This window comes from Carcharodon carcharias, chromosome 21 (genome assembly GCF_017639515.1).
Source record: "Carcharodon carcharias isolate sCarCar2 chromosome 21, sCarCar2.pri, whole genome shotgun sequence".
Classification (NCBI taxonomy): Eukaryota; Metazoa; Chordata; class Chondrichthyes; order Lamniformes; family Lamnidae; genus Carcharodon; species Carcharodon carcharias.
This window is the reverse complement of record NC_054487.1, coordinates 72,566,793-72,638,881: the sequence shown is the minus strand read 5'-3', so window position 1 is coordinate 72,638,881 and position 72,089 is coordinate 72,566,793. Positions and strand designations below refer to the sequence as shown.

Sequence of the window (72,089 nt, the reverse complement as noted above, 5' to 3'; positions counted from 1 at the left end):
GCCCCTTCACTTCCTCTCTCCTCACCGTCCAAGGACCCAAACACTCCTTTCAAGTGAAGCAGCATTTCACTTGCATTTCCCCCAACTTAGTCTACTGCATTCGTTGCTCCCAATGTGGTCTCCTCTACATTGGAGAGACCAAACATAAACTGGGCGACCGCTTTGCAGAACACCTGCGGTCTGTCCGCAAGAATGACCCAAACCTCCCTGTCGCTTGCCATTTTAACACTCCACCCTGCTCTCTTGCCCACATGTCTGTCCTTGGCTTGCTGCATTGTTCCAGTGAAGCCCAACGCAAACTGGAGGAACAACACCTCATCTTCCGACTAGGGACTTTACAGCCTTCCGGACTGAATATTGAATTCAACAACTTTAGGTCGTGAGTCCCCTCCCCCATCCCCACCCCCTTTCTGTTTCCCCCTTCTCTTTTTTTTCCCAATAAATTATAAAGATTTTCCTTTTCCCACCTATTTCCATTATATAAAATAAAAAAAAACCCACTAGAGCTATACCTTGAGTGCCCTACCATCCATTCTTAATTAGCACATTCGTTTAGATAATATCACCAACTTTATCTTTAACACCTATGTGTTCTATTGTACTATTGTTGTTGACATCTTTTGATATTCTGCTTCTATCACTGCTTGTTTGTCGCTACAACCACACCAACCCCCTCCACCTCTCTGTCTCTCTATCTCTCCGCCCCCCACACACACACCTTAAACCAGCTTATATTTCAGCTCTTTCCTGGACTCGAACTCAAGTTCTGTCGAAGGGTCATGAGGACTCGAAACGTCAACTCTTTTCTTCTCCGCCGATGCTGCCAGACCTGCTGAGTTTTTCCAGGTAATTCTGTTTTTGTTTTGGATTTCCAGCATCCGCAGTTTTTTTGTTTTTATCTCTGTGTTTAATTGACTGCCACTGCTCTTCAAGAAATGCCTACCTCCTTGAAGAAGTTCTGTTCCTCTCTGCGACAAGATTTCCGGATTTCTCTGTTGCCTTGTTCACCTTCATTGCTTTCCATTTCTCTCCTAGTGTTTGACAAGGTGTTTACTAAAACCCGCTTTCACAGCCATATCTCCTTTCTCAGTGACTGTCTCCGTCTCCGACTTACCCCACATGGATTTCAACTGAAATTCCACCCCTCATGTTTCGAACCCACCCAGGATTACAGGTATTTCCGGGACATAAAACGTTTCTCAGACTGCTGTTCCCGTCACATTCTGAAATCCACTCTCAGTGCCATGCGCCGCCATATGAACACACTCGACCTCTCCCTCCAGCAGCACCGCCGTACCCTTTTTCAAAGCTGCGCGTGCCCCCAGTTTCATTTTATCCTTCGGCTCATCCGACGCCTCAACAAGAAACTTTTTCTCTTTCTCTCAAGTGCTAAGGAACGCAAGCTCCAACAACTCATCGACACCAACACCCATCTAGGACCCTCCACCCCTGCCTGTCCCTCCGTCCCCACCCCATCTTCCAATCCCAGCCCCAGCCGTGTATTCACTATACCCCCTGACCTTCCCCTCTCCGATGCTGAACGTTCAGTGCTCAGCAAAGGACTTAGTTTCATACCCTTACGCCCTCACCTCAATGAATTTCGGGCTCGGCATGATACTGAACTCTTCTTCCGCCGTCTTCGTCTCCGGGCTCACTTCTTTGGGCAGGAGTCCTCTCCCAGTTCAACGGATCCTTTTACCCATCTTCAATATTCTCCCTCCACCTGGACCCCTCCCTCTGGATTCTTACCTTCTCTCGATCTTTTCATTGAGAACTGTCGGCGCGACATTAGTCGTCTCAATTTCTCTGCTCCTCTCACCCATTCTAACCTGTCTCTCTCTGAACTTACTGCACTCCATTCTCTCAGGTCCAACCCTGACATTGTCATCAAACCCGCTGACAAGGGTGGTGCTGTTGTTGTCTGGCGCACTGACCTCTACCACGCGGAGGCTGAGCGTCAACTCGCAGACACTTCCTCCTACCTCTCCCTGGACCATGACCCCACCACTGAACATCAAGCCATTGTTTCCAGGACTGTCACTGACCTCATCTCCTCTGGGGATCTCCCTCCCACAGCTTCCAACCTGATAGTTGCCCAACCTCGGACGGCCCGCTTCTATCTCCTACCCAAAATCCACAAACAGAACTGCCCCGGTAGACCGATCGTCTCAGCTTGCTCCTGCCCCACAGAACTCATTTCTCGTTATCTTGACTCCCTTCTCTCTCCCCTTGTCCAGTCCCTTCCCACCTACATCCGTGATTCCTCTGACACCTTACGTCACATCAACAATTTCCAGTTCCCTGGCCCCTACCGCTTCCTCTTCACCATGGACGTCCAATCCCTCTACACCTCCATCCCCCACCAGGATGGTCTGAGGGCCCTTAGCTTCTTCCTCGAACAGAGGCCCGAACAATCCCCATCCACCACTACTCTCCTCCGTCTGGCTGAACTTGTTCTCACGCTGAACAATTTCTCCTTCAACTCCTCTCACTTCCTCCAAATAAAAGGTGTGGCTATGGGTACCCGCATGGGCCCCAGCTATGCCTGTCTCTTTATGGGGTATGTGGAACATTCCTTGTTGCAGTCCTACTCCGACCCCCTTCCACAACTCTTTCTCCGGTACATCGATGATTATTTCGGTGCTGCTTCATGCTCTCGTCAGGACTTGGAAAAATTTATTAATTTTGCTTCCAATCTCCACCCCTCCATCATTTTCACGTGGTCCATCTCTGACACTTCCCTTCCCTTCCTTGACCTCTCTGTCTCAATCTCTGGTGATAGACTGTCCACCAATATCCATTACAAACCCACCGACACCCACAGCTATCTCGACTACAGCTCCTCACACCCCACTTCCTGTAAGGACTCCATCCCATTCTCTCAGTTCCTTCGCCTCCGTCGCATCTGTTCCGATGATGCTACATTCAAAAACAGTTCCTCTGACATGTCCTCCTTCTTCCTTAACCGAGGTTTTCCACCCACGGTCGTTGACAGGGCCCTCAACCGTGTCCGGCCCATCTCCCGCGCATCCGCCCTCACTCCTTCTCCTCCCTCCCAGAAACATGATAGGGTCCCCCTTGTCCTCACTTATCACCCCACCAGCCTCCGCATTCAAAGGATCATCCTCCGCCATTTCCGCCAACTCCAGCATGATGCCACTACCAAACACATCTTCCCTTCACCCCCCTTATCGGCATTCCGTAGGGATCGCTCCCTCCGGGACACCCTGGTCCACTCCTCCATCACCCCCTACTCCTCAACCCCCTCCTATGGCACAACCCCTTGCCCACGCAAAAGATGCAACACCTGCCCCTTCACTTCCTCTCTCCTCACCGTCCAAGGACCCAAACACTCCTTTCAAGTGAAGCAGCATTTCACTTGCATTTCCCCCAACTTAGTCTACTGCATTCGTTGCTCCCAATGTGGTCTCCTCTACATTGGAGAGACCAAACGTAAACTGGGCGACCGCTTTGCAGAACACCTGCGGTCTGTCCGCAAGAATGACCCAAACCTCCCTGTCGCTTGCCATTTTAACACTCCACCCTGCTCTCTTGCCCACATGTCTGTCCTTGGCTTGCTGCATTGTTCCAGTGAAGCCCAACGCAAACTGGAGGAACAACACCTCATCTTCCGACTAGGGACTTTACAGCCTTCCGGACTGAATATTGAATTCAACAACTTTAGGTCGTGAGTCCCCTCCCCCATCCCCACCCCCTTTCTGTTTCCCCCTTCTCTTTTTTTATCCCAATAAATTATAAAGATTTTCCTTTTCCCACCTATTTCCATTATATAAAATAAAAAAAAAACCCAATATAGCTATACCATGAGTGCCCTACCAGCCATTCTTAATTAGCACAGTCGTTTAGATAATATCACCAACTTTATCTTTAACACCTATGTGTTCTATTGTACTATTGTTGTTGACATCTTTTGATATTCTGCTTCTATCACTGCTTGTTTGTCGCTACAACCACACCAACCCCCTCCACCTCTCTGTCTCTCTATCTCTCCGCCCCCCACACACACACCTTAAACCAGCTTATATTTCAGCTCTTTCCTGGACTCGAACTCAAGTTCTGTCGAAGGGTCATGAGGACTCGAAACGTCAACTCTTTTCTTCTCCGCCGATGCTGCCAGACCTGCTGAGTTTTTCCAGGTAATTCTGTTTTTGTTTTGGATTTCCAGCATCCGCAGTTTTTTTGTTTTTATCTCTGTCATTATGCTGCCTCCAGTTCCTGGAAGGAAAGCTGTGCTATTTAATTATGGTTGCTTTCAGGCTTCCAGCATTGTATGTTAATTAAAATATGCAGCATGTCAAACAACAATTATGCAGCTGCATTGTTGTTACCCTTGGAGATTTTCCTGGCAGTTCAATGGCATTTTACAGTGCATATTTTCACCTCAGTTTTGTTCAAAATAATATATATTACTTCACAAATACCTCGTTCTATTTCCATTTTTCTGGCTTTATGCACCAGTAGTTTTTTAAAAATTCTTTCATTGGGATGTGGGTGTCACTGGCAAGGCCAGCATTTGTTGCCCATCCCTAATTGCCCTTGAACTGATTGACTTGCTAGGCCATTGTAGAGGACAGTTAAGAGGCAATGACTTTGCTGAGGGTCTGGAGTCACACATAGGGTGGACCAAGTAAGGACAGCAGATTTCCATCCTTAAAGGGCATTAGTAAACCGGATGAACTGTAAGACAATCGAGGATAGTTTCATGGTCACCATTACTGAGACTAGGTTTATCTTCCAGGCTTATTAACTGAATTCAAATTACACCAGCTGCCATGGTAGGATTTGAAGTAATGTTACGGTGAGGCTATACATAAAATCAGAACTTCTTTCATCTAATATTTTCAAATCAGCAGAATAAATGGTGTGGTCGCAGAATTGGTTTGGCACTTAGGGATTGCAGCAATGTTGCCAGAAGAAGCTCTTGGGTGGCCCTTGGTGAAGGGGGAACAGTGAAGAAGGAGTGGACAAGCAGTGGAGTGGGGGGGGGGGGGAATGGTCCATAATACCACAGTAATCCAGGAGGAGCACTCCTACTCCTAACTCCACATTCAAATAAGTATTTGCTTCTTTCTTTAAATGGTAATGCCTTAGTTTGCTGTTATCTTTCCTATCAACTATATAAAAAAGTGTTTGTGATAATCTGCAAGTCAGTGTTGTACAGCAAAGAATGTAATCACTGGCTGCTCACATTCACAATCACGTTTACGTACAGGTTAGTCTCCCAACATTCTTTTAATGTTGACTTTGCAGAAAATCATGAAATGCAACAAAAAGGGAGGGTCAGTTCAACAAAGACTGAGCGGGCCACAATACACACATGGCGATTGAGCACAGTTGTTATTGTGTAAGATATTTGGTATATCTCAGCCACAAAATGCCTCACATCATGCCTGAGACCCCAGACCAGCGCTTGTTATCAAATGATCAGGTGGTAACTATCCTCCTGAGATTGGGGGATTAGTTAAGCAAATGCTCTTCATAGTTAAAGCCACCTTGTTGGCAAATATAGAGAGTTTGCACCACAACCAGAACCCACAAGCAGCAATGTAATCCCTGTTTAGTGGAAGAATGAATCTTGGCCAAAAGACTTGGAGAATTTCACTGCTCTTCTTCAAGTTGTTCCATAGCATCTTTTCCTTCCCCCTGAGAGGCCATTCAGGGTCTCGATTTAATATTTTATCCACTGGGGAACACAATGCTGCACCCCCTCAGAACGGCACTGAAATGTCATTATGTGATGTGCTCAAGTCCTGAAGTGACACATGGGCCTGGATTTTACATGTGGAAAGCAGGACTGCTGCATGCGCATGGTGACGATGGGTCATGAACCCAACTTCAGGACACCGGTTTCCCATAATAAAATTGACTAAAGGGCATTGGCCTTGTTAACAAGCCAATTAGCCCGGGTGTTATGCTGTTGACAGGGCAAGACGGGCAAGAGTGGAAAGGCAGCTTTTTCACCAACACTGGTGCCCAATCCCTCCCCGTCCAAAAATCCCAGATTTACCTGAATCCGGTTTCCATGTTATCTTCATTCGTGGGACTGCTTGCAGTACCAGCAGTGCCCACTGCAGAGACCTGGTGTTGCTGGGACAGCAATAGCTGCTGGCCAATCAGATTGTCCTGCAGCTCTCGAGGGTGGGACTGCCTTCCAATGAGGGTGGGGGGGAGTCCCACTCTGAGCTCATTAAAACTGCCTGCAGCCATTTTGAAGTCGGTCAGTTTGCGGCTGATTTTTCCAACAGCTGGTGGAGGTGAGCAATGCATACCCCCCCCTCCCCCACTGTAAAATTCAGCCCATGACCCATTGAATTAGAGGTGAGAGGAAGTCCTAAGTACTGCACCTAAAAAGCATTATCCCATTTCAGATGGACTTTAAGCAACAGTATCAGGATCGTCAAAGTAAAGAGAAGATCTTTTTAAAGATCAGGCCATTTGTCTAAGTTTAATTTAATTCATGGGCACTGGTGTTGGTAGAGGTTTCAGTATAATCAGAGCTCAGTGCAAATTAAACTACATGTGTATTTCACTTCCAGACTGTCAATACTTAATCTCTATGGGGTACGGATACAGGGTAGACCATTTAGGACTGAGATGAGAAGTTTCTTCACTAAGAGAGTGGTGAGCCTGTGGAATTCGTTACCACAGAAAGTAGTTGAGACCAAAACATTTATATGTTTTCAAGAAGGAGTTAGATATAGCTCTTGGGGTGAAAGGGATCAAAGGGAATGGGGACAAAGCGGGACTAGGCTATTGAATTGGATGATCAGCCATGATCATATTGAATGGTGGAGCAGGCTCGAAGGGCCGAATGGCCTACTCCTGCTCCTAGTTTCTATGTTTTATTAATCTGCGGCAGGTAAAGAAGAAACACAGCGTTGAATTTTGGCACCAAAAATGTCTGGGGTGGGGTCAGGTCAGATGTTAGAGTTCTAGCAGTTTGAAACCCAACCACAACTGAGCTCCAACCCACCCACTTTTGGGTTTCATGGAGGCAGGACAAGGGGAAGGTGGCAATCTGCTCCCAGTTTATATATTCTAATGAGGCTGGCAGCAACTAATTGAGCCTGTTTTGTAAGTTTTACGGTATCTGGCTGTTTTCCCTGGCCTTAGAAAGCCTGGCAGTTGAAAGGAAGCAAAGAGAGTTTCATGGAGTAGGTGAGTGTCTTGATAGATCTGCTTGTAGACCAGGAATGCTTCCACCAAGCACCCCAAGCTCCCCCGCCCATCAGATCTTTTAATTTGTTCTTTCATGGGATTGGGCATCACCGACAAGGCAAGCATTTGTTGCCCATCCTTAATTTCCCTTGGGCTGAGTGGTTTACTAGGCCATTTAAAGGTCAATTTAGAGTCAACCACATTATTGTGGATCTGGAGTCACATCTAGGCCAGGTCAGGTAACGATGGCAGATTTCCTTCCCAAAAAGGCATTAGTGAACCAAATGGATTTTTACAACAATCAATGATAGTTTTGACTAGCTTTCAATTCCAGATTTTATTAATTGAATTTAAATTCCACCAGCTGCTGTGGTGGGTTGTCCTAGGTCCTCCCATCTTCAGCTGCTTCATCAATGACCTTCCTTCCATCATAAGGTCAGAAGTGGGGATGGTCACTGATGATTGCACAATGTTCAACACCATTCGTGACTCTTCAGATACTGAAGCAGTCCATGTCCAAATGCAACAAGACCAGGACAATATCCAGGCTTGGGCTAACAAATAGCAAGTAACATTCGTGCCACACAAGTGCCAGGCAACAAGAGAAAATCAAACTTTCACCACTTGATGTTCAAAAGCATTACCATCACTGAACCCCCCACTATCAACATCCTGGGGGTTACCAATGACCAGAAACTGAACTGGACTAGCCATATAAATACTGTGGTTACAAGTGCAGGCCAGAGACTAGGAATCCTCTGACAAGTAATTCACCTCCTGACTCCCCAAATCCTGTCCACCATCTACAAGACACAAGTCAGGAGTGTGATGGAATACACCCCACTTGCCTGAATGAGTTCAGCTCCCACAACAAGCAAGAAGCTTGACATCATCCAGGACAAAACAGCACACTTGATTGGCACCACATCTACAGACATTCACTCCCTCCACCACCGACGTACACTGGCAGCAGTGTGTACCATCAGCAAGATGCACTGCAGGAATTCACCAAGGCTCCTTAGACAGCATCTTCCAAACCCATGACCACTGCCATCTAAAGGACAAGGGCAGCAGATAGATGGGAACACTACCACTTGGAAGTTCCTCTCCAAGCCACTGAACATCCTGACTTGGAAATATATCGTCCGTTCCTTCACTGTCACTGGGTCAAAATCCTTGAACTCCCTCCCTAACAGCACTGTGAGTGTACCTACACCACATGGACTGCAGTGGTTTAAGAAGGAAGCTCACCGCTATCTTCTCAAGGGCAACTAGGGATGGGCAATAAATGCTGGCCCAGCCAGTGATGCCCACATCCTGTGAATGAATGTAAAAACAAATTTGAACCCATGCTCCCAAAGCATTAGTCTGGGCCTCTGGATTACTCATCCAGTGACAATACCACTATGCCATGAACCCCCCCCCTCTACCCCCCTCCCCTCCCCCATACAAAGATCAGACCACTACCAGTCAGGGATTAGATTTGCTGACTCCTGTAACCTGCTCCAAGGTCCACTCAATTGCACTGGAAGTCAGGTCTGTCAATCATGCTGACTTCAAGGCAGGAAACCTGTCAATTATTAAAGACGCATGCTATGGAATTAAAACTCTACACCGAGTGTGAGGAAACCTAGATTTCCGGGTTTCCCTTTCAAAACACCGCCCCTCCACCATCTGTTGCCTCACAGCCACCTACTGCACCACAGCATGCCCTCTCCCTCTCACCACCTACTCGTCTCTGGCATGAATTTAACTCTAAAGCAAATAGCATTTTCCTGATACATTCCTTTTTGCTGGCATTTCTGTCATAGAGAAAAGAAATAACTATTTACACAGAATACCTCAGGCATGCTCTGAAACTGAAGGGAGCACTATCATTCCATCCCCCAGCTCCACATAAAAGTGGCAGCCTCCAATGGTGCCTTGAGCGATCACTGGTTAGGCTTATTATGCAGAAACGGATATGGGCCCCAACAATACCCCAGCACTAGTATTGAAGACATGTGCTCCAGAATTAGCCACACCCTTAGCTAAGCTGTTCCAGTGCAACAACACTGGCATCCACCTGACAATATGGAAAATTGCCCAGATATGTCCTGAACACAAAAAGCAGGACAAAACCAATCCACCAAATGCCACCCCATCAGTCTACTCTCATATATCAGCAAAGTGATGTTGTTGACAGTGCTATCAAGCGGCAATTAGTCAGCAGCAACCCACTCAACGATGCTCAACAAGAAGACCACTCTTCTCCTGACCTCATTACAGCCTTGGTCCAAACATAGACTAAACAGCTGAATTTGAGGTGAGGTAACAGTGATTGCACCTGACATCAAGGCAGCATTTGACTGAGTGTGAAAAGAAGAAGACATAGCAAAATTGATGCAAATGGGAATCAGGGGAAAACTCTCCACTGTTTGGAGTCATACCTTTGCAGTAAGGTGGTTGTGGTTGCTCGAGGTTAATCATCTTAGTCCCAGGGCATTGTTGCAGGAATTCCTCAGGGTTATGACCTAGGCACAGCTATCTTCAGCTGCTTCACTAAGAACGTTCCCTCCATCAGGTCAGAAGTGGAGATGTTCGCTGATGATTGAACAATGTTCAGTATCATTCGTAATTCCTCAGATACTAAGCAGTCCATGCCTGCATGCAGCAAGATCTGGATTACATTCAGGCTTGTGCTGATAAGTGGTAAGTAATATTCCTGCCACACAAGTGACAGGCAATGGCCATCTCCAATAAGAGAGAATCTAACCATCTCCCCTTGACTTTCAATGGAATTACCATCACTGAATCCCCCACTATCAATATCTGGGGTATGGGGGAGTGGGTTACCATTGACTAGAAACCTAATCAATTCGATTTTGCTTTATTGTCCCAGGGAAATGCATTTCAGGTACATTGTTCACATATTAATAAATTATATGCGAATGAATAACAATAAAAGAAAGAAAACTACCCTATTACAGAGAGCTAACTTTAATTATAATATATATTAAAAACTGTTCCAATGCATTGAAATAATCAGTCAGTGCACATCCTCATCCATACATCAAACTCTTGTTAAATGTTCTTATAGCATAGGGCACAAATCTGTTCAGGGATTGATTTGTCCTGCATCTGAGGGGTTGTAGCCTTTCCCCTGAACGCATCCAACAGCAATACTGAGACAAGGGGTGATTCTCATTGGTCATAATACTCTTTATTTTCGTCAAAATTCTTCGAGAGCAGATTTCGTCAAGAAAGAACTGCTCAGCCTAAGATTTGCAGACTCACAGTCATAATGAGATTTAACTTGGCAACAAATAAAACCACTCCATTTTTAAAAGCCTTCCAGTTTGGACCTGTTGCGTATTATTTTTACCAGTGCAGGTCTTTTAAATTATTACTTTTATTGGAAAATTTATCTCTTTGTTCATCTAATCCAAGTGACTGGATTTTAAAAGCTGTAAAGATAGGAACTTCACAAGGGAGAACTTGGCCCTCATTTTTCCTTTTATTCCTGAAGGGTAAAAGAACCAATTTCAAGGAATTATGTCCGGGTCTAAAGGTGCCTGAAATCCGTCTGGCCACTGGACTATGTTAATAATCAGCCTAGGCTAATTACACCAGGCTTTGCACAGGCTGGAGTATTTGGTTGTGAATACAACTAGGAGAGACAGGCATTTAATTATATTTGGGAAGTATTTAATTGTTTTCCTGGTTTTAGCAGCCAGGACTATAACTGAAACATTACGGGCAGAATTTTCTCGTTGGCGTGTGGGGGCGAGCATCCCGACATCACTGCACGCCATCGTGATATTTTGTTGGGCGAACAATGATATCTGCTGCCCACCCGCCATTGATTAACGCGCCATTTAAGGCCCTTTATTGTTCAATCGACGCCGATTATTTTGGCGCCCGTGCGATCTTCAGGTCAGCACACGGGCGCAACGGGCAGGCGGGTAGGAGACATTTGTATAAACTTCATCCATGGGCGGGATAAGAGAGCTTGCTGGGGTCGTGAGTGTGCTCTGTCAAATATTGATTTTTCAAGGTTTTTGAAACTTGCCTGTGTGATCTGCAATACTTCAAAAATGCATACGAGCTGCTTTGTCTGGACTGTTAACCCTCAGGTCAGCAGTCTGCAGTGAGGAATCTTTTTTGGGCCTGCAGGTTTCTGGAAGCCTTCCCATAGCCTGGGAATGGGAGCTAAACTCTACACTGGAGGCACCTCCTCTCAGGAAGAAGGGAGGGCTAGAAGGGGGAGGAGGCCAGGAGTGCACATTCAGACTCCAGGGGAGCCACATTTGGGAGGACAGGCGCAGGCACAAGGAGCGCAGGGCCAAGAGGTTGTCCAAGGTGGAAGGGGCCGCAGAAGACGCTACTATCCTGCTGCCAGGGTATACAGGCGGTGAAGCAGTTACCTCAATATGTCTAAGGTGCAGTGCCAAAGGAGGCTCCATCTCTCAAGGGAGACAGTCAACTATATCTGTCAGATGATTGGGCCTGAGATCTCCGCTAACAGTGTGGGTAGACACCCCATGCCAGCGGCTCTGAAGGTCACAGGTACCCTCAACTTCTATGCCTCTGGCTCCTCCCAAGATTAGGTGGCTGATCTTCACGGTGTCTCCCAATCAGCTGTCCACACTTGATTCAAGCAGGTTACAGACGCTCTGTTCAGACAGGCATTGATCTTCATCCACTTCCATTGGGACCAGGCAAGCCAGACACAGTGGGCTAGAGGCTTCACGGCCATTGCTAGCTCTCCCCGTGTCCAGGGTGCTATAGACTGTACACATGTGGCCATCAAGGCGCCAGCAGGTGAGCCCGGTTCCTTCGTCAACAGGAAGGGCTTCCACTCCATGAACGTGCAGATAGTGTGTGATCACAGGATGCAGATTCTACAAGTGTGTGCAAGGTACCCAGGCAGGTCCCTCAACACCTACATCTTCAGACACTCCCAGGTGCCGAGGCTCTTCAGTGCTCCAGCCCTGCTTGATGGATGGCTGCTGGGTGACAAGGGCTATCCCCTCAGAAGGTGGCTCATGACACCTCTCTGCCATCCAAGAACAGAAGCGGAGCAGCGGCACAATAGGAGACGCACCTCCACAAGGGCTGTGGTAAAGAGAACCATCGATCTTCTCAAGATGTGCTTCCGATGCCTGGACTGCTCAGGGCCCGCACTCCAATACCCCCCAGATCGTGTGTTGCCTGCTGCACTCTCCACAATCTTGTGCTGGAAAGGGGGGACACAGTGGATGATGAAGACATCGACGCAGTGGCTGCGGCTGCATACGGAGAGCCCAGCAGTGAGTCCCAGGAAGAGCATACACAGGGAAATGCTGAGGGGGTAGACGCTGACCCGGGCATACTGCAGGGAGGCAGGGACACCCGGGAGGCTTTAATCCAACGAACCTTCAGCTAGCAGACCACAGATGGACCTCCAGGACAAGCCTGGGCTGTAGGTTCCATATTCGATACCTAAGTGCCTAATCTTCCAGGTTAGGAACAGCAACTAAGGGCCTTGTTAATAATGCTGAATTTCCCACAAAGCACTCCTAACATTTTTGGAAACCATACACATGCAGAAGAAAAGAGGCAACCTCAGCCATGGTCACATGTCTGAATTTAATATCACAGGCAAAGAAACTTAATGAAACAAAATAACAAGGGTGTTCCAATTCAAAGTAAATCATGAAGAGTCCATCTCGGGCCAACACAAAAGCACCAGTAATAAACCCGTGGTGTGCCTGAGGTGCCTTATGTTTACATTTCTGGGTGCTACATCTTGGTGCTGTCCCATCGTTGGCACTGGCATCTGAGCCAGCCTGCTGACCCTGCTGTCCTGTCGGCCTCGATGACCTTGGCAGTCGTCCTCTGGCCCGTGGAGCCTGTGCTGGTCCTGCCTAGGAGGGAGCTGCCAGTTCCACAGCTGGCATCACCTCAGTTGTCGCAGCTTCACCGAATGCTACGGTCACTGGGAGAGGGGTGGAGGAGCTGCCACCCTCATCCGGAGCGCACTGAGAAGTGCCCGCAGAGATGACAGGCAGCTGCTGCGCCGACATGAGGTCACTACGGACCTCCCTGTTCACCATGGATGGATGGGCACCGAGCTGGGAAACTTGGTGCCCACACCATCTCCCACGCCAGCACTGACCAGCTAAGGTCAATGCCAATGTGAGGGATTGCTGGTCAGAGCACATCCCCAGGAAGCCCTGATGGGTCTCCTGGAGGAACCTCTCCACACGAGAGTCGCCACTCTCTCCACGGAGGATGCATGGCGCTCGGACATGAGGCTCATTATTTCGGTGATCATCCACGTAGACTCCTCCATCACGGAGACCAAGCCAAGTATAGCCTCATGTATCTCCCCCAGCACACCTGGCCACATTTCATGCCCCTGCTGTGTAGCGGACAACTCCAGAGGCACATCATCAGGCACCGACTGAGCATGTGCCTGGTCCCCTACACTCCTCCGACTGCTGGCACCATGGGCACTCTCTGTCTCTGTCAGCTCCTCCAGTGACTGTGAAGTACCCTCACCACTGTGCCCCGGAACACTAGCCGTTATTCTAATTCCCATCGAGGTGCTAGTATTTGTGCCGGTGCCTGCCTGGCAGAGATGGTGTGATGCTTGTGAGATTTCAAGACCCTCAGGTGTGAGAGGGGGCCTCTGCTGCTCCTCCTCCCGGCCCTGCTCCAATGATGCTGAAAGGAAGAACAAGGACATTGGATCAGTTAACATGGAGACAATGTCAATGTGCATCCCTGTCCCTCGGATCATTATGTGCTCATCCTTCCAAAAGCAATGGTCAAGCCATGATGCAAAATTAAATCACTTAACATTCAGCACTGCTATGGTTGTTGGGAGAACAATGCTGACCTCACTGCTGGGCATACATACCTGGCCATGGCACCCCAGCCTCACCCACACCAGTGGACCTGGGCACATGGCGCCTCTCCAAAGCCAGGGCCTCCTGCTCAAACCAGCTGAGAATGGCGATCTGCGCCTGGCCGCCACCAGTCCTCACACTCTCTGCAGCACTTTGAGCATTCTTCTCCTGAAAATGAGAGACGAGCATTGATTTGTGTAAATTGTACAGGGGCTCTCCTCGCACATGGCCCACCCCAACCAGATTGGGACATTTCAGGGCTCTGGTGCCTCCTCACCCCGCTGCTGCCAAACATGCACACAAAGATGCTAGGCCTGTTCCCCAACACCCCCACCACCCTTGGCCACATGCTGCCTACATCACATTAGGCACCACATGGTATATCCTTCCATAGTAAGGACGCGCAAGCCCGTGGAGCACAGAGGGCAGCAGATGGTTCGTAGCCACACCGCCTTGAAGCTCCCCTCCCAGCATGTCATCACCCTGACTTGGACATGTCCTGCAGTTCAAGCATTGCGCCTAGGTGCAGCTCCTCCAGGTTGCCCCCAAAACATATGTGGGTCTCAGTGTAGCACATGTTGCAGGCGCAGAATCCATCTCTTCACCACCCTTTCAGGTTGACCTCGGCATGGGCAATATCTGCTGGCCCACCCAGCAAAGGACACATGGCGTCAATGATTCAAAGCAGTCACTACACTCAAACTTGTGGGGCAGTGCAGCAGGGGGGAAAGCCGACCTGCTGGGTTAAATGACCAATGCCAACATTGTCCTCACCCTGCCAGAGCGCAACACATCATTGAAGCGCTTGCAACACTGGATCCAGGTGCGCCCCACCACTTCTTGGGAGCTTACCACTTCCGGTACCTACCCCCAGGCACGTTTTGTCATGTAGGGGGGCCTCCTACCCCCATCCCGGGGAACCAGCGCCTCCCGCTGTGTTGCCACCTCCTTGAGGAGGGCAGCAAGGCAGTCATCGGAAAAACGGGGGGCACACTGGCCCTACCCTCCGGCCTGGCCTGCCCTGATGGCCTACCCGCTGGACTTGTGTCACCTCCATTGACCCTCTGCAAAGCCCTTTGCCCAGCCATTGCGAGCAGCCTTTCCAAGGATGCCAGGACCTTCCTTAATCCAGGCCACCGGGCCGCCATTGGACCCGGCAGGCTGAGTGCACCCGCTGCTGCCCGCCCACTCCAGCTGTGCACGGGAGTCGTGAAGAACGCTGGGTGGGCCTTAATTGGCCGGCCAACATAAAATGGCGGCACAGACGCAATCGCCAGCAGCAGTCAGGTCCATGCCTACTCCTGCTCCGTGCCCACCCACCATCTAGAAAATTCTGCCCTCTGTAAAAGATGAAAATAACAAGCTATTTTTAATGAAACACTTATTATCTTTGCTTCAAATTGCAATAAAATAGCCCATAATGCATATTTCATTAGGCTTTGCCTTGCCTTGAAGATATCCTTCAAACTCTCGTAAATCTTTGTGCAGTTTAAAGCAAAATCAAACTGGAAGAAAAGAGGGAATTTGCATCTCATAACCCCGCGACATCCCATAGCTAAATGCTGGACTGGAAGGTAAGTGGGGCAGCCTTGCTGGGGCCAAGCAGATAGGCCCCAGGGGAAGGGCCTGGAATCAGGAGGCCAGTGGGGAGTTTCAAGCAGGGTGGCCCTTTCCACTAGGGGGGCCTTCTGTTGGGCACAAAGTTCCCAGGCGTGAGGAACCTCGCTCACCCCCCAGTCCACAGGCAGACCTTGCCAATTGGTATGGGCATCCCCACCACATTTATTGACAATCCCACCTGATTTTATGCCCCCTCACCCATCTGCCAGCCAGCTCCCGGAGCGGGGGAGGGTGGGGGAGTTTGCCGGGGGAGTGGCGGGGGAGGGGGGGCAAGGTTGTCATAAATTTCCACTATATGTGGTTGAGCAAAAAGATTTCCAAAATCTTCTCTGGATTGGCTAATTAATCATAGACATAAGCCAAGAAATTCCTCAGAGCTGGTCCCACTTTGTGTTGAAGTGGGAGAAGCTCAGAGTCATTCCCCAGTGTAATGACAGTGGGCCATAGCCCCAGATTACTTACAGACACACTGAACTTTTAAGTAAGGCATGTGTTTTTTAAAAAAGGACATACAAGCAAAAGCTGGCTTAGAGCATAAAGTAACCACTTGCTGGAAAATTCCTATGTGGATTACACTTGGCCAACTAGTCCAGAGAACAGAATGTCGCACCTGAACAGGTGTCAAGGCCTACTTCAGACAGAGACACTTCAAAGGAAAAGATGCAATGCAAAAACTGAACTGTAATCTCCTGTGGTTGCAGAGATAATGGAGGCTGATTACCATCTCAGCAAAAACCATCTCCTGTCGAGTTATTTCCCAGGCTGTGGACATGATCTGAGTTGAAAGAAATCAATTTCTGGATGAAATACATGTTTGTTTTTCCCTTCCAGGAATACACAAGAAAAGGAGTTAAAAGCCAGCTGCAACCTGGTCTGTGTGCTTTTCTGGTATTCTAATTCTATCGTGCTAGTATGTGCTGTGAAGTTCACAGCTGAAGACGTCAACTAGGCATCCCTGCGCTTGCAGGTAGAAATCTCTCCTCTCTCTCTCTAATTGCTGCAAGTAAGTCACAAATCAGCAAAGCCACAGTCAAAAATGAGATAGGGCAACTCCTTTCAGTAGAACAAATAATCTCCAAACCAGCTGCTCAACTGCCAAAGTCAGCTCAGTCGGAATCACCCAACTTAACGGCCACAACATTTTGCCATCTACTCCTCGCAGACAAGCCCAGGAGTGATTCATGTATCTTTTTTAACTTTTGTTTTTGAACTCACTTCTCATTTCTAATCTGTGTGCATGTGCGCTGCATTTTTATTATTTTTTTCTTGTTTTAGTAACTAATAAACTCACTCTTTCTTTGCCTCAACAAAGCCTGGTTAAATTGGCTCCTTTTAAAACATAAATATATTTGGACTGGGGAAAGGTATCCATGAGGAAAGGGATCCTTTTTAAATTAACCTTGTTGTGACCAACAGAGGGGGTTGGATAAAAGGGGGCAGTTCATTCCTCCTCACTCGGGAGCCTAATTGGGAGTATCTTGTCCGGGATCGTAACAAATTGAGGAACTTCGCCCAGGGGCCACTCGTAACACCAGCCACAGTGACACATCAGCACAGTGGCCAATTCTCAGCTTTAACCACAACCAAAGGTTATGCAAGAGGAAGGCATTGTCTTCAAAATGCAAAGTCACATAACAAATGGTTTCGTGGCACACCCTTAGTTTTGAGCCTAAGGCAAAGAGACCCTGGTCCTGAAATTACATTGAGGTTTTGTTAGTCTGCTGCTATAGTGTTCAATTCTTCAGTGTCTAATTATGAGAGTCTGGTTATCTATATCACTATGCTTGATTGGTTAAGCCTGGGTGTGGACTCAGAGATAAGCAAACTGACACACAGAAGCAGCTGGAAGTTAAGAGCTGAAGCATGGGGTGGACATTTTAAAGCACTGTACAAAACACTGTAAATAAAATTATTGCATACATATAAGCTGGTGTATCATCTTTGTATGATTCTGAGATTTAAAATGTGCAACACCCGCCGTTCCGAGAATGGGATACTGGCAGATACCTCAAGTAAACAGCCATTTACATCAATTCCCTGTCAGTTCAAAGGAAAGATTATGAGAACCCATACAGAATTTCAATGCCCTTACCTTTAAGAGTTGTTGTTTTCCTTCTTTGCTTCTACTTTATCATAAAATATATCGCATTACTCCTCTTTTCAAGTTATAAAACTCTTTTTCTCTCTCTGAGGCCCTGAGAGCTGATAGACTCATAGGGCAGAGTTTTCCCAGCTCTGTGGTGACAGGCTTGGAGACACAGGAACAATAGAGGGAGCCTCGTCGGAAATTTCCCAGGGGTGAGCAGGAATACGGATCAGTTGCCTACCCCCACAGAGGGATGATTCAGAGGGCATGTCTGCATTTCACTGGCGGAGGAGCAGGTCCTGCTACATGCTGGCAGGGCCACGAAGGCAGCTATCCTGTGGCAAGGTGAGGGTCCATCAGAGCCGGATGTTCCATCCTTCAAAGCAGGGGCGTCAGCAGCAAAGGCTGAACTTCCACCCAAACACAGCCTTCGGAATACTTCCCCCTCCCTTCCTCCCCTCCTCCCTGCTTGGTCCCTCTGAATGTTTACTTTAAATGTATGCCTCAAAGAATGCCTTCATTTTGATCCACCATTGAAACCTCCTATTTGCTTCAGTACTGCCCACCTCACCCTGTGGAGCTGCTGAGTCTCTAGGAGTGCTGGCCCTGTGAAGGGGCCGGCAACATCAGGAGACCACCGGCCATCCTTAATAAGACGGTGAGCGAGGAGGTGGCTAATTTGGAGGCTGCCACCAGGAAAGCAGCTGTGCAGGTCCATCCCCCAGCAAGTGCGGGCTTGGGACCCCCATTTGGTTCAGGTAAGATGTTTCCCCTGGTTGGGGAGTCTAGAACCAGGGAACACAATTTCAAAATAAGGGGAAGCCACTTAGGACCGAGATGAGGAGAAATCCCTTTGCTCAGAGGGTTGTAAATCTTTGGAATTCTCTACCCCAGGGGCCATGGAGGCTGAGTTATTGAGTATGTTTAAGGCAGAGATTGATAGATTTCTGATTAACAATGGTGTAAAGGGTTACGGGGATAGGGCAGGTAAAAGGCTTTGAAGTGTTCGATCAGGTATGATCATATTGAATGGTGGAACAGGCTTGATGGGCTGAATGGCCTTCTTCTGTTCCTATGTTCACATCCTTCCTAAAGTGCAGGGCCCAGGATTGGACACAATACTCCAGTCGAGGCTGAACGAGTGTTTTATAAATGTTCATCACAACTTCCTTGCTTTTGTACTCTGTGCCTCTATTTATAAAACCCAGGATCCCATATGGCTTTTTAACTGCTTTCTTACTTGCCCTGCCACCTTCAATGCTTTGCACACATATATTCTCAGGTTTCTCTGTTCCATACTTCCCCTTTAGAATTATATCCTTTAGGTTATATTGCCGCTCCTCGTGATTCCTACCAAAATGTATCACTTTACACTTCTCCATATGACTCTTGAATGTGCTAATAATGCATTCACTGGATCCATCACTTTCTACCTTTACTTTTTTTAGGGGACTGCTCTTCTCTGTTAATAATTTCCCCATGTTGACCCAATCCTGTGGTGACAGGAAGACTGATCTGGAATGCTGCTTTTATTTGAATTGTGCCCTGATGTGCTTCCCACAAAAATTAATCACTGAATAACAGGACGAGCAAACATCAAAATTTCACTAGTTAACTCCCTAGATTGCTGTTTCAGAAGTATTAAAAGCTCATCACTACAGATGTGCTGTAATTAGCTGCTTTTTACTTGTTCCCATAAATTAAGTCACATTCACAGGAATCACACATGTTTAAATTTCACATATGCACAATTCTGGTGGTGGATAATAAACTTCTGTTAAAAAGTAAGCCTTTCCTGTTGAAATGTTGACTCTGATTAATTAGTGAGCATGCATGAGCAATATTGGTCCACAGAGCATTTTTGGCAGAACATTAGAGGAGGGCTTTAAGTCAAACAGCTATCAGCTGGTCTTAATAAAGACAGGGCAACATAAAAGAGCATAAATTCCTTCAGTTAATAGTCACATTAAAAGATATTTTCTCATTCATGTGGCTCCAAGAAGGTGTAGGCTATATAATTTGTAGCATTCAGCCTGTTAATGATAGATAAGCCCGACACAGTTTAAAATGTATAGACGCACGTTGGTGACCCATAACATCATTTAGCACAACCCAGTATTTGTAAATGCAGCTTATCCAATGATCACTTTTTCAGTTGTATCCTGACAGGCATTTCCTTTTAAGAAAAGTTGAAGTTGGGTGGCAAGAGAGGGAAATGAAGATTAAGGTAATATTTCTTTATGCAAGGAGAGTTAGAATGTGAAATTTGCTATCGAATGGAGTCATTGAGGTGAATAGCATAGATGCATTCAAGGGGAAGCATGATAAGCACACCAGGGAGGGAGGAATAAAAGGATATGCGGATAGGGTTGACTGAAGTAATGATGAAGGGGGACTTGTGTGGAGTACAAACACTAGCATTGGCTAGATGGGCTGAATGGCCTGTTCCTGTGCTGTAAATTTGGTGTAATTTTGAAGCTGATAATAACCTAAATTTGCAATAAAGTTGGGGAAGGGGAATTGGCTATCCGATTCATCCTCTCTCTGACCCTGCCTTGTTGCTATTCCGTTGATTTCCTGAGGAAGGAGAGATGTTGAGGCTTTGCTGCAACTTTGATATGGTGGAGAAGGGCTTACTGCCTTATTCTGGCAGGTATCAGACCTTTCATTGCATCGCCAGGTGAACAGAGTGCCCACCTTGAGATCGTCAAGTCAGAGGTGATCGGCCGTTATCATATGCAAATTGGAGTTCTATGATGTACGTGGGAACCTGATTGCAATTTGAGGGCAAGACTGGGTAGAGTGCACGCGCCATGCAGTTTTTGTTAGTGATCCAATCGAAGGGAAGCCCAGTTAATGTGTTCTTTTTTGTACGGGTCTTCTCCTGGATTGCTGGAAACAACCTAGCTCATTGCCACACTGAGCTTGCCCGACCCCCACAGAACCGACTCCTTCCCCCAGCCCTACAGTCTTCCAGTCCAAAGTCTGCAGTGTTAACCCAGAGCCAGTGGGTTGCTCCCGAGCACAACTTTTCTGCCTACAGCTCACCAGTCCAATGCTTGCAAAACCCAGCTCAAAATGGATCAAACTCCTGTCAAGTCTATTGAGGCCGAACTCTCCTACTACATTCGGGGTTAGTGGGGAGGGCATGTAAATCTACACCTTCATTTCTTAAGCCTCTTTGGGTCAAGTAAAAGGCTGGCGGACAGGAAATGCTAATGCCACTGGACTGAACCAGTGCAGCACGTGTTGGGTGCTGAGCTGCTGGGAGTAAGGCTGGAAATCTGCCCTTAATTGATTTTTCAATTAAAATAAAAATTGGTGGAAAGCTATATTTTGTTTAAAAATATATAATAGAGGCCTTGTCAAAGGCTTTGCAAGCATTCCTTGCTATGTATGCTGCATGCCTTATCTATAATCTAGAGACCTGGGCATAAAGTCTATGCTGACACTCAGTGCAGTACTGAGGGGGTGCTGCACTATCTGAAATGCCCTCTTGGGTAGATGTAAATATTTCGAAGGAAAGCAGGAGAATCTGAGCAAAGTAAATTCCTCATCCAATTTCATTATGGCAGATTAGTGGTCATTATCTCATTGTAGTTTGTGGGAGCTTTTTATGTTTAATTGGCTGTAGAGCACTTTGAGATGTCCTGAGGTCATGAAAGGTGCGATATAAATAAAAAGCCTTTCATTTTACTTTAACTAAAACAAACAACAGTTGTTATCAATTTTTTTAAAGGGTCACAGCTGCCATTCTGGAATATATAAATAAAATATGTGGAGCACTGTATTGAGATTTATCAGCATTTTTACTTTAATTCCTATTTAAATTGGCAATTAAATCAAGTTGTTACCTCCACCCTGAAGGCAAATGGAGGTAATGCTTTCGCCTGCTAGTCTGTGGCCGGAATTTTCCAGCAAACCCCCCCCCCACCGGGATATTCGCCTGTGGTGGTGCTGGTGAGCCATTAAAATCTCCATTCACATCAACCAGAAGATCCCACTGGTGTGAGGGGCTGGAAAATTTTGGCCTGTTTGTCTGTAAACGATGTATCTCAAAAACTAATGAATGTACTTCAACGAAATCTGGTAGAGAGATAGGGAATGGCCTAAGGAAAATCTAATTTTTGAGTCAGAGTCCTGGAACTTTTTAAAGGATCATTAACATTGGGAAATGGGGCGAATTTACTTTTTTTTAGAATGTTGTGGATTGTCTCAGCTTCTGCGGTGGAATTTGTCATAGCTGGCAAGATGTGAGCAGAGTTTTCAGAGCCGGTTTTTGTGTGTGGATTGGCCTGAAGCTTCCATCTCACTGAGGAAGCTATTAATAAAAATATTTCATTTTTCAGCTTTGTAGTTTCAAGGCATCTACCAGGCAGGGAAAAGCCTCAAGGAAGAGCTGCATAATTGTAATTAATTGAGTTAACATAGCATGGCACAGATATGCAATTTACTTAGTGCTTTCTTCACTGTTACATTTGTGTTGCCCTAGATCACTTAAATAATTATAGGGTAGCAATTGCAATTACTGATGTTTTTAGCCAATTGCACTCGTACAAGTGATGTGCCATTCTAATGCAGACATTACTTATTTTGTATCAGAGAGGAATTTGATACAAATGCATTTAAATGTTTGCACAAGAACAGTGCCACAATAGTGGGGTTTTAATAGAGGTGATTAAGTTCCACTTAACTGGACAGTGGTCGATCTTGCCCAGGATCAAGGAGCTCAGGGTGGAAGTCCCGCCCAACGAGATCTGCCTGTCAATCAGCAGTCGGCAGCTGTATTGAACGGCAGTGCCACCAGGGAGGTGGTGTTTCTGCTAGTATGATACCCACATGAGGCCTAGTTGTCTTTGGATCCCAGGCCACAGGTGTGTGATGGTGGGAGCAGGATCGTAAAGTGAGTACCACAGGGGAAGTGTTCAGCAGCAAATGGAGGGGGTTGATTCTGAATTGGCCATTCCTCTCCCCCTTCCCAACACCAGGTGCCTTTGAACGAGGGACCCCACCTTTGAACGAGGGACCCCACCCCCCCACCCCCCGGCCCACAAGCATCCCCCATTGGGCTTGCAAGCCCTGCTACCCGCATGATGAGTGCCTTGCCTACTGCTGGGTTTACAAGGGCAGCAGTGGGATGAGATCCTTAAGTGGGCACTAATTTAGCATTTATGGGGCCTCAATTTTAGGAAGGCTGCCCAGGAGCCCTCCTGCCATAGACTCAATTGGAGTGGAGGCAGGAAGGTGGTGGGATCCATTCCTGCCTGATTAAATGCCACCCCCCCGCCCGCCCCCACCACATGTGGTGAGTTTGGTGGTGGTGGTGGGGGCGGGGTGGGGCATTAAATTCTGCCCAATGTTTCCCTTGTGGTTTCATAGCACTGAAGTCAGAATGTAACGGAGACATGGCGGGATGACTTAACTGACTCATCTCTTTATGGGACCTTTCTTTAATATATAAACTCAACTTTTGAGATGGACATTATGAATAGAATGCTTCTTGAGGGAAGTTGTGAAGCTAATCATAAATTACTCATGGAAATAAAATCTGAATTATGATTTTATTCTGTATAGTAAAACTAATATTCTCAGCTAAAATGTCAGCAGTGGGAAAATATTAATTTTTCTTTAAGGGTTGAAAGAAGCAGCGTATGGTGCATGGTCACTGCAGCCATTTTTCTGTGCTTGACTCTGACTTCAAATTCTTAATTAAACTCCATAAGCCGTCAACAATTATATGTGTCTTCAGAAGAGACGGAAAACTTACAGCAGGTGTCAGCAACAAGCTGCTTTGCATTGATATTTGAAGTGAGAGATATTACTATGACTTGATGAACAAGGGAGGTACAAATTGAAAATGTGTGCCTACAGCACTGGAATATCCTACTTGAATATAAAACCCAAAAACATATTTCCAACCAACAGTTCTTCACAAGATTCAAGCATGATGTTGATATTTAGATGGAGCAGTGGAGATAAAAGCCAAGTGATTTGGAGTGGGACTTGGCAAATTTAATGCTTTACTTAAACAACCTTTGTCTAACTGATAGCTCTCTTGCCTTGAAGGCCTCTCCAGAGACCCAGGGTGATGCTTTGGGGACCCAGGTTCAAATGCCACCACAGCAGATGGTGAAATTTGAATCCAATAAAAATCTGGAATTAAAAGCCTGATGATAACCATGTCTATTGTCACAAAAAACCATCTGTTCAGTAATGTCCTTTATAGAAGGAAATCTGCTGTCCTTACCTGGTCTGGCCCACATGTGACTCCAGATCCATAGCAATGTGGTTGACTCTTAAATGCCCTCAGAACAAGGGCAATTAGGGATGGGCAATAAATGATGACCTAGCCAGCAACATCCACATCTCTTGAACAAATGAAAAAAAGATAGCCAAAGGTTCAACTAAGCCCCATCTCCAGAGACTTCAGTGCAATACCAAGGGAGTATTGCACAGTTGGAGGTGCCATGTTTCGCATCTATCCTTCAAGATGAACATAAAAATTTGTGTTATTTGATGAAGTGAGGGGAGTTCTCCTAGTGTCCGGGCCAACATTTATTCATCAAGTTGCAACAGGAAATAATTCTCTAGCCATTTATCTCGTTGCCATTTCTGGGATTTTGCTGAGTACAAATTGCTGCCTTTCCCTACATTACGATAATGAATATGTTTCAAAAGTGGTTTGTGGGCTGAGAGACACTTTTGGGTTGTTCTGAGGTCCTGAAAGGTGCTTTATAATTGCAAGTTCTTTCTTTCTTTGGGGAAATCCAGTATTAGGCCTCTTATAGATGAGTGTGAGGTGATGTATTATAGTAAGAAGAATGAGGAGGCCACAGGCTGCTTGGCATTGAGGAACAAGGGGGCCTAGAGGTTCCAGATACACAAATCAATAAAAGTAGCAAGGCAGATTAATAAGGCCATAAGAAGGGAAAACCAATCACTGGAATTCATTTCTAGAGAGATAGAAAAGTAGGGAAACTATGTTAAATTTGTATAGAACCTTGATTAGGCCACATTTCTAGCACTGTGTACTTGGTCTACGTATTATAAAAAGCAAATAAAGGTGGAGAGGGGGTGCATTGTAGGTGGTGATTTGATACAGGTCATTAAGGCAATGAAAGGTGTTTGATAGAGTAGACATAAAGGGTGGAATTTTCCATGCCCATTGGTGTTGGGTGTCATGGCGGGCATGAGTGGACAATATGGCAGGTAGGCCAAAAGTCAGTTTCACGCCGTCATCAAACCAGTTTGCGACCGTCCGCTCCACCCATCAATGGTGGGTTACCTTTCCTGCCACCGGACCTCGGGAGCTTCATTTTAATATATCTGTATATCATTATAAGCCCTGCTCACCAGAATCACACCCACACTGGATCATCCCGGCATGCCAACCTATTTCACAACAGTGTTTATAAGGTATGCACCTGGCGAGCTACGTTTCAAAGGGAACTCGGAAGTGAATACTCACTAACATTGCGCGGCACTTGTGAGGGTCACCTGTTCGACTTCAAGGCTGAGGCGCCGTGAATTCAGGTGAGGGTATAGGCTTTTTCCCGGCAAGTTGACAGTCTTTTTCCAGGACAAGGGCTGCATTGAGGAACAAGGGGGCCTAGAGGTTCCAGATACACAAATCAATATAAGTAGCAAGGCAGATTAATAAGGCCATAAGAAGGGAAAACCAATCACTGGAATTCATTTCTAGAGAGATAGAAAAGTAGGGAAACTATGTTAAATTTGTATAGAACCTTGATTAGGCCACATTTCTAGCACTGTGTACTTGGTCTACGTATTATAAAAAGCAAATAAAGGTGGAGAGGGGGTGCGAGTTGTGGGGGAGCAATGGAGCCCATTCTGATGGTAGTGCACAAGCACATGAGGGTGCAGGGGGGAGGGAATCAGACAAGAATTAGGGAAATTTTGTATAAAGTGACCATTCCTCCTCAGCTGATACAGTTCAGGTGCAGCCACATTGACATGCTTAGAGTTCATCCTTGGAAGCTTTTCTGCCCACTCAAGCAACACAGAGGCATGAAATCACCACCAAATGTACCAGAGCGTTTCATCCCTCAGCACAGACTGCAAACTAATGAACATTTTAGTGGACTGCAGAACAGTTGGATGACTGGGCACATTGTACAATCTCCTTGCTAAAACTGGCCATGGAGCAGTCACTGGTGAATGCGCTCACAGCCCCTTGCAATGTCATCATTCCGGTCTGGACCAGTCTCCCCTGTGGTTCAAGCTAACAGTGCAGCCTTGCAGCACAGGTTAGTAGAATGCCTGCTGAGAGCACATCACGCAGTCCAGTGGCCGAAGCTGCCACCAATCGGTCAGGTGGAGAGGGGTGGAGGTGGGTGGGGTTTCAGACAGCCATGTGGCACATTAAACTCTGGTCATCCAAGTGTTGGTCACCTCTCTCTGGGATGCATTAAGGGGCCTTCAGACTTAACCAAGAGAGGTTCTTAGAACACCCAAGCTGATCCAGGCATCTCTCTCTTATATCCTGGTGAGCTAGTTGTATTCTTCATGGCTTACAAAGAGTGGCGATGAAGGAGAAGAGAGTGAGAGAGGGACCTGACTGGACAGAGGGAGGAGCAGCAACCTCAAGAAGGGGCAGCTGGGATTCCTGGCCACACCGCCTAAGAGCCACAACGAGCCATCGCTGGTCAGAGCCAAGCTAGACCCAGGGTCTAAACATGGTGCTTGTCTTCCTGCAGGTGACCAAGAACCAGTGTCGCCAAACACTGCGCATGCCTAGGGAACTGGTCAGTTACATCTGCCACCTGCTGCTGGATTTGGCAACATGTGGACATGAAGGGCATCCACTGCCGTGAAAGTGACCACGGTGCTCAATTTTTACACCAGTAGCTCCTCTCAGGGCTCCGCAGGTGACCTCTGTGGGATATCACAAGCTTCCACCCACAAATGCATTCATGAGGCCATGGACGCCATCTTTGCGAGGGCACACAACATTGTGCATTTCGCCCGGGATCAGGAAAGCCAGGAAACAAAAGCACTGGGATTTGCCCAGATCTCAGGTTTTTCACAGGTGCAGGGTGCCATCGACTGCACTCACGTGGTGCTCAGATCTCCGTGGCAACAAGCAGTCAACTATGTCAACCACAAGGGCTTCCACTCGCTGAACGTTCAGTTGGCTTGTGACCACCACAAACGCATCCTGCATGTGTATGGTTCCCAGGGAGTGTCCACAGACTCTGACATCCTCTGTAAGTCTCAGATCTTTGACATCTTCCAGGATCCAGAGAGGGTACAGGCTTTTCTCCTTGGAGACAAGGGCTACCCACTGAGGCCTGTGCAGTGGCCTCAGAGTGCAGCAGAGCGAAGGTACAAATAGGCTCATGCTGCAACTCGCACTTTGGTGGAGCAAACCATTGGGATGTTGAAAATGAGATTCCACTAGACCAGTCTAGTGGAGCCCTGCAATACATTCCACAGAATGTGTCACGCATCACCATCACCTGCTGCACCCTTCACAACCTAGTGTTGCCACCGGAGGAGGAGCTGGCTGTGGAGGAGATGGAGGAGCTGCACATCTCCTCCAATGAGGAGGATGTTGAAGGGGATGAGGGTGATGAGGCCTTCGAAGGTGAGGATGATGGCGATGAGGTCAGTGCACTGGCCAGGCGAGGCAGGTGTGCTCGGGAGGCCCTGATAGCTGCTAGATTTGTGGGTGATGATGATAACATGCAGTGAGGAGACACCATCAATCCTCGCATTGCATCTGTGAATGTTTGACTCCTGTCTGGATGATGACAGCGCACATACCCTCTGTGATAAGGCTCCTGTTATGGAGACACAGCAGATACCCACAGTCCCTACATTCCAGGAGGACGATGATGACATGCAGTGGTGACGCTTCGTAGACCTTCACATAGCTTATGTGAATGTCTGGCTGATAACAGATCACTTGCTCTCTATGAACAGGGTCATATCATGGAGATGCAGTGGGGAAATTTAACTTCTCCTGATTCTATGGCATCCTTCATGAGTTGAACCCTTCAGGGCCACACTGTCACTGGACACAGATGTTAATGAGATGGGAGGCCAGCCGCACCTCAAAGATGCTGAGAGCACACAGAGAGAATGAAGGAACTCCGTGCCACCGACCCAGGACATTCTAGCAGCAGCGCTAAGCCCCATCAAGGTGCAGGCATGACTGATGTGGCCAGTGAATGTGAAGGTCCACCATCAGTGTACTGGGAAGGTTGCACAAAGCACGGGGGCAAGGCCCTGGGCTAAGAAACCTGCCTTTATCTTGTGCAAGGACCAAGGTTTCACATCTGAGTGACACGAGCACTGCTCATCATAACAAGGAACCATAGGTAAGGCAACATTCTTGGGAGTTTATTTACAATAGTGAACAGTATGTATAAGTGATTAACACAAGGTGCAACTACATCTTCTTAACCTTCCTAATCCTGCCGTTACATCTTGGTGCTCCCCGGACATCCACAGGAGAGGTGGAGGCAGCCTGCTGACTATGACGACCTTGACGGGTGTCCTTTGGAGGGCCCGGACATGGGTGGCCCCAGCCTGCTTTTGGGGTCCTGCTGTGTGGCAGTGGCATCCTTCTCGGCCTGTGGAGCTGGAGCTGCTGGGATCACAGGAAGATAGGATTCGAATTGGCCGGACTCTCTCGGAATCACCTGGGTGGATGACCCCGGGGTGCGCACCTGTTGACCCTCCTCTCCATGGGTGCCCAAGGGCCCTGTCTAATTCCTTAAGGAAAACGGGAAGCTGGAATGAGATCGAGCTGCCCCTCACACATCTTGTGTTACCATTGTTGGAGGCCAACTATGGCATCTGTGACGGAGTTCAGCCCTTGCAGCAATGCAGGACAAATGCCCAAGACCAAGGTCTCCATGGCAGCCACCATCCTGCCAAGTTGACGTCAGTACGTTTGCATGATGATGCAATCACCTCGGACTGAAGATGGATGGACGCCTCCATTGTGCCACGCAATCTGAGGAGTGCAGCTGACATCCCTTCCTGCTGTCCCTGTGATTGTTGGTGCAGCTCCAACGAATGATTGAGGATGAGTCCAGAGCTCATCGTCTGACTCGCACTCAGCAGATCCCTTGCCTCCAGCAGTCCTCCATGTGCTGGCAACTTCGAGTGTCCCTGCCTCAGCCTGCTGTGGAACAGATTGTGTGCTATGCTCACCTGATAGCGAACCCAAGCCTGCTGTACATGTAGGTCCCACCGGGGTGCCACTGTGTTGGCGGAGGTGTGGGTGAGTGCTGTGACGGGTCTTCAAGGGTCCTCATCTGAGGTGCTGTCAGCGCTGAAGTCGGGGCCGAGGTTGCCTGAGGTTGACTTGGCAGGTGTGCCTATGAGAGAAAGTAGAGATTATTAGTGCATGGCTGCCACAGTACACAGAACAGTGAACTCACAGCTGAGTTACCAGAGGGATGGTCTGGTGCATGATCCTCACTTGGATGCTTGGCGCTGACCTTGCCATTACTGCAGGAACAGTCCATGTCCTCTCTGGCCAGCTCTGATGCGCACTCTTCGAAGGGAATAAGAACTTTGCTGCCTGGCAATCCACCCCCAATCTGGGATCACTCCCTTTTATTGTGCGCGAGCTTGTCCTGCATAAAGACAGATGGAAATAGTGTGAGCAAGGCGCATGCCTGGCCAAATGAGAAGGATGTCAGGTGTGCGTGTGTGCTGAGTGGAGCCATGGACGGGATGAGGACTCCAGAGGAGATGAGGCCAGATGGAGTTTCGGGTGTGTGTGTGTGTGAGAGAGTGAGTGGTGATGTCCCTTGAGCTGCCAGTAAATGTGTGATGGGCTTGTGAGTTTAGAATAATGAGATGGTTGATTAACCATGGCAACACAGATGAGATCATTCATCCTCTTTTTGCACTGGATGGCCGACCTCTTGCTGGACAGCATTGGCACTGACCAACCCTGCCACTGCTCCCCATGCCAGATTGGAGATGTTCCTGCACCTCCACAGTCAGACCAGGGGTAGAGGATATCACAACCAGCCTCCACGGTGTCAAAAAGGCATTCCAGGGCGTGTCACTGAATCAGGGAGCTGCAGACTTCTTGTCTTCCGGGGCCATGTTTTCTGTACAGCAGTCCTGGGCTGGGAGCACTGAGAGGTGTGTGCGCAGCTGCTTTTTAAGTATGGTGCCCAGGGTGAGGAAGCAGCAAGGTGACGGTGTGGTGGGCAAATTGGATGCAGCCCGCCGACAAAACACCATGTTTCTCAGGCATGCATGACTGATGAGGTGGAATGAGGACGATAGGGTCTGAAAACTCACCGTTACAGTCAGCAGTTAAAATGTCCTTTTTCCCGCCTACCATCGCACTTAGTGCAAATCTGGGACCATTTTGCCCTGAATCTTTCCACTTTGGGAGAGACCAGAGCTAGAGGTCATAAGTTTTGACAGTCACTAATAAATCCAATAGAAATTACAAGAAACCTCTTCATCCAAAGAATAGTAAGAATATGCAATATGCTACCACGAGGAATAGTTGAAGCAAAGAACATAAATGCATTTAAGGGTAAGCACATGAGGGAGAACAGAATAGAAGGATGGGCTGCTCCGATTAGATGAAAATGGGGAGAGGAATCCAAATGCCAACATAGACAAGTTGAGCCAAAAGACCTGTTTCTGTGCTGTAGACTGGATATAACTCATTGTAAATGGGCCAGGAGTTCATTAATTATGACCAAACCTGGAAAAATCTCAGGAATTTGAGTGAGAAATTGTACCCTATTTCACATACCACATTGGTGCAGATTGTTTAGACCTATATAGCAGCACTCAGTAACAGTAAATCTGTCACTGCTCTTCGGATCAAATTCTTCCTCAAGCTTCAGAGTTTAACCCTCAATAATCAGCAAATTCATTTGGCAGCTGAAAGGACAACTACCTATGTAACTGAAGTTCAAACTAGCGAATCAAAGTAAAACCCCCACATTTCCTGTTACTAATCTATTGCAGGGTATAATTAAAGCAAAACAAGGTGTACACTACAAAAAAAACTGAAAGAAGACATTACAACTATAGCATGATAATTTTAGTGGTGGAGATAATAGTAGGATTCTGGTGCATGAAAAAATGTTTCTATCAGTTTGAGCAGAAAAAAGCACAAATAGAAAGACTTATATTTATGTCAATAGTCATGAAAAGCACTATATAAATGCAAGTCTTTCTTTTCCCTTATGCCTTTCATGACCACAGGACATCCTACAGTGTTTGACGCCAATAACGTACTTCTTGAAGCAAAGTCATTGTTTTGATGGTGTCAATTTGCACAGAGCAAGCTCCCATGAGCAGCAATGTGATAGTGATCAAATAATCTGCTTTTGTGATGTTGATTGAGGGATAAATATGAGCTAGAACACAAGGGATAACTCCCCTTCAAAATGGTGCAATGGGATTTTTTTTACAGCCACCTTAAAAGCAGATGAGGCCTCAGTTTAATATCTTATCTGAAAGACTGCACCTCTATCAGTGTAGCACTCCCTAAGTACTACACCAAAGTGTCAGCCAAGATTCTGTACTCAAGTCCCTGGAGTGGGATTTGAATAGACAGCCTTGATACTCAAGAGGAGAGAGACCTATCAACTGAACCACAGCTGACACCTGGGCAATGAGTCAGCAGAGACACTTAACTGTAGAGTTTAATTTGTCCAACTAATTTCAACTTCATGTGTTTGTAACCACTTGCTGAATTACGTAAAAATAATTACTAATGGCATAGCTTTTAAAAGTGAAGCAGTGCAACAAGTTCAGTTCAATGATTCTACATGCAAATGAGAATATATTTGAGTTTTTTTAACAAGGGCAGGTGATGATGTAGTGGTATTGTTGCGTGGCTAGTAATCCAGGGACCCAGGGTAATGCCCTAGGGACCTGGGTTTGAATCCCACCATGGTAGATGGTGGAATTTGGATTCAATAGAAATCTGGAATTAAAAATCTAATGATGACTGTGAAGCCGTTTTTGTAAAAACCCATCTGATTCACTAATGCCCTTTAGGGAAAGAAATTTGCTGTGTTTGGTCTACATGTGACTAATCTTCTTTTGGCAGCCATGATGGTAATTTTCTGGCCCAGATACTAAAGACGCAGAAACTGAGCATGAGACTTCCAAAATCATGCCAGGCTGATTGTAGGATTTCTAGAGGTTAGTTTTATTTTAATTCTTTCATGGGATGTGGGCATCAGTGGCAAGGTCAGCATTTGTTGCCCATCTGTAATTTCCCTTGAACTGAGTGACTTGCTAGGCTACTTCAGAGAGGGCAGTTAAAAGTAACATGTGGGCCAAACCAGGTAAGGATGGCACATCTCCTTGAATCAGATGGGTTTTTAATGACAATCAATGATAGTTTCATGGTCACCATTATTGAGACTAGCTTTCAATTCCAGAATTTATTAATTGAGTTTAAATTCCACCAGCTGCCATGGTGGGATTTGAACATATGTCCCCAAAGCATTAAAAACAAAAACAGAATTACCTGGAAAAACTCAGCAGGTCTGGCAGCATCGGCGGAGAAGAAAAGAGTTGACGTTTCGAGTCCTCATGACCCTTCGACAGAACTTGCGTTCGAGTCCAAGGACTCGAACGCAAGTTCTGTCGAAGGGTCATGAGGACTCGAAACGTCAACTCTTTTCTTCTCCGCCGATGCTGCCAGACCTGCTGAGTTTTTCCAGGTAATTCTGTTTTTGTTTTGGATTTCCAGCATCCGCAGTTTTTTTGTTTTTATCCCCAAAGCATTAGCCTGGGCCTCTGGATTAGTCTGGTGATATCATCAACACCGCCACCCGTGCATTGGTTGCTCCTTATGCTACAGTTCCCTGTTTAGTTTAGGCCTGTCCGAGGTAACTGCAGTTCTTCAAGGCAACAGCTGCTATTTGAAAGGCAGATTAAATGTTGATCTGGAGAAATAGCTTCATGAAGAAACAAATCAGCTCTCTTTTCAAATGGAAGCTTGAAGGTATACTTTGCAGAAAAGTAAAACTAACCACTATGGCATCCCAGCCCTCGCTCTCAGAAAAATTGTAATAGCTACTTGACCTGGGAGTGACTGTCAGGATAGTCAGTTTGCAGCCTTGGAAGCTGAGGAGGCAAAGACTTAATAGCCTTAGGAAGTCTGCCAATGGGAAGATAGCGAGCATTGAACCATATCAAATAGATGGATAAAGTATGCAGTGTGCTAACAGTTCTCTGTCATTCTGTTACATCCTGATTGAGGATATGAACTAATCCCTCAGAAAACAGCAGTTCCTAACATATGCATGTACAGAAGCACATTTTATCATTATCACTCCAAACTGCATCTGTTGATGTTCAAGATGAACTCCAAAGGCAAGTTTAGTATATAATTAGTTGGCATGATGTGTGTTCCTTGACTCACATGCAAGCTGCAATGCAGTGTTCCTACTTGGTTCTCACTCAACATTGAATTCTTCCAAATTCCAGTGTCTCAGCGCTTTGTCTCTGCTGGCAGAGTAAAGCTTCACGTGATCAAAGAGGGCAAACCCAAACCATGAGAGATCTCCCTCAGTTTAGCTACCTGCTGTCTGCCTGAATATGCCATGTTGGACAACACGGCATTGAGAATGTACCGTAAATTTGGAAGATTCATGAAGCTCAGAGCTATTGCCATTCTTTTCTTGATGTTCTTTCTCACCTTTCCTGACTCTCAAGTTCCTGCTTCATGGTTCTTCCTGCTTTCAAAGAAGGATCAACAAAAATCTGCCCGGTCCTCTTCCCTATCTTGCTCTGCTCTTTACTACTATCTATCCAGTGCTTGTGTTTCATTAGATGACAGTCGTATGTAGCATGCAGTAAACAACAGTTATCTTGGAGATCCTAGCAGAGCTGCATCATAAGACACCTCCCAATTTGTCCAGGCATCTGACAGACTGCTTCAAGACTAATTTAATAATTCCTCTGCTGATATCTGTAACTGTCTCAGGGTTGTCATGAGCCAGAGGTGAAGAAGGTAGCCTAGGTATTGTAGAAATAATTCTTTCAGTCTGTGAGAATGCATTTTTTTTAAATGCTTTTGGAGAGTATTGCCTGGGAGGTTAAGGCATGAAAGAATAGAGAGATTAGATATGAATTTGTGATGAGATGAAAAGTCTTGGGCTGCAAAAATGTAATCATGTCCTAAAGCTTTGGATTTCCACAACAGTGTGGAAGAGAGTTTGAGGTCGTGTAGTATGCTTTTATTAAAGCTACAGCAGTTTGCCTTGGGTAATATTACTGGATTTTTATAGTTAAACATCTATAATGGAGTATTGCCTGGAAGATGTTTATTTCTGGGTCTGACCAACTAGGGAGTCTTTTCAGGCAATGTTTTGTAAAACTACTTTTAACTATGTAACTGTAATCTTGTGTATCTAGGTTTCCTTTTCTTCCTGTTAATAAAACTTTCACTTTTAATTTTTAAAATCCCCAAAAGTGTTACTGGACTTCTTGCTGCTGAGACCAGTGCATTTTCCTCTCATTTTAAGAATACAAAGAAAGCCCTCTGGAATTTGTTTGCACTGCAATTAACATCTGCTGTGATCATAACAAGTCTTCTTCCATTATCAAATAATCATAGTACAGGAGAATGCCTTAAAATGAAGAGATTATTACTGCTGATGGGAAGCGGACTTTCACTTGCATGGTCCTCTTTCAATACTCAAAGGCAATGTACACATTGTCTGGAGGTGGGTTTTGGGGCGGGTAATTTTGACTTTGTATGACCTGGAAATCAGGTGACAGCATACCAGCAGCCCATTTTACACCTCTACTGGTTTTTATCTCTATTGCTGTCTGTCTGCCATTTCCCACAATGCATTTCCTGCAAGCAGTGCTCCCTACTGAGAGAACAGGAGCCTGGGATCACTTTATGTAACTTATGGTGGAAGGCTGCAAGTTTATAAACAAAGCTGAAACAGTTTGATTTGGGTATACAATCTGCTCAGATCCACATATCTGCCAAGGTGCCAGGTATAGCAGCATGGTAGAACCCTACTTTAGGATATTACAGCACAGAAGGAGGCCATTCAACCAATCATATCTGTGCCAGTGCTTTTCAAATAGCTTTCCAATTAGTCCCACTCCCCTGCTATTTCTCAGCCCTGCAAATTTCTCACTTTCATGAATCAATCCAATTCCCCTTTGAAAGTCACTGTTGAAGCAGTTTCCACCACCCCTTTTAGACAATTTATCCTAGATCACAAAAACTCACTATTTAAAAAGAAAATTCTCCACACTTCCTCTCTGGATTTTTTTTTTGATTTGCCAGCTATCTTAAAATTGATGTAGCAGCACCACATGTTTTACAACTCCAGTTTGATGGAGTTAGTCACTTTCCTCCAGTTTGTTGTAAACTGGGCATGTTGAACACAAATTCCAATTTGCGAGGTCGAAGACTGAAATGCCCGGGGTTCTGCAAGTTTAAAACAGCCAGTTCTCTGACTAAAACCATAAAGTGCTCAGCATTTTATTACAACTTATTGAAATTATTGAGTGCTGTTTCTCCTCATTCACGTTTGAATGTTTTCAGAAATTTCAAACGTTCAAATAAAAAGAGTATTCATTGGAGCTCCCCTGCTGAGCGGAACACGAGTGTGGAATTTTTACAAAGTAAACTTGATCCCCGAGGTTTCCCTCAATCAGGATGGCACACAGTGAAACAGAGTTAAGCACTAATAAGGAAACATCTAAAGTATTTGAGCACTGTTGGAGCTCATTTAAATTGTTCCCTGTTATAAGGAAAAACAGTATCAAGTGCAGTGAGCCTTCCAGCAAGTCTAGAATAAAAACGACCCCACGTGACTGGGTTAGAAGTCTCATTTCATTCATTATTCATTCCAAGTGGAGATTCAGCTTTTTTCCTCTGCTGCATTTACTTATTTGTGTTTTAAGCTTTGCCTCCACTGTTACATTCAGGCTTTATCCAGCATCTTGTATGGTCGTCTGCAAGCTGCAATCAGGCTGTATCCCAGGCTGACGGAAATCCACTCCTTTTACTCTCTGGAGTTAGTGTAGTTCCACTAACAATTAATAATAGTTGTGGCAAATTGCTTAGACAGGATGCATGTTGCATGTTAACTTGGATAATGTTAGTGGATAAAGTCAAAACCATTTTATACCAGACATATATCTGATTTACTTTACATATTTATTCTTGGTATGTGGGTATCGCTGACAGGGTCAGTATTTATTGCCCATCTCTGATTGCCCTTGGGAAGGTGGTGGAACTTCTTCTTGAACCACTGCAGTCCAGGTCGTGAATCAACACCTACCATGTTGTCAGGTGGTGACAGTCCATGTCGTGAAGCTATTACTACCATGCTGTCAGGTGGGGACAGTCCATGTCGTGAAGCTACAGCTACCATGCTGTCAGGTGGGGGTAGTCCATGTCGTGAAGCTACACCTACCATGCTGTCAGGTGGGGACAGTCCAGGTTTTTGACCAATCAACGCCAAAAGAATTTGAACCAATGACAAGTTTTATACATGGTCCAGATTTCCTTAAATTAAAAAAATTCAGCTAAAATAAGCATGAATATATATTGTTATTGTAAACAAACAGCAACATGACAAACAGAACCATGCTCAATGGTGAACTAGCATCAGTTCCCAAGCAATGATTTCTATCCTGAAACTTAAGCCTCATTTGGAGGCGATTTTTTTTTAGTAGCAGCGTGCCCTGGACGTTGGGCAGGATCCTGCCATTAGGCATGGAGGCCTCTCCTAGCAAAACATCAAGCTTCTTGTTGTTGTAGATTGTAAACTGGTCATCTTGATGTCTCGGACCAGCCCTAGGTCTCAGTGGTCAGGTAAAGGATCACAGCCCGATAGACTGGAGCCCCACCCCCACATGCTTAGCACAGCAGCCAAGGATGTGGTCAATAGGGAATTGGAACACTGCTCTGGCTGAATGGATTTTGGCTTTAATGTGCCTTTTAATTCCAGTGTTACCAGGACTAGCCACCCTATTGTTCAGTAACCACAATTAAAACCACTTTTCAGAAAGTTGCCCTTTGAAGTTTCTTTGAATACTTCATGCTCAAATTCCACTCATTCTTTCACAAAGTACACAGTTCAGAAGTGTGTCCTTTGGGATGAAATATTACACATGAGACTCAAATGCTCACACAAGTCATAGAACCAAAGGCTAGCAGCCAGATCTGGGATATTTATTAGTTATTTCCATTGAGCAGTTAGGCAAACAAACCAATGGCAGGCTTCACACGGGCGTTGACAATGGGGTAAGCTTGTGTTTCCTTTCAATGTTCTGTGCTACAGTGCCTTCCGCATAGCCACAGCTAGAAATTACATATCAACCTAAAAATCTGCATCTATTAAAATGTTAAGTATGCTGTACCATCATCATCATCATTGGGAATCCCATACCAGAGTGTTTTAAAACCCAACCCAAATACATGAATCAAAATGTAAAAAAACATGCTGTTTTTGTCCTGCTAACTTCTACACCATGCTATGACCACATGACGAGGTTTGAAATGATTTCCCTATTCTCCTGCTTCACATCTGTCCGTTAACAGTAGTTGTGAATTTTTGAGGATGTGTTTTGCCAATGCTGCAGGAGGCCCACCAGCCAGGCCTTCAGATTGTAAAGAATTAGTTGGACAGATTTTCTTAGGTTAAACAAAGATCAAGATAAGTTAATTGAAATTATTTCCTGAATTTTAAAAAACAGGTAAATCACAACCACCATTCATAAGTCACACACATTCGCCTGGAGCCATACACACTTTGGTACGGATGACAGAATAAGAGGATAGGCTTAAGGGTTTTTTACAGTTTGTGACTAAAATAAAACAAAAGGAGTATTTAGCTAGCTGTTCTTTGGCTGGTCTCGATGCAGTCATTCCATGTTATAGACATTTTGTTCAGTTGTCTTTTTGGGTATAGTTGTAAGAAGCAGACTTCCGCATTTTATTCCCAAAAGATCAGTTTGCAGTAAATTCTTCTTCTCAGGATGGTTACTTTGCAAATCAGGCACAATACTTCCGAGAGAGAGAGAGAGAGAGAGAGAGAGAGAGAAAGGGACAGGGCAAACAGCTTTGGCAGTCTGTTTCAGTGCAACATTGGCTTGATCTCTCCTGCTTGGTAAATAGTCCCTTAAAGCACCCTGCTGGCTGTATATTCCAGAGAAATTCTATTAGTCCATATCTGCTGCAGTCATTGTTTTAGAACAGGTAATTGCATCCTGATGTCTCATCTCAGAAACATTGGAAGAGTTTCAGGATAGTGTAAATCCAACAGGAGAAGGGGTCTTCCACTCTCCCCAGGGAGCTGAGTGTCTTTTTTTGCCATTCACTTGGTGGAATGCAAGCCGTATATTGTAGCCGTCTGCGTAATCTCCATTTAGAGGGTTTCAGTTTCTTTTAAATTCAGCCAGAAAAAGAAAGATTAGAAAATGTTTCTTTTTTTTTAAAAAAAGCACATCCTCATAACAGGCCTTTAAACATATTTGCAGCTATTGAAAAATATCATGGTCAAAACACTTTGTATAGTTTATTTACTGTTCAGATTTGGATAACTTTTCAAGAACCGTGCTGAGGGATACTTCCACCTTCAGTTTTTTCCCTGCCTTTAAGGGGAACCCCTGGCAGAAATTTCACTCAAAACTGGAATCTGAATTTATCATTCCCAGTTGACAGGACAGATCTCCAAATGTATTTCATCCTCCTGACTCTCATCATTTCATTAAAAATCTAATATTAGTTGAACCTAAGCAGACTAAAGTCCTAGAACGAGCTGATCTAACCAAACACTAACTTTTCTATAAAAACAAAAAAACAAAAAAACTGCGGATGCTGGAAATCCAAAACAAAAACAGAATTACCTGGAAAAACTCAGCAGGTCTGGCAGCATCGGCGGAGAAGAAAAGAGTTGACGTTTCGAGTCCTCATGACCCTTCGACAGTTCTGTCGAAGGGTCATGAGGACTCGAAACGTCAACTCTTTTCTTCTCCGCTGATGCTGCCAGACCTACTAACTTTTCTATCTTGGATCCATAGCTAATCAGAAGGTTAATATTTAGATGCAAAAATGTAGAGCAGTGCCCAATTATGAATAAATAGCATGAGTGTAAGTAATTTCTGTAGTCCACAAACCAACTGGCAATAGAGTTGTGTGGTCATCAAGGATCAGGAAAAGACTGTCCACTGATGATCAAGATTCGCATCAACAGCATACGTGCAGTTTAAAATTACACAAACCTTTAAGCTACTTTTGAATTTAGTAGGATGAGCCTGAGGAAAGGGAGAAATACAACACTGAAAGTAAGAAATGTATTCACATACCCCTATCACATGAAGATCTCAAAACAGAGATTGATGGATCTCTGTTAGGAAAGGGTATTAAGGGCTGCGGACCCAAGGTGGATAGATGGATTTGAGATACACGTGTCTGCCATGATCTACTTGCATGGCAGAACGTGGTCAAGAGGCTGAATGGCCTGTTCCCTCTAAATCTTCTATGTATGTGGCAGACTACAAATCCTCTCAGCACCAGTTCTGATGAAGAGTCATACAGACTCGAAACATTAACTGCATTCCTCTCCGCAGATACTGTCAGACCTGCTGAGTTTTTCCAGCTATTTTTGTTTTTGTTTTCTATCAGCGCCACTCCTTTTGAATGTGGGCAGCTTAAACTTTAAAAGTTAATGAACTGCCATGAGGCTAAATGGCCTGTATATTTCAACCTGCAGTACATTCCAGACTGCCGTGTGGCCACGCCTCTGAGAAAGAACATTGCACCTACTCCTAAGTGCCTATTATCAATCATTGCTCTAAATTGGAATTTTCAGAAGGATGGCAAAATTGTTACCAGTGACTCTAAGATAAGTCTGTTCCTATTGAAGTTTAATAAAAGCAAGTCTTCCTTCCTTCCTAGTGTAAAATATTCTAAATTTGCCATCACTTGTTTCCTTTAAAAGTACTACAATTGTTCCATGTTAAAGTTAAAGAAGTGGGGTTGTTCTGATTGCACAATGTTCAGTACCATTCCTCAGATACTGAAGCAGTCCATGCCCATGTGCAGAAAGACCTGGACAACATTTAAGCTTGAGCTGACAAGTGACAAATCACGTTTGCACCACTCAAGTGCCAGGCAATGGCCATCTCCAACAAGAGAGAATCTAACCATTTCCTCTTGACATTCAATAATGTTACCACCACTGAATCCCCTACTATCAACATCCTAGGGGATACCATTGACCAGAAACTGAACTGCACTGGACTAGCCATATAAATACTGTGGCTACAACAGCAGGTCAGAGGCTAGGAAGCCTGTGGCAAGTAATTCACTTCCTGATTCCCAAAAGCCTTTCCACCATCTACAAGACGATGGAATACTCTCCACTTGCCTGGATGAGTGTAGCTCCATCAACATTCAAGAAGATCGACATCATCCAGGGCAAAGCAGTCCACTAGATTGGCACCCAACCACTCCCTTCAACGTCCACTCACTCCACCACCAGTGCACAATGGCAGCAGTGCATATCATCTACAAGATGCAGCAACTCACCAAGACACCTTAGACAGCACCTTCCAAACCTGTGACTTCTACCATCTAGAACCTCAAGGGCAGCAGATGCATGGGAACACCACTACAAGTTCTCTCAGCTTGGAACTATTTCACTATCCCTTCATTGTTATTGGGTCAAAATCCTGGAACTCCTTCCCGAACAGCACTGTGAATGTTTCTACATGGACTGCAGTGGTTTAAGAAGGCAGCTCACCATCACCTTCTTAAGGACAAGTAAGGATGGACAATAAAAATGCTGGCTTAGCCAGCGATGCCCAAGTCCCATGAAAGAATTTTTTAAAAATTAGATAATTCAGATTGCAATTAAAGCCTTTAAAATAATTACACTACAATAAAAAAAGTTGTCATTACTTTTCACGGAGCAAAATAAATCCTGTACTCTCAATGCTGTGACACAAATTCATGTTAAGTAATAAACAGCTCGGATTCATGTGACACTAAGGTGATTTCATCTGAATTGAATAGAAAGAGTTGTGTGTTATTTTGACTTTGCATGGTAGTGAAAACTGTAAAAATTGAAATAAATGAGGCTTGAGGCCTAATATTGGGTTTACCTCGGGCTTATCCATTCAGACCAAGTGATTGGCCCCTGTGCCTGGTTCTCTACATCCAGACATTAAAAGGCTCAAAACAAGTTCAAAAAACTCATTATTTGATTAAGTTGCAATGTGGGGGCAGCTAGATGAAAATTTGTTTACTTCAATCATGTGAGGAGGCAGAATATATAATTTTCTAGTCATTCCCCCTGTAAGATATTCATAGCTCTGCCCTTAAGCTCATCTACTACTGAAATCCTCATCCATAACTTTGTTAGCATTAGCCTCAACTATTCCAATGTTTTTCTGACTGACTGCCCACCTCGCACCATACATACACTTGAGGTTATCCAAAACTCTGCTTCCTATCCTAACTCACGCCAACATCCACTCACTCGTTCCCCCTGAACTCACTGACCTATATTGGGTGCCAGCCCAGTAACACCTCAGTTTTAAAATTCTTACCCTTGTTTTCAAATCCCACCATGGCCTCGCCTCTCCTTGTCTCTATAAACTCCACCGGTCCTACAACTCTACAAGATCTCTCCAGTCCTCCAGTTCTTACCTCGCTCCATGATTAGCCATGTCTTCAATTACCTCGGCCCTAAAGTCTGGAATTAGCTCTCTGTGCAGAATTTTACGTCCCACAAGCAGCGTGCACTCAACGCAATCGGACATAAAATAGCACGCGACGACGTCAGGCGAGCGTCTCGAAATCGTCGTGCAATATTTCAGTCGGGGGACGTGCGCGAGTCGGCAGCGTGCCCGCCAACAATTAAAAGCCATTTTAAGGCCATTAAAGTGGCAATTAAGACAGGTTCCTCACAGTCCGTCCAACTCACTGAATTTTCAGAAGCAAGCCGAAAGGTATCAGGGAGATCTTAGTATCCTGCTGCCATTTTTAGTTCTGATCCCAGCGTTCCGACCAGCCTCAGCTTACTGCCAAATGGTCCCACCCACACTCTCGGTGGAGAATGTCCACCTATCTCATTCTCACACTGTCAGGATTTGGATTTGCTTTAGTCTCTGTTTGCTTCTCACTCAGTGCAAAGGCCCACTAATTTCAAAGCCAGGTAGGATGAGATTTGTTTTCTATTATAGATAACTGCTGGTTATGTTTTTTAATAATCCAAGTTTTTACATACATATGGGCCTGAATTTTTCCCTTGTCGGGCAGCGCACGATCGCCAGGCCCAGGAGCGGACAGGAAACAGACCTCCGGCCGCCATCGGCCCCCAGCCGCATTTTCACACCGGATGGCGAATTAAGATCCACCCAGCGTGAAATGCGTCTCCTGAACGATTGGGAAGGGCCGGGCAGGGGTGGGGGCCTGTTGGGCCAATGGTGACCCAGCGGGCACTTTAAAACCGACAAAGGCAGCTCCCTGAAGGCTGCCAGGAGAGAATCGAGTCAGTCCGGAGACTGGAACAATGGCCTCACTAGCGGCAGGTAACGTCAGCTAGGGAGGGCAGGGCGGGTGGGCACTCAGCCCCCCATTTCTAGGATGGGTGCCTTGTAGTTCTCGTGGAGGAGGTGGGTGTCAGGCAGGACACCCTGGCATCCAGGGATGGCAGGAGGAGGCCACTGTACCAGGCCAAAAAAGCTCAGGAGGAGGCAGTAGCCGAGGTCAGCAGCCACGATGTTGTGAGGCGCACTTGGGTGCAGTGCCGCAAAAGATTCAGCGCCAACAATTAAGAGCCCTATTAAGGCCATTAAAGTTGCAATTAAGATAGATTTTTCGTTGCCCGTCCAACATTACAGTTGGCAGGTGAGTGAATCGGCTAAGCGGCCTTTGCATTTTTGAGGTAACCTCATCCGTGGGTGGGATGAGTTTTCTGACATTAATTAAAAAATAATGTTCTGACATTATTTTTATGATGTTGAGGTGAGTGATTCCTATGCGGGGACATTGTTTTCAGTTTTTCCACATCTTTATCTTGGATTTTAAAATCCTTCAGCACCCTGAGGCAGCCCTGTGCCTCCAGGGAGCTCTCAGTGCTCGCTCCCCCACGCACTTGCATACTTCAGCGCATGTGCTCCTCCCACCAACCTCCCCCCCACCAACCCCAGCCGCGCTGAGCCTTTCAGCACGCGTCTCTTTCAGCACGCATCTGGCCGTTAATTGGCCAGCCAGAGTGAAATCGCGGTCAGGGGTCGATCGCAGGCAGCAGACCGACTGTTTCCAAGCCTGCCCGACGATCTGAAAATCCTGCCCTCTACCTCTCCCTCATCCTTTTAAGGAGCTCCTTAATTAAAACCCCACTTGTTTGACTAAGCTTTTGGTCATCTGTACTAAAATCTCCTCACGTAGCTCAGTGTCACATTATGTTTGATAATGGTGCTGGTGAAACTCATGGGATGTTTTACTACGTTAAAAGTGCCAAGCAAATGCAAAGTGTTGTTGTTGTCGTCCGAATGGCAATCATGGTCAATCCATGAACAGCCAGGAAAGCTCATTAATTTATATATGCACATCAAAAACAAAAGATGACTGTTAACATCCTGCAGGCTGTAACACCATCTCTGACTTTCATTCATTTGCAAACCACTCAAATTTGTTCCTACAAATAATGGCACAAATATGTATCATTAGCACTGTACAGCTGCTCTTTATTCTGTATATAATGGGTTGGTTATACTCTTGAATTGCAATTAAGTTGAAGTCCATTTTCTAAAGTGCCCATCATTGTAACATCAAGCAGCTGTATTGAAATTTACCAATGCAGCTGCAGCTGGGCCTATGGGATTTTTCTTTTACAGGACACACATAGAATCACAGAGTGGTTACAGTGCAGAAGAAGATCATTCAGCCCATCTTGTCTGCACCAGCTCTCTGAATGAACAATTTACCTTCTCCCCGTATTCCTGCACAAACTTCCTTTTCCGATAATATCCCAATTCCCCCTTGAATGCCTCGCTTGAACCGACCTCCACCACACTCTCAGGCTGTGCATTCCAGATCTCACTCGTTGTTTGAAAATAGTCTTTCCTCACATCTCCATTGCTTATTCTGCCAATTACTTTAAATCTGTGCTCTCTTGTTCTTGATTCTTCCAACAATGGGTACAGCTTTTCACTATCTACTCTGCCCAGCACCTCATGACTTGGGAATAGCAAATCTCCTCTCAGCCTTCTCTTTTTCAAAGAAAACAGTCTCAACTTCTCCAATCTATCTACATAACTGAAGTTCCTCATCCCTGGAACCAATCTCATGAACCTTTTCTGCACTCCTCTAGTTCCTTCACCTCCTTCACAAAGCGTGGCACCCAACCTGCCTTTAGATAACTTGTTATCTGGCCAAATTTAATACAAATTGCTTTGCAATGTCCCATGTGGATATCAGCCAAATTGCTCAGCAGTTTAAAATGGAGTTCATTCATCCAAAGCTCAAGGTTGTACTCAGCCTCCTCTTATACAATGAGGTGAGCATAATCTTTGAGTGAGAGTAACCCTCTGTTTGAACATAGAGGTGTTTTAATGTTGAGCATTGCTTTCAATTTTCTAAAGGATCTACTATGCAATTTTCTTTTCAAAGATTTGTGCATAGTTCAATTCCTTAATGGTTTACTGTTCAATGTCAGTTATTTAACATCCCTTATTCAAAATGATTGTTGGGAAAACCTTTATCTTTTTAGTTAAACGATTGTAGTGCAGATGATTAAATGGTATCAGGGTCACTTTTCTGCTTTCCATTTGTGACATCTTGATGCATCTAATGATTTAAGGCTAGAAACACAGTAAGAGTACTGAACAGATTTTTCAAAGCCACAGTTTTCTCTGAATTTTCACCAGCAAACTGAAAGGTATTATGGAGAACTTAGTATCCCGCTGCCATTTTTAGTTCTAAACCTGCCATTCTAACCAGCCTCAGCTTACTGCCAAATGGTCCCACCCACACTCTCGGTGGAGAATGTCCACCTATCTCATTCTCACACTGTCAGAATTAGGATTTGCTTTAGTCCCTGTTTGCTTCTCACTCAGTGCAAAGGCCCATTAATTTCAAAGCCAGGTAGGATGAGATTTGTTTTCTATTATAGATAACTGCTGGTTATGTTTTTTAATAATCCAAGTTCTTACATACATACGGGCCTGAATTTTTCCCTTGTCAGGCAGCGCGCGATCGCCAGGCCCAGGAGCGGACAGGAAACAGACCCCCGGCCGCCATCGGCCCCCAGCCGCATTTTCACACCGGATGGCGAATTAAGGTCTGCCCAGCGTGAAACGTGTCTCTTGAATGGTTGGGAAGGGCCGGGCAGCGGAGGGGAGCCTGTTAGGCACCAGGTCCAATGATGACCCAGCGGGCACTTTAAAACCGGCAAAGTCAGCTCCCTGAAGGCTGCCAGGGGAGAATCGAGTCGGTCTGGAGACTGGAACAATGGCCTCACTAGCGGCAGGTAACATCAGCTGGTGAGGGCAGGGCGGGTGGGCACTCAGCCCCCCATTTCTAGGATGGTTGCCTTGCAGTTCTCGTGGAGGAGTTTGGTGTCAGGCAGGACAACCTGGTACCCAGGGATGGCAGGAGGAGGCCACTGCACCAGACCAAAAAGGCTCGGGGGGAGGTGGTAGCCGAGGTCAGCAGCCACGCTGTTGTGAGGCGCACTTGTGTGCAGTGCCGCAAAAGGTTCAACAACCTGCTGTGCTTGGCAAGGGTGAGTACCATGGTGGCATGGGTCATTGTGTTGAAGTGTTAAAGGCTGACCATCCCCCCATGGAGCTCTGGTGTGTTAGAGTTTGAGTGCCAACTGTCAATGACACCGGAGCTATCCAAGAGGATGAGCCCTGACTGCTTGGCCTTGCGCCTCGAGAGCCATGATTCAGGTATGCCCTACAAGGTGTTCCACAGGTGGGCTTGGCCAGGCTGCAATAGCGCTGCAGGTAGAGAGTGGAATAATCTGTCCTTTCAGGAGAAATGGAGCCATAACACCATCAAGAGGTCAAGGACAGGTGGAGGCCCCCAAACCTCCTAATCATGACAAGGTATGAAATGCATGCATTGGAGCTGGAGAGGCACCACCCACCTTGGTCAGTCGGTTATGGAGAGGCAGGGGTCTCTGACAAAGGTAAGAGTGCAGTGCCCAGAGGTGAGAGTGTCAGATTGTGCAAACATTCTTGTGCAGTCTCATCATTAATGGGGGCCTCAAAACTGGTGTCCCCATTGATCATTGAAAGACAATGGCAGCATGATGCAGATCTCCATTGTCTCATCAGGGTGTCTGTCATGCACAGTGACAGTGTAATTATGACATGATGTTGTTCTCCCTTAGATTCGTCAGCACACACTTGAATGCAGGACCCTGAAGAGCCACCCCTAATGCCAGAGGACCACCAGACTTCAGAGAAACCTACACACCCGCTTTCTGAAACAGGGACCAGTGCAGATGCCAGCACCTCGGTGGGCATTAGATTGTCGTCTAGATTGTCGGTGCACAGTGGTGAGGGCACTTCACACTCGCTTGAGATGCAGGCGGAGGCAGAGAGTGCCCAGGGTGATGTCAGTCGGAGGTCTGCTGGAGACCAGGATGATGCTGAGTGGAAGGCAGATGATGAGCCTCTGGAATCATCCATTAGGCTGCAGGTGCAACGGGGTGTTTGAGAGGATCTGGTGGAGATCCATGAGGGTATGCATACCATGGTCTCTGTTGTGGAGGAGTCCATGTGGGCCATCAGCACTGTGTTGAACTCATGGATGAGCGCACTGCCTCCTCCATTGAGAGAGTGGCAACTCTCATGGAGAGGCAGCTTCAGGGACAGAATCAGGGGCTCCTGGGGTTGCGCTTGCACCTGCAAACCCTCACACAGGCAATGACCTCAGGTGGGAGATGGATGAGGCTCCCAGTATTCCAGCTAGGTACTCATCCATCAATGGCAAGCAGGGAGGTCCAGAGTGACCTCATGTTGGCACATAAGCTGCCTGTTGTCTCTGCGGGCTTCTCTCAGGGCATTCTGGGTGATGGCAGCAGCTCCCCACCCCTCTGCCAGTGACGGTGGCATCTGATGAGGCTGCATTGACTAGGGAGATGCCAGCCATGACACTAGCTGGTCCCTCCCAGGCGGGGCCAGCACAAGCTCCACTGGCCAGAGGATGAGGATGACCACCAAGGGTCATCAAGGCCAACAAGATAGCAAAGTCATCAGACTGCCTCCAATGTCATTACCAGCGAGCCAGGGCTGGGGGGTCACCAAGATGTAGCACTCGTAAACGTAAGTTTAAGGCACCATGAGCACAAGAGAGACTGTTCACGGGTGATCTTCTGTTCTGCCATGTTTTGTTAATACGTTTACTGGTGTGGCCATTGACACCATATATAGTTCTGTTCATTTGTTGTGAGTGTCAAAATGATATAAATTTTGCTTTTGTCTTAATTGGCTGAGTAAGCTTTATACTTTTTTTTGGTGCAGGGTACGCCAGGATCTAATGCTGGACGTGAGTGGCCCTAAATTTTACTGAATGGGCACGGAGTGACTTTGGGTTCCAATGAAAGGGTCGTTTCAGACATTCGGGATGGAGGCAACAGCCCTGGCATGAGGTGGAAGCAGATCTTTTTTCAGCCTAGCTGAAGGAGCTTTGGATCAAGGCATCCCTGATGTCCCTGAAGGAAACAGAAGTTTGCCTCCATTCCCTCAGCTTTCCCCTCACCATGCTCCTCATCTGACTCACTACTGAATTCATCCTCTGTGGCTTGTGGAGCTGGCTCAAGATCCTCTCCCTCCAGTGGGTCCCCCTTTGCCAGTGCCAGATTGTGGAAAGCGCAGCAAGCAACCACTATCAGTGACACCCGTTCTGGGGGATATTGTGGTGTTTCCCCTGACCGGCCCAGGCATCAGAAGCACATCTTCAGAAGACCTATGGTCCTCTCTATCACCACCTTTGTGGAGGCATAACTCCTATTATAACGCTGCTCTGCCTCTGCTCTTGGGTGGCGAAGAGGCATCATAAGCCACCTTTTCAACAGATAGTTCCACCACTATGTTACCGGCCCATCTGCCTCCGATCCTCTCACCCCAGGGCCAGTGACATGAGGCAGTTAGCATGAGATAATTAACCCTGAAGAAGGGTCATACAGATTCGAAATATTAACTCTCTCCACAGGTGCTGTCAGACCTGCTGAGTTTTCCCAGTATTTTCTGTTTCTATTTATTATATATGAGACAATTGTTGATTATTGTGTACACAATTTATGTAATTGAAGATTTTGTTGCAAAGATGCCAAAATATTTTACCCTGAGTGTACCTGTCCCATTAAGGATTCACAATGCGTCAGGGCTCAGAAACTGTAGTATTGGGAAATATCAAGGTAGCCCAATGGCCTTAAATGTTTCATTCCTTCATGCAGGTTAATGTGCCAATCTCAAATTCAAACACTGAGGGGTAAAAAGAAAGTAAAGATAACTGAGGGAAAGTGTCCTGTCTCCATATTTAGCACAGGAACCTATAAATGGCCCAGAGGAAATGACATTCTGATATTCATCTTTACTCCACTATTGCTGTTGTCTATCCCTCTCTCTTCCATACAGATCACATTAATTTAATTCTGCCCAGTATCAGTTTACATATACAGTGCAAAATCAGATCCTGAACTTTTTCAGATGAATGTTATTTTCAGGTCAGTGAGGCAAGGGAGCAAAACACAAACCATACTCCAACATTTCATAGAAACATAGAAACATAGAGCAGCAGTAGGCCATTCAGCCCTTCAAGCCTTCTCCACTATTCATCATGATCATGGCTGAACTCAATAGCCTGCTCCCGCTTTCTCCGCATATCTTTTGATCCCTTTCACCCCAAGAACTATATCTAACTCCTTCTTGAAAACATACAAAATGTTTTGGCCTCAACTACTTTCTGTGGTAGCGAATTCCACAGACTCACCACTCTCTGGGTAAAGAAATTTCTCCTCATCTCAGTCCTAAATGGTCTACCACATATCCTCAGACTGTGACCCCTGGTTCTGGACTCCCCCACCATCGGTAACATCCTTCCTGCATCTACCCTGTCTAGTCCTGTTAGAATTTTATAGGTTTCTATGAGATCCCCCCTCATTCTTCTGAACTCCAGTGAATCTAATCCTAACCAACTCAATCTCTCCTCATATTTCAGTCCCACCATCCCAGGAATCAGTCTGGTAAACCTTCTCTGCACTCGTCTATAGCAGGAACATCCTTAGATAAGGAGACAAAAATTGCACACAGTATTCCAGGTGTGGTCTCACCAAGGCCCTGTATAATTGCAGCAAGGCATCCCTGTTGTTGTACTCGAGTCCTCTCACAATGAAGGTCAACATACCATTTGCCTTCTTTACCACCTGCTGCACCTGCATACTTACCTTCAGCGTCTAGTATACGAGGACACTCAGGTCTCGTTGTACATTCTCCTCTCTCAATTTATAGTCATTCAGATAATAGTCTGCCTTCCTGTTTTTGCTACCAAAGTGGGTAACCTCACATTTATCCACATAATACTGCATCTGCCATGCATTTGCCCACTGACTCAGCTTGTCCAAATCACACTAAAGCATCTCTGCATCCACCTCACAGCTCACCTTCCCACCCAGCTTTGTGTCATCTACAAATTTGGAGATATTACATTTAGTTCCCTCATCTAAATCATTAATATATATTGTGAATAGTTGGGGTCCCAGCACCAATCCCTGTGGTACCCCACTAGTCACTGCCTGCCATTGGAAAAAGCCCCGTTTATTCCTACTCTTTGTTTACTGTCTGCCAACCACTTTTCTATCCATCTCAATACACTACCCCCAATCCCATGCGATTTAATTTTACATGCTAATCGCTTATGTGGGACTTAATCGAAAGCCTTCTGAAAGTCCAAATAAACCACATCCATTGGGTCTCCCTTATCATCTCTACTAGTTACATCCTCGAAAAATTCCAGTTGATTTGTCAAGCATGATTTCCTTTTCGTAAATCCATGCTGACTCTGTCCGATTCTGCTACTGTTTTGCAAGTGCTCAGCTATTAAGTCTTTTATAATGGACTCTAGAATTTTCCCCACTACCGAGGTCAGGCTGACTGGCTTATAATTCCCTGTTTTCTCTCTACCTCCCTTTTTAAATAATGGGGTTATATTAGCTACCCTCCAATTTGTAGTAACTGTTCCAGAGTCAATAGAATCTTGGAAGATGATCACCAATGCATCCACTATTTCTAGGGCCACTCCCTTAAGTACTCTGGGATGTAGATTATCAGGCCCTGGGGATTTATCGGCCTTCAATCCCATCAATTTCTCCAATACCATTTCCCTACTAATACCGATTTCTTTCAGTTCCTCCCTCTCACTAAACCCTATGTTCCCCAACATTTCTGGTATGTTATTTGTGTCCTCCTTTGTGAAGACAGAACCAAAGTATGTATTTAGTTGGTCAGCCATTTCTTTGTTCCCCATTATAAACTCCTCTGTTTCTGACTGTAAGGGACCTACATCTGTCTTCTCCAATCTTTTTCTCTTCACATACCTATAGAAACTTTTACAGTCAGTTTTTAATGTTCCCCTTCTTAATCACTAGCTTGGTCCTTCTTTGCTGAGTTCTAAACTGCTCCCAATCCTCAGGTCTGTTCTTTTTTTGCCAATTTGTATGCCTCTTCGTTGGATCTAATACTGTCTCTAATTTCCCTTATGAGCCATGGTTTGGCCACCTTTCCTGTTTTACTTTTGCGCCAGACAGGAATAAACAATTGTTGCAGTTCACCCATGCGCTATCTGAATGTTTGCCATTGCCTATCCGCCATCATTTCTTTAAGTAACGTTTCCCAATCCATCATAAGACCATAAGACATAGGAGCAGAAATTAGGCCTTTTGCCCCATCAAGTCTGCTCTACTATTCAATCTTGGCTGATTAGTTTCTCAACCCCATTTTCCCACCTTCCCCCTGTAACCTTTAATCCCCTTACCAATCAAGAACTTATCTATCTCGGTCTTAAATACAGTCAATGACCTGGCCTCCACAGCCTTCTGTTGCAATGAATTCCATAGATTCACCACTCTCTGGCTAAAGAAGTTTCTCCTCATCTCTGTTCTAAAAGGTCTTCCCTTTACTCTGAGGCTGTGCCCTTGGGTCCTAGTCTCTCCTACTAATGGAAACATCCTCCCCAAGTCCACTCTATCCAGGCCTTTCAGTATTCTGTAAATTTCAATTAGATCCCCCCCTCATTCTTCTAAACTCCATCGAGTATAGACCCAGAGTCCTCAAATGTTCCTCATATGTTAAGCCTTTCATTCCTGGGATCATTCTCGTGAACCTCCTCTGGATCCTCTCCAGGGCCAGAACATCCTTCCTGAGATACGGGGCCCAAAATTGCTCACAATATTCTAAATGTGGTCTGACCAGAGCCTTATAAAGCCTCAGCAGCACATCCCTGCTTTTGTATTCTAGTCCTCTCGAAATAAATGCCAACATTGCATTTGCCTTCCTAACTACCGACTCAACCTGCAAGTTAATGTTAAGAGATTCCTGGACCAGGACTCCCAAGTCCCTTTGCACTCCAGATTTCTGAATTCTCTCCCCATTTAGAAAATAGTCTATGCCTCCAGTCTTCCTACCAAAGTGCATGACCACACACCTGCCCACATTGTATTCCATCTGCATTTCTTTGCCCATTCTCCTAACCTGTCCAAATCCTTCTGCGGACTTCCTGCCTCCTCAATACTACCTGTCCCTCCACCTATCTTTGTATCATCTGCAAACTTAGCCAGGATGCCCTCAGTTCCTTCATCTAGATCATTAATGTATAAAGTGAAAAGTTTTGGTCCCAACACTGACCCCTGCAGACCTCCACTAGTCAGCGGCCGCCATCCTGAGAAGGACCCCCTTATCCCCACTCTCTGCCTCCTGCCAGACAGCCAATCTTCTATCCATGCTAGTACCTTGCCTCTAACACCATGGGCTCTTATCTTACTGAGCAGCCTCCTGTGCGGCACCTTGTCAAAGGCCTTCTGGAAGTCCAAGTAGATAACATCCATTGGCTCTCCTTTGTCTAACCTCCTCAAACAATTCTAACAGATTTGTCAGGCATGACCTCACCTTGATGAAACCATGCTGACTTTGTACAATTTTACCATGCACTTCCAAGTATTCTGAAATCTCATCCTTAATAATGGACTCTAAAATCTTACCAACGACCGAGATCAGGCTAATCGGCCTGTAATTTCCCATCTTTTGCTTCACTCCCTTCTTAAACTGGGGGGTTACATTAGCGATTTTCCAGTCCTCTGGGACCCTGCCTGACTCCAGTGATTTCTGAAAGATCACCACTAATGCCTCCACTATCTCTTCAGCTATCTCCTTCAGAACTCTGGGGTATAATCCATCTGGTCCAGGTGATTTATCCACCTTCAAACCATTCAGTTTTCCTAGCACCTTCTCCTTGGTAATGGCCACCATACTCACCACTGCCCCCCGACTCTCTTGAACTTTGGGGATGTTACTCATGCCTTCCACCGTGAAAACTGATGCAAAGTATCTATTCAGTTCCTCCGCCATTTCTTTGTTCCCCACTACTACTTCTCCAGCGTCATTTTCCAATGGCTCAATGCCCACTTTTGCCTCTCTCTTACCCTTTATATATCTAAAAAACTCTTGCAATCTTCTTTTATATTACTGGCTAGTTTACCCTCATATTTAATCTTCTCCCTCCTTATTTCTTTTTTAATTGTCCTCTGTTGGTCTTTGTAGGCTTCCCAATCTCCTGGCTCTTTGGCACATTGTATGCTTTCTCTTTAGTTTTTATGCTGTCCCTGACTTCTCTTGTCAGTCATGGTTGCCTCATCCTCCCTTTAGTATGCTTCTTCTTCCTTGGGATGAATTTTTGCTGTGTCTCCCAAATTACTCCCAGAAACTCCTGCCATTGCTGTTCCACTGTCTTTCCTGCTAGGCTCATCTCCCAGTCAATTCTGGCCAGCTCCTCCCTCATGCCTCTGTAGTACTGTAATACTGTTACATTTGATTCCAGCTTTTTCCTCTCAAATTGGAAGGTAAATTCTATCATATTATGGTCACTTCCTCCTAAGGGTTCCTTCACCTTAAGCTCCCTTATCAAATCTGCCTCATTACACATCACTAAATCTAGAATTGCCTGTTCCCTAGTGGCTCCACCACAAGCTGCTCCAAAAAGCCATCTCGTAGACATTCCACAAATTCCTTTTCTTGGGATCCACTACCAACCTGATTTTCCCAGTCTACCTGCATATTGAAATCCTCCATGATCACTGTAACCTTGCCTTTCTGACACACCTTTCCTATCTCCTGGTATATCTTGTGCCCCACATCCTGACTATTGTTCGGCAGCCTGTACATAACGCCAATTATGGTTTTTTTACCTTTGCGGTTCCTCAACTCTACCCACACATTTTCTACATCATCTGACCCTATGTCATTTTTTGCTATCGATTTAATTTCATTTCTTACTAACAAAGCAACCCCACCCCCTCTGCCAACCTACTTATCTTTTCGATAGGATGTATATCCTTGGATATTTAGCTCCCAGTCCTGATCCCCTTGCAGCCACGTCTCCGTGATGCCCACCACATCATACCTGCCAATTTCAATCTGCGCCACAAGCTCATTTACATTATTTCGTATACTGTGTGCATTCAGATACAACACTTTCAGTCCTGTATTTCCCGTCCCCTTTCTCATTGTCATCCCTCTATCTGATGTGCTTGAAGTTAGATTCCTAGCCCTTTCCAAACACTCTGTCCTATTTTGTGTTCTGGGGACTTTAATAGCCTCTCCTGGGCTCTCCTTTCTTTTCAGTTCTTTCATAATTTTCCACGAAGTTGAATCCACCCCCCCGACATGCTAACCTGCTGCTTTGTTTCCCATTAGTCATACTTCTTGGAGTTTTACCCTTCCCTCTCCTCCCCCCCACTTTCTAGTTTAAAGTCCTGTTGACCACCCTATTTACCCTTTTCGCTAGAACATTGGTCCCAGATCGGTTCAGGTGGAGACCGTCCCAACGGTACAGCCCCCTCCTGTTCCAATACTGATGCCAGTGCCCCACGAAATGTAACCCCTCTTTCCTGCACCACTCCTTTAGCCACATGTTTACTTCCCTTATTCTCGCATCCCTATGCCAATTTGCACGTAGCTCGGGTAGTAATCTGGAGATTATAACCCTTGAGGACCTGTTCTTTAATTTAGTTCCTTGTTCCTGATAATCCCCAAACAGGTCGTCTTTCCTAGTCTTAACTATGTTATTCGTCCCGACGTGGACCACAACAACTGGATCCTCCCCTTCCCTCTCCAATATCCTTTCAAGCCGGTCAGAGATGTCCCTCACCCTGGCACCGGGCAAGCAACATACCATGCGGGACTCTCGATCCTGCTTACAAAGGATCAATTCCCCTAATTATAGAATCCCCTACAACTACCACTTGTCTTTTTGCTCCCCCATCTTGAATGGCCTCCTGTGCCACGGTGCTGTGGTCAGCTGGCTCACCCTCCCTACAGTCCTCTTCCTCATCCACACAGGGAGCAAGTACCTCGTACCTGTTGGACAGGTCAAGAGCTGAGGCTCCTCTGTTCCTGAACACAGGATCACTCTACCTGCCTCATTTGCAGTCAAACCCTGCTGACCCTGACCACTGTCCGAACTTGAGGTACTTAATGTGACCACCTCCTGAAACAAAGCATCCAGGTAACTCTCCCGCTCCCAGATGTGCCGCAGTGTCCGGAGCTCGGACTCCAGCTCATCAATTCTGAGCCGGAGTTCCTCCAGCAACCAACACTTACTGCAGATGTGGTCACTGCAGCTCACAATGGGATCTGCCAGCTCCCACATCATACAGCTACAGCACATCACCTGCCCAGCCATCTCAACTTAGATAGTTAATTTATTAATTAGCTTTGCAGTGTTTTTTTTTCAAATTTGGTGCAGATTTCCTACCAACTAATCAGGTCACAGCTTTCCTGTGATGTCACTTTTTCAGTTTTGGCTTCAGTTACTCTGTGCCCGAGGTCACCGCTCCGGTGCTTCTCCCTCCGAGTCTGCTCCCTGTGGACACGGCCGCGAATCCCCGAGGTAAGCTAGATTGATACTCACCACTGCGGTACTCCTCCCTCCGAGTCTGCTCCCAGGATTTACTCACCAATCAGCTGCTTTTTCTTTAAAATCCACTTTTAGAAGATTGTCCCTCGCAGGTCTGGTGCACTCATGAAGGCACTACCTCTTCCTCTCTTTCTTTTTTTAGGTTTGAGGAGGAGGACGGGATGGAAACACTATAGCAGCGTAACGTTTGGGGCTATTCCGTTCTTTGACAGTGGGTCCTCCTCGATTCCCTCCTGAGTCGCGGTGACTGCGGTGGCTTCTCCCAGAATGCTTCAGTCACTTCTCACCAGCGTCCTCTGTTGGATGCTCTTCCTCCTGTTGAGTGCAAGATCCTTCTCCTCCTGAGTCGCAGTGGCTGCGGTGACTCCTCCCAGGATGCTTCAGTCATTTCTCACCAAAGCCCTCTGTTGGATCATAGCTAATTCGCACCTCATACCATCTTAGTTTCCTTTATAAAGATTCAGGACCCTAGCCTCAGAATCAACTACGTCACTCTCCATCTTGATGAAGAATTCTTTCATTTTATGGTTGTTATCTCCAAGGGGCCTCGCCCAACTAGATTACCAATTATTCCTTTCTCATTATACAATAATGTAAATTTAAATAAATTTGACTGTATCATTTACTGCAGTTCCAGTTAAACTGTCTGATGTTTGTATTCTTTTAAATAATGAAATCAGTTTAAATTGGGGTGCGCCCTACATATAATTTCAATCTTTTTTTTCAAATCGAAACAAATGCATATCTCTTTTTTCTCTCTCGGGAATGCAGGTAAGCAGTCACTTACTGCACTTTTTTTAAGGGCACTAAAATAGTTTCATGTAGACCACACCTGGAGGGCATTATTGAATCAGTGGACTTTACAACAATCCAACAGTTTTCACATAAACCCACATCGGCATCTTCCATCTGCATAAAATGATGGATGCGCAGCAAATCAAACTGAGATGGGATAACTTCATATAGTGCACTGTAGTGCAGGTTCTACCACAATGGTTGGAGGAAGTTTGGTAGTGTAGTGGTAATGTCTAAAGTTCTGGGGATACGTGTTCAAATCCCACCATGGTAGCTATTATAGTAACATTAACATTCAAGTAATAAATCTGGAATATAAAGCTGGTCTCAGCAATAGTGACCATGAAACAATCATCGATTGTTGTAAAAACTCATCTGGTTCATTAAATCCTTTAGGGAAGGAAATGTGCCATCCTTACCTGGTTTGGCCTACATGTAACTCCAGACCCATTATAAGGTCTTCTTCTTATCGTGTCCACGGACAGTCTATACCTGGCCCAGCCAGAACTGGACACATTTTTGTGCCTTGTTGAATTCGGCAAGATCTGCAACAGTGCAAGGTTCCTCTAGTGATAGGCATTGCAGGAGATGCTGCATAGTCTGTGGCTCAGTTCCACATTCACAAGTTGTTGGGCTGGTTGTATATCCCCATTTGCTTAGGTGAGACTTCACTCTGAAATGGCCCAGCAAGCCACTCAGTTCATTGGGAATGTACAAAAAATGTTGGCCTCACCAGAGACACGCATATCCCCATGAAGTGGTTATTAGGTATCATTGTGGGTTGATTTTTGGCATTGGCACCTGTTGCCAAGTGGCTGATCATCATGCTGGCCAGCTGATGATGTCATTTCCCTCTGTCATTGGCTAGTGTCTGCCAGGTGCAAAAATCAATGCTTAGGGCCTTCATGTCACACTTGCAAGCCCCCTTGAAGCAGAGCTTTGGACATTCTTCTGACTCCAGCTACCTTGCCATTCAGAAAATCCTTGGATATACATCCGTCTTCCAACCTGTGAATGTGCCTGAGCCAGCAAAGTCACCTCTGCATGGTGAGTGCCAACCTACTTGAGAAATTTGCCTTTGAGAGGACAGCTGCATTTGTGATTTTGTCCTTCCATGACAAACTTGCCAACCCTGTTATATTCTGCTTCACAATTTATCTGGGAAAGTAATTCAGGCCACATGAGTTGTTAGTCTAGTGCTATAATCAGTGCACTACTGTATCGCAGTGCACTTTCGTTATCAGCCACATACATAGCTAATTGTGGTTATCTTAGTCCAAAAATATATAAAACAGAAGTCAGTATCTCATGCCCTTTCAGCTGGGCAAGAGCACAAGATAATTCACTTATTTACCCCAGATGTTATACTAACCATTTGTCTATTCTATTGACTAACTTCCTTGGTTTGCCAATAAAAGTATTTCACTATAGCAACTAAACAAAACTGTTCTAATCATCTTTAGCAACCAATAACGTTCCAGATTTTCCATAGGCAAAAGTCAGAAAATCAATAAACCTCCTTACAAAAAAGCAAAAGTTCAGACATTGTAAATTGATGGTTTTTTTTAGAAAGTTAACATTTAAACTCAATTGGAACCTAACCAAATCTTTCCTTTTGCTTTACACAGCATTTTGCACAAACTTGCAAATATGCATCTTGAAAATCTGCTAATAGTCACATGAACAAAATAAAATCCCCCACTGTGCTGCTGTTATGTACCTACAAAAGTTCTAGGCCAATAGATACTTTAGACAATGGTTTTAATCACTGATCAGAGGTTATATCATAACTAACCAACATTGAACAGAGCTCTTAAAATAAGGGACAATTGACCCATTTCTCTTGAGTTTGCTTATGTGAAATACCACAAGTGTGGTGTTATAGGGGAGGTGAGGTGCTGTGGCATTATTGCTGGACTAGTAATCCTGAGACCCGAAAAATGCTCTGGGGACGTGGGTGCGAATCCCACTGTGGCAGGTGGTGAGATTTGAATTCAATAAAAATCTGGAATTAAAAGACTAATGGTGACAATGAAACCATTGCTGATTGTTGTAAAAACCTATCTAAAAATTGTAAAAACCTTTAGGGAAGGAAATCTGCTGTCGTTACCTGGTCTGGCCTACATGTGACTCCAGTTTCACAGCAATTTTGGTTGACTCTGAAATGGCCTAGTAAGCCACCCAATTGTCACTAGCACCTTCTCAAGGGCAACTAGGGATGGGCAATAAATGCTGGCGAAGCCCACATCCTGTGAATGCATTTTTAAAAAGTAGTTTCTTCGATGTTATCTAAATAATTATCTATAGCTCTTTATTCTTTGAAACAATCAATTCCATTCCGATGTAAAACAAATCAATGAATTTACAGAATAGCTCAGATGTACAATGAAAGCCTACATTATTTAGCAGCAATCAATGTGTCACGCAACATGAACACATAATTATTGTACAGGAAAGCGATAGCAAGGAGTCAGGCATATTGACATATTGGGAAAATTAAGGAAAAATGTCAAAACATATACAGATAAAAAGCATGTAAACCATGCAGATCAATTTATGATCATTATCTCAAAATGTACTTTTTGACAGACTCATTGTAAACTCTAACGCCCCACACACTACTTCCTATAACATGAAGTAAATCATTACCTCCTCACTTCACTAAGTTTTCAAATTGCTTTTTAAATGTCATAAATATGATAACATCTATTACAGTTAACTAACCTCAGTTTAATAAAAGCTTGACTCTGCATGCATTTCAGATACTAAGATTAACTTAGTAGCTTGTTAGAAAATTGTAAGCACACTAGGGTATACATGTGGCATCATCACAAAACAGAATTACCTGGAAAAACTCAGCAGGTCTGGCAGCATCGGCGGAGAAGAAAAGAGTTGACGTTTCGAGTCCTCATGACCCTTCAACAGAACAGATGATGTGGCATCATCGCTGGAAAGTTCAACATTTTAGAGTCTTTCATTTGTCCATTTGATCTTTACTTTGCCTTTTCTTACCAGGTGGTGTACTCAGGGGTGCTGATTAGTTGGCCTACTGCTTCCTTAAATGCATAGTCAAAGCTTGCTTATCATTCCTGCTTCCCACCACTATCACTGTCATTTCAGTTCAGTCAACTATACTCTCCTAACCATCACGCTATTCAATAATGTCCAGTGTGTATCACCCAAAGTCTTTCACTTTATTTTGTATCCCACATAGTCTTTATTATTCAAATTTCCAAAATTCTCTGAGCAGCTAAACCAATGCACATCAAATAATTGATTCCCAAAATATCCAAAATAAATAAAGTACAGTACAAATGCTTTCACTGGAGGCATTCCTGAATGTTTGAATACTCAGCTAAGCCTCTAAAAGTTCTTGCTCAGTATCATGTACCACCACTGTTCTCAGACTACATACAAGGGCAGAAAGCATAGATAAGTGCACAAGTTATCTATTCACACCTTACCTTGACTGCCACCCTATGGCTCTGTCAGTAAACACAGCACATGGTGTGGCATTACTCCATCCAGGATGTATTTCTTTTCCAGCCAGACATCTGACATGCACAGAGACCAATCATCATTTACAATTCATCCTTGGGATATGACACCAACAGCACTTATCTGCTCCTTAGTGGTCCAACGTTAAGCGTCAATCATCTAGTATGGGACTAGTCATATCTAGGTCAGACCAAGCAAGGATGATATACTCCCTTCATGAAAGTCGTTAGTGAGCTGCTTGAATTTTTACAACACTTTGGTAACCTTCTTTCTTATTCTTATTGGTGCCGGCCCATAAATTACCAGATTTATTAAATTTAATTTCACAATTTATCATGATGCATTTTGAAATCTCTAGCCTACTATAACCATGAGAGATTTTAAACCGAATTACTAAGAATGCACTTAAGTAAAGTTTCCATTCCCTGATAAGGAATGTACACACTCTCCATTGGGACACATTCCACTTACCTAAGTTCAGTGAAGTTAGGAACAGATTGGCAATAGCCAGAGCTTAGTGATTCCCAAATGCTCACAGGGTTACTCATGGAGATTGAGAAATTAAAACTACAAAGCCTACCAGCAAAGAGAACAAACGACTTCTCTTCCATTCATCCAGCAAAGACAACACTACCCATTAGGGTACTGACTAACAAGGTTATTTGGTACAATGAAGGAAGAATCAAAGTCCCAATAATAAATCCACCTCTGCAACCTCCATTAATGAGCTCTGAAGCTAGGTTTATTATGATCGCCCTATAGTACAGTAGAGCTACCTGACTTACCATGCCCACCACAGGGAGTAATTCTAACTGCCCATCTTAAGCTTTGCAAATTGAAGCCAGGTAAACCCCAAAAAGACCCAATTGGTCAGTACAGACCAATAAAACCCCAGATTTGATCCCTGGGCTATGCTTATTGAGTTCATTTTAGCCAGGGGAGCTACAATTTACTTTGATATTGCTCAATGAAAAAGGTGAAAAATTGTCCAGATCGCTATACTGTGATCCCTGCAGCAAGTATGCACATGATTGCCAGTTGAAGACAAGATTAAAAACTCAGCTATAATGGCCCCTGTGATTGAAAACTCCATTGAAACTTACTCCCACATGAAGAATTGTCATTCGTGTGAGATTCCAAAGGACTGCTACCTGCTGTAGAAATGTGCTCACATGGGATAGAAAAAAGGGGAAAAAAACTTGAAGGGCAAAGAAAAGTGCCTAACTTGGACATATCTTTTCAAAACTGATGCATGACCCTTTTCTTCGGTTGGTGAATAGTTAAAACTCAGATTTAATACATGTTATTCAAAAAACCCATTACATATGGACCACTGTACCTTCTGACAAGGCAAGGAATATTATTAGCACTTTTCATTTCCTTAGGTTATTAGTTTCATTAGATAAAGGATACAGACTGTTAACAAAGTGCGAAGGAATCTGATCAGCTATGCTGATAGTTTGATGTATTATGAAATTTAAATATAGAATTCAACTTGACCTGTTCAAGCTTTAAATCAGCTGGTACTCATACAGCTGTCACGTTTTTTAAGATCATATTTAAGAATAATTAGTTTTCTGATTTTTATTAGTAGCAATCTAGAATATACCCTCACAGTAGTTAACATAATTGCTTCTATCACAACTAATACATCAAAATGATGTTTTGCACAGTCACATAGCTCTTCCCATAAGGAAGTTGTCCAAAGCTTGACCTATTTCAAGTAGTTTGGTAATCTACTGGAAGTGGACAAATCTAGAATGAGCATAAATAGGCTAATACTGCTCCACTCTTCATCCTCTCCCCAATCAAAACCTTTATAAGTTTTATAAATTGAGTCCTTTGAAAGTATAAAACAATTTCCATAAGAACATAAGAAATAGAAGGCCCCTCAACCCTCCGCTGTTCAATAAGATCATGGCTGATCTACTACCTCAAATCCATATCCCCATATCCTTTGATAAATTTTTGGACACTAAATGAATTAATCTCATGCTTGAACAAACTCATTAACTGAGAATCCACAGCCATCTGCTCTTTGGAGATTGCAAAGCTCTGAGGTGCCAATTCTTGCCAATCCTCTCCACATCCATCCTGTCAAGACCCCTCAGGATCTTATTTGTTTCAATCAAGTCACCTCTTAGCCTCCCAAATTCCAGTGGCCACAAGCCTAGTCTATCCACCCTTTCCTCACAAGAAAGCCCAACCATTCCAGGTATTAGTCTGGTAAACTTTCTCTGAACTGCTTCCAATGCATTTACATCCTTCCTTATATAAGGTGACCAATACTGTGCACAGTACTCCAATTGTGGTCTCACTAGTGCCCTGTACAACTGAAGCATAACCTTCCTACTTTTGTATCAATTCCCCTCACAATAAATTACAACATTTTATGAGCTTTTCTAATTATTTGCCCTGGACTGAGACACCTGCCTTTATCTTGTGCAGAAAGGTTTCACACCTGAGTGACAAGAACAAGGAACCTTAGGAGGGAAACATTCTTGGGAGTTTATTTAATTATTTAATACTAGCCTTTTGTGATTCATGCACTAGGACACCCAGATCTCTCTGCATCTCAGAGCTCTGCAATCTCTCACCATTTAGATAATATGTTTCTCTTTTATTCTTCCTGCCAAAATGGACAATTTCACATCTTCCCACGTTATACTCCATTTGCCAGATTTTTGCCGACTCACTGAACCTATCTATATCTTTTTGTAGCCTCCTTATGTCCTCTTTACAACTTACTTTCCTATCTATCTTTGTGTCATCAGCAAATTTGGCAACCATCCCTTCAATCCCTTCATCCAAGTCATTTATATAAATTATAAACAGTTGAGGTCCCAGCACTGATCCATGTGGCACACCACTCATTACATCTTGCCAATATAAAGAAGACCCATTTATGCCCACTCTGTTTCCTGTTAGCCAGCCAATCTTCTATTCATGCCAATATGTTACCCGCTATACCATGAGCTTTTATTATTCACAATAACCTTTGATATGGCACTTTATCAAATGCCTTCTGAAAATCTGAGTACAGTACATCCACCAGTTCCCCTTTATCTACAGCACATGTAACTTTCTCGAAGAACTGCAATAAGTTGGTTAAACACGATTTCCTTTTCACAAAACCATGTTGACCCTGCCTGATGACCTTGAGTTTATCCAAGTGCCTGCTTTTACTTCTTTAATAATAGCTTCTAACATTTTCCCTATGACAGAAGTTATGCTAACTGGCCTGTATTTTCCTGCTTTCTGTCTCCCTCCCTTTTTGAATAATGGAGTTACATTTGCTATCTTACAATCCATTGGGACCTTCCCCGAAACTAGGGAGTTTGGGAAAATTAAAACCAATGTATCAACTATCTCACTAGACACTTCTTTTAAGACCCTAGGATGAAGTCCATCAGGACCTGGGCACTTGTTAGATCATGATTCTAACGATTTACTCAGTAAAACTTCTCTGGTTACCGTAATTTTTCTAGCTTCTTCTCTCACTTCCATTTCCTGGTTTATAGCTGCATTTGGGATGTTACTCTATAGTGCATCCCCTATACTGATAACTGATGCAAAATACCTGTTCAATTCACCTGCCATCTCCTTGTTTTCCATTATCAATTGTCCAGGCTCACTTTCTATAGGACCAACGCTCACTTTGTTAATTCTTTTCTTTTTTAAATATTTAGAAAAACTCTTACTATCTGTTTTTATATTTTTGGATAGCTTTCTCTCATACTCTAATTTTTCCCTTTTTATGAGTCTTTTAGTTACTCTTTGCTGTTCCTTATATTCTGTCCAATCTTCTGACCTGCCACCTGTCTTTGCACAATTATATGCTTTTCCTTTAAGTTTGATACTATCTTTAACCTTTCTGTTTAACCATGATTGGTGTGTCTGTTCCTTGGACGTTTTCTTACTCGTTGGAATGTATCTATTCTGTGCATTCTGATATATCCCCTTAATTGTTTGCCATTGCATCTCTATTGACCTATCCCTTAACCTAATTTGCCAATTCACTTTAGCCAGCTCAGCTTTCATGTCCTCATAATTGCCTTTATTTAAGTTTAAAACCATAGGGCAGAATTTTATGCTGATAGGGTGGGTGCGTGCCCAACCCGATCGGATGTGAAATCGCGTGAGATGACATCATGCCATACTTGCACGATATTTTGACCAGAGCGCACGCGAAAAAATCGGAAGTGCACCCACCGACAATTAAGTGGGCAATTAAGCCCATTAACAGAGCAATTGACTCCAATTTTTCATGGCCCATCCAACCTAATGGTTGGCGGACGGGCGAAACAGCCAGACAGCCTTTACATTTTTTCATGAAATCCCATCCAAAGGCAGGATGAGGTCTCCATTATGAAATAAAATAAAAATAAAAATAAAAAGCTGTGGGCAGAATTTTTATTATCTATATTTTCAGATGCCCGAGTCTGATGCTTGGAGGTTTTTTTTGAAACCTTATTTGATGGTTTTCAGGTCTGCAGCTCCATGAGGCAGCTCTCTGCCTTCAGGGAGCTTTCTCTCAGCACTCGCCCAGGCCTACGTTGATGTCATCGCCCGCCCTCTTCCTGCCCCCATCCCTGCAGCGCTGAGCTTTTCAGCATGTGTTTCACCCCAGCTGGCTGTTAATTGGCCAGCCAACGTGAAATCGCAGTCGGGGGCCGATCGCAGTTGATGGTCCATTTCCCAGCCTATCCCAGGCCCGCTGATTGCGCCTGCCCCCCAAGCTAAAATTTCAGGCCATAGTCTCGGACCCACTCTTCTCTCCCCCAGACTGAATGTAAAATTCAATCATATTGTGGGTGCTGCTGCCTAGGGGTGTCTTCATTATGAGATCATTAATTACTCCCATCTCATTGCACGATACCGAGTCTAGTATAGCCTGCTCTCTGGTTGGCTCTACAACATGCTGTTCCAAGGAGCTATCCTGAAAACATTCAATGTACTCCTTATCTAGGCTATCTTCGCCCATCTGACTTTTCCAGTCTATATGTAAATTAAAAACTCCTATGACTTGCTGACAAGCTCCAAACCTTTCTTCCTTTATGCTCAACCCTACTATGTGATTAATGTTAGGGGCCTGTACACACACCAACTCCCACAAGTGACTTCTTGCCTTTACCATTTCTCATCTCTACCCAAACCGTTTGCACATCAGGGTTTCCTGAACTTAGGCCGTTCCTTTCTATTGCGCTAATGCCATCATTAATTAACAGAGCCAACCCTCCACCTTTTCCTCGCTTCCCGTCCTCCCTAAATATCCTGTATCCTTCAATATTCAGATCCCAATCCATGTCCTCTTGCTGCCTTGTCCCCATCATGGCTATCAAATCATTATTATTTATTTCTATGTGCTCTCTCAGTTCATCTGTTTTATTTCAAATGCCATGTGCATTCAGGTACAGATCTTTTAGTTTTATTCTTTTATTCTTTTTATAACCCCTAGTTTCATCTGTTGATTTACTGTTGGATTTGTACTCTCTATCCCTTCCTGTCACTGTTTGTTTTTCATTTCCCATAATAATACCTTTTTTCTTTTTGCCTTGTCTCTGCTCTTTGATTTGCCACATCTTCCCAAATTTGATCCCTTGCCTCCACTATTTAGTTTAAAATCCTCTCTACTTCCCTAGTTATGCAGCTCACAAGAACGCCAGTCCCAGCATAGTTCAGCTGTAGACCATCCCAACGATATAGATCCCAGTTTCCCCAGTACTGGTGCCAGTACTCCACAAACCGGAACCCACTTCTCCCACACCAGTCTTTCAGCCACACATTAATCTTTTTAATCTGATTTGTCCTATGCCACTTTGCACGTGGCTCAAGTAATAATCCAGAGATTATGACCTTTGAGGTTCTGCTTCTTAATTTGCTGCCCAAGTCCTCATACTGACTCTGCAGAATCTCCTTCTTTGTCCTGTCTATGTTGTTAGTACCTACATGGACCATGACGACTGGGTCCTCCCCCTCCCACTGCAAAGTTCCTCTCCAGCCCCGAGCAGATGTCCCAAACCCTGGCACCTAGCAGGCAACACAGCCTTCTGGACTCATGCTCTTTGCTACAGAGAATGGTGTCAGTCCCTCTGACTATACCATCCCCTACTACCACTACATTCCTCCCCCCCCCCCCTCCCGCCCACTTGAATGGCTTTCTGTGCCTTGTTACCATGGCCAGTTGGCTCATCCACCCTGAAGCCCCCACTTTCATCCAAAAAAGCTGAAAAACCTTCAAACCTGTAGGACAATTGCAAGGGCCAAGGCTCCTGCACTCCTGTCCTCTGAGTCCCTCTACCTGCCTCATTCACAGTCACACTCTCCTGTCCCTGACCACTGACCAAATCAGAAATCCCTGTCCTAAGGGGCATGACTGCCTCCTGATACAAAGAATCCAGATACCTTTCCCCTTCCCTAATGCATTGTAGTGTCTGTAGTTCAGACTGCAGCTCATAAACTGAGCCAAAGCTGCTCAAACTTCAAATATTTACTGCAGACCTGTTTGCCCTGGATCAAACTGGCATCCAGGAGCTCCCACATGCTGTAGCTGTGACACATCACCTGTCCTAACATCCTTAATGTGTTCTAATTAACTATTTAATTATTTTATTCAATTATATCTTTTACTTTTGTTTTTGTATATTTTATTAACCTTACCACAAGTTGCTAGACTATTTTGAACCTTAGGAATAGACTAGACATTAGTCATTTACTAGATACTCGCCAAATAACTAGCTTCTTCTCCTGTAGCAGAGTATGACCACTTGCTGAAGGCTGAGAAAGTTAGAAAGCAGAAAGCAAAAGAGCACCTCTTTCCCTTTCTTCCCTAACTCCCTTAATTACTCAACTCCCAACACTCCATTCTAAGTCACATTTCTTTCAGTAAACCTTACCAAAAGCACCCCTATCCCCACCTCTGCAGTTGATTTTCCACTTTGAACTAAATTCCCAAATATACTCACTCGGTCTCTGTCTCACTCAGACTAAAGTCCCCGCTCACTGATTATGCGCCTCTTACTGATCGTGCACTTAAAAAGTTCCTTTCTTATATATATCTGTGATGACTCACTCTCTAGCCTAGCTTCCTGGCTACAGTTATCTGAACCTAATTTAGGCCAAATTCAGGCAAAAGGGCTTTCAGGTGATCAATAGTTAACTGCCACTAAGACAGTTGCCTGTTTAATTAGACTACTTAACGTAAAGGCTGTTAATTCTGGGTTGTTAGTTCGAGGTCAGAATCTGACTCTTACTCAAAAACTGAAGAAGATTTACCAGCTGAATTCCGACTTTGAACCAAATTCCCAAATATACTCACTTGGTCTCTGTCTCAATTAGGCCGAAGCCTCCCCTCATTGATCATGCACTTCTTACTAAAGATAAAGGTGCATAATTTGACTGCTAAAAAGGTCTTCGACAAATTATCTGCTGCCATCATTCCATTAGGTAGGAAAATCTCCATCGCAGAGCAGTTAGACTTAATAGGCTTCATTAACGAACTAGGGCATAGATTGAGGCAACATAGGACTGATGTGAAAAAAATACAATATTTCCTTTCCACTAGATCTTTTGCCATCAATAAAATACATGGTGTTATTCACGCATAATTCACACATAATTTTTATTACATGGTTTTCTGTGAAATAAGTGTAATTAGAGAGCACACACTTTGGCACAGTTTTAGCTTCTTAGAAATCTGAGATCTGCCTATAGATATGTCTTAGCTTACATACATGTTATTAATAATAAGAACACTATGTTAAGTTACTTCTGTTCTTCCATACAGCTATAAAATGCACTCTAACCTCAAACAACAAACAAAACAAGCAAAATTAAAGATAAGGAGACTATACACCTTAACATATCTTATTTTGCTATTAAGCTTATATGAAGTAAACTACACTAAGCACCACAGTTAATAACATTATAAAAAGAACTTCCTGTTATAAAAATTTTGCATTCTCTTTGAAATAATCACTTCTAATTTACATTGTATCCAAATTACTACAATCCGTAATCTGGGATTATTCAGTACTGCTTAATTATACAGTTCTGCCCTTGTTTGTTTACAGAAAGTGAGAGCCCATAGCTTCCCCCATACTGTGGTTGGCAATCGCCATGAAAAAGCAGGTCTATCACATGACCCATATGTATGAAGACCTGCATTCTGTTGCTCTAGCCATGGGCTCAATACTCCAGTGGCTAGGCAAGAGGAGACCCAGGCACCTGTACATCCCTCCAGATGCCCCTTCTCCTCAGGGATACAGGGAGATGCCATTACACATCAAGAGGGAGGAGGAGTGCCAGCCAGCTGCCCTGCGGGTGTCCAGCCAGGGCACTCCCAGGGTGAGCAGTCGCTCCTGATCCTCTCTGACCCCAGAGCTTCCAATAGACAGGGGCCAAGAAGGGTGCCCCTGCACTCGTGTAGTAGCCCCAGTAGTCCTGAGCCCTCAAGGCCTCAAACCATCAGAGGATGGCAGCCAAGGTCATTATGTGCAACAGGCACTGCTCCCAGCACCCTGCCTTCTCTTCAGATGCAGATGATGGGGTCACATCAAGATGTAGAGACTTAAGGGAAAAATTAAGACATATTGAGGGCACAATGGTGGCCCGGGTGCCGAGTCACTGTAAAATTATGTGCACATTTATATCTCACATTGATACTTGTGCGCATAATTTTTTGGGATGTCCTAATTCAGAGGGCATATTGCATTGACACTCTTGATGATTCTCAGGCATTGCTGAACGAAAGGTGCTGAGGGTCATCTCACATGGTGTAGGCAACAATGTGACGAGTGTTCAAGGTCACATTTTGTGGCACGTGTGAGTGGTAATGTGAGTAGCTTAATTTGTATTCTCAAGATAATGTGACATGGCTGAACATGCAGTCTCTGGTCTCCCCATAAATAACATGCCAAGAAGATTGCCTGATGTTACTTAATAAATATTGACCCCTCTGTTAACAGAAATAGCTCCTTCCTGTCAATTCTGTCTTGGCCCCTCTTAATTTTACACACGTTTCTCCCCTCAGCCTCCTCTGCTCCAAAGAAAACAATTTCAGCTTACCTATCTTCCTCATAGCTAAAATTCTCCATTCCTGGTAATGTTCTCATAAATCATCCCGATACTTTCTCTAGTGCGATCACTCCTTTCTGTAATTCAGCGACCAGCACTGTACACAGTATTCTAAATACGTTCTAAGTAGTGTTTTATACAGTTCCTGCATAACCTCACTTTCAGGCTTCACCCAGTAAAATAAACTCTCCTGTATATCTTATTGACTGCCTTATCGACCCGTTCTGTTACCTTTAGGGATGTGAGGATGTGTACTCCAAGTTCCCTCTGTTCCTCTCACTGCCCAGAATCTTATCATTTATTGTGTATCCTCTTGCCTTATTTGCCCTCCCCAAATGCATCACCTCACTTCTCTTACTAAATTCCATTTGCCATTTTGCTGCCCACCTAACCAAACCATTGATAGCTTCCTCTAGCCTACAGCTTTCTTCCTCATTATCAACCACATGACCATTTTTTATATAATCTACAAACTTCTTAATTATACCTCCTACATTAAAGTTTAAATCATTGATATAAACCATGAACCGCAAGGAACTGAGTAACTGAGCCCTGCAAAACCCACTGGAAACAGCCTTCCAGCCACAAAAACACCTGTCAAACATTAAGTTAATTTTGGATCCTCTTGCCCCTTGCCCTTGGATTCCCGTGGGCAGTTATATTTTTGACCAGTCTGCTATGTGAAATCTTGTCAAAAGCCTTGCTAAAATTCATACAGACTACGCGATTGTGCTGCCCTCGTCAACTTTGGCTGTTACCTCCTCAAAAAAATTCAATCCAGTTAGCCAAACGTGACCTTCCCTTAACAAGTATTGTTAAGTATTGTGTTTAATTCTGGACACCACATTTCAAGAAGGATTTGAAGACATTAGAGGGGATGCAGAAAATATTTACAAGAATGGTTCCAGGGATGAGGAACTTCGGTTATGAAAATAGATTGGGGAAGTTGTGGTTGTTCTCCTTAGAGTAGAGAAGGTTGAGAGGAGATTTGATAGAAGTGTTCAAAATCATGGGCCTGAATCCCCACCAATTCTGGCTTCCCTGCAGCCATTTTGCTCAAATGAGAGTTGATTGGCAGTAGCTGGGACTTCTGCCCTCACTCAGGAAGAAGAATTCCCACCTTGTCCACCCCTGCAGCAACAGCACTGCAGTGGCTGGAAGAGGAATTGCACAAAGCTGCCGGAGACCAGGTCCCGGGAACTGGAGACCCAGGTAAGTGTCGGGGGACCCAGGGTGGGGAGGGTAGGAAAGGCCTGGGGGTTCGCAAGGGGGCGATCAGGGCCTTGAGGGTTAGGTCGGGGGGGTGGGGGGGGGCGGGTGGAGGGAGATCCAGAAAAAAACGGTCCCCGGGCCTTAAGGGGAGGGCACCTCCAGTCCGAAGGAGGTTTCTGATGGAAGCACCATCCCACCCATCCCCATTTGCCACTCAAGATCTAACTTTCTAATTTTCTTTATTTTCAGGTTTCCCCCATGGATCCACCCACTAGCCTAAAAGTTGAGGTTGGGTGGGAAATATCCCTTAATAGCCATTAATTGGCCACTTAATGGCCTCAATTGGGGCAGGCAAGGGCGGGCTTCCCATCCGAGGCCTTGCCCGCCCCAGCATAAAATCATTGCGAGGTCAGGGTGGTCGGGAACCTGGAGGGAATCCCAGCCCTGAAATTTCACGCTCCACGCCCACTTGCCTAAAATCCCTCTGGAGGGAGGAGGAGCATAAAATTCTGGCCATGGGGTCCTAAACGGGGTAGATAGGGAGAAACCAGAGGACACCAATTTAGTGTGAACGACAAAAGAACTAGTGGTTTCATGAGGGAAACTTTTTTTTCCGCACAGCAAGTGTTTAGGATCTGGAATGCATTACCTGAGAGTGTGTAGCAGGCAGATTCAATTGAGGCTTTCAAACGGTTATTGGGAAAAGAAAAACATTGGCAGGGCTCTAAGGAAAAGGCAGGTGAATGGGATTGGTTGAGTTGCTTTTAGCAAGAGCCAGCATGGTCACAGCAGGCTGAATGGCCTCCTTATGCACTGTAACCATTCTATGATTCTACAATGAACCAAATAAGTGCCTTAACATCGTAAAATCATAGAATCTTACAGCCCAGTTAGGCACACTTCTACAGCCAGATTTGGATTCCAGTTCCACGACATGGCCAACTCTGTGTTCCTGACATGGTTACAGTTGCACTCAACAATTTTATTGGGGACAAGTGCAGATTATCTCTCCAATCTTCAACTCACAATTGCATCAAGTCAGCCACTGTGGCAATATCTTCCCAGACCAGTAATTTAATGTAATTTTTCTGTAGAACATTGCCAGCAGTAAGCAACAGCCCCCTCCTTCTATTATGTGGCAGGATTCCCAAAAATGCAGGGAATAATTAACCAGTGATTCTACCCTCAGTGAAACTCCATTCATAAATAGAAAGGGAAACCGTTCCAAGAGAATAAAGTTTGTCTGTGACAACAGGAACTGAATCCTGTATATTATTCAATGTCTGGCAAGTGATTCCTTCATCCTGGAGCAGTCACCATCGTTGAAAGTTGATAAAGATTCTGAGGATGGTTGTTTAGCCTCATAGTCACAGCACCATTGCATTATCTATAGATAAGAGCTGTGATGAAGTTGCAATGCAATGATGCATTCACCAGGGCAACAGTGAAACACACATTTGGCATTCTGAAACAGCAATTCCATCACTAGTACAGATTTGGTGAGTGCTGCAATATAGTCCAACCTAGACCAGCACCAAGACAGTCAGGAGAGAAAAAGCAGCAAGAAGGAAAAGCTGACAGGACTGACCATGAGACAAGCTGCAAATGGGTTCCTCAATCTGCCAGTGTCCCCATGGTGTTCCATAGGACTCTGTACTGGGGCCTCAGCTTTTCACAATATATTCATCCTTTAACAAATTTCAGGTGAGAGGCTAAGAATCCTGTGGCATGTAATTCACCTTCTGACTCCCCAAAGCCTGTCTGCCACCTACAAGGCACAAGTCAGGAGTGTGGTAGGATACTCTCTACTTGGCTTGAGTGCAGCTCCAACAACACCCAAGAAGCATGACATTCAGGACAAAGCAGCCCGCTTGATTGGCACCCAATTCACAACCTTCCACCCCCTCCACCATCGATGCACAGTGGCAGCAGGAACTCACCAAGCCTCCTTTGATAGCACCTTCCAAACCTATGATCACTACCATTTAGAAGGATGAGGGCAGCAGACACATGGGAGCACCATCACTTGGAAGTTCCCCTCCAAGTCACTCACCAGCCTGTCTTGGAAATAGATTGCCTTTCCTTCACTGTCACTGGGTCAAAATCCTGGAACTCCATCTGCTCCCCCCTCCCTCCACACAACTGATAGTACTGTGGGTGTACCTATATCACATGGATTGCAACGGTTCAAGAAGAGCTGGCAGCTCACCACCACCTGCTCAAGGGCAATTAGGGATAGACAATAAATGCTGGCCTAGCCAGCAACACCCACATCCCATAAATGAATAATAAAAATACACCTTGAACATCCCTGGTTTTAATTGTTCCACTATTGGTGGCTTTGTCTTCAACTGCCAGGGCTCGAAGCTCTGGAATTCCCTTCCTAAATGTTTCTGACTCTCTACATCTCTTTTCTCCTGTACGTACACCCACAGTGCTGTTGGGGAGGAAGTTCCAGGATTTTGAACTCTGGCACTGTGTTCAAATAAATAAAAAAATAATAACAAAACAGAAAACATTCCTCCAGCTCATTCCCTATGCCCCATATATGCCAACCCATGCCTTCACCCACACCCCAGGG

General features: G+C 44.9%; 1 long non-coding RNA gene across 1 annotated transcript; it reads left to right on the top strand.

Moving 5' to 3' along the window:
• Positions 1–19,889: 19,889 nt before the first annotated feature.
• LOC121293365 lies at positions 19,890–55,570 on the top strand. The gene is made up of 2 exons (XR_005946503.1): positions 19,890–19,987; positions 55,071–55,570. It is a non-coding gene; the product is annotated as an uncharacterized LOC121293365 (long non-coding RNA).
• Positions 55,571–72,089: the final 16,519 nt, after the last annotated feature.